This window comes from Zingiber officinale, chromosome 5B (genome assembly GCF_018446385.1).
Source record: "Zingiber officinale cultivar Zhangliang chromosome 5B, Zo_v1.1, whole genome shotgun sequence".
Taxonomy (NCBI): Eukaryota; Viridiplantae; Streptophyta; class Magnoliopsida; order Zingiberales; family Zingiberaceae; genus Zingiber; species Zingiber officinale.
This window is the reverse complement of record NC_055995.1, coordinates 74,098,963-74,171,051: the sequence shown is the minus strand read 5'-3', so window position 1 is coordinate 74,171,051 and position 72,089 is coordinate 74,098,963. Positions and strand designations below refer to the sequence as shown.

Genomic DNA, 72,089 nt, shown 5'->3' with positions numbered 1-72,089 from the left:
AATGTTGGAATTGAAGGATCGAGACCATAGTTGTGCTAAGCACCATTGTGTTGGAGAAATCACAATACAATGGTGCTAGTTTTGAAGGATCTGAACCATTATAGTGTTATTTTATGAATATCATTACCACCATATTGGAGAAATCACAACACAGTGGTACTAGTTTCGAAGGATTGACCATTGTGGTGGTGTTTTTATAAAGATCAACATTACTGTGTTAGAGAAATCACAACATGAAGGTGTTAGTTTCGAAGGATCAAGACTATTATGGTGCTATTTTATAAATATCAACACCATTGTGTTAGAGAAATCACAACACCGTGACGCTGGTTTCGAAGGATTACGACTATTATGGTGCTAGTTTTCAAAGATCAATACCAATGTATTAGATGAATCACAACATAGTGGTGTTGGTTTCGAAGGATCAGAACCATCGTGGTGATGTTTTATAAATATTGTTAGGGTTGCAAGGTTACAAACTGTTGGATCGTGAAAGTCGATAGAGAGGAGGGGGGGGGTGAATATCGATTTTAAAAATTCGAAAAGAAGATCGAGTACGCAACGAAAAAATCAAAATTGAAACAATGTTAACACAAGTAATTTTTTACTTGGTTCGGAGCCTTGGTCGACTCCTACTCCAAGGCCGGCACTTGTTGAGTGCTTTCATTGGGTAATCCACTAGCAATTCAAAATATTACAAGTAAAATTACAATTGCTTTAAAGGAAAAATACCAACAACAATAATGAATGAAAAAGAAGCGCGTTGTCGAAGGAGCTTCGCAGGAGCACAGCACGGTAGAGCAAGTGTTGGAAGATCTTGTTGTCAGTTGTTCTTTGCTCCAAGGTGCATCCTCCTTATATAGGAGGCTCCGGGCGCCCGGATCCCTTCCGGGTGCCTGGAGTGTGACGTAGCCCGTCCAACCAGAGTGCTCCATGTGGCAATGTCGTTTTAGGATAAACTTTGCATTTCGGGTCCCCGAATCCCTTCCGGGTGCCCAGACCTTTGTTTTTTCAGCAACCTGCAAAAAATATTAGTCTGAGGCAAAATGTAAAACTACCCTGCAAAACAAAGTGTTAGCACAATTAAGTTATAAGAGTAATAAAAGCAATAATTAGATTTTGTCTTCTCGAGACCGGAATCTAGTTACGATCTCAACTTACATTTTCGAAATGGATCTAAGTTAGATCGACGCCTAATGTTCCCTTCCCGGGAACACGTCCTCACAGTCACTCTCCTCCAGTGACTTACCTTAACTTACCTGCCAGACGTCCGGTCAGGCCTTCGACCCATCTGGACTTCGTGTCAGCTATCAGGTCAGCCCATCGACCTAGCTAGCCTTCGTGCCACACATCCGATCAGCCCGTTAACCTGTCTGGGCTTCGTGCCAGCTATCAGGTCGACCCATTGACCTAGTTGGACTTCTCCTGCACACTTCATCAAAGTGTTTAGATCAATATGAAACTAACTTAATATACTTTGTCATTTATCAAAACTTGAGTTAGACCGTTAGTTCTAACCGCACCAATAATCTTCCCCTTTTTGATGCAATGACAACATGGGTTAAATTAGTGAAAAAGATGCAAGTAAAACAAGCATTTTATAAGGTTTTTAAGTTAGCCTTGTTTTTATATTTGGCATTTCATTGTTTTAACTAACTTAAACCACCTAACCCTTCCCCTTTTACATTCATCAAAAATAACATAGAAAAATAAGTGATTTTGGGAAGTAAAAGAAATTCATCAAAGAATTAAAGTCAGATTGACTTGGGGGAGTCTAAAGTAGAAAACATAGAACATTTTACTTTAAACTTTAGCTTTTTCAAAAAAATAGCTAAGTTTAAGAAATCGTTAACTTAGAAAGATAACTTTAGAAAGATAACTTTGTAATTGATCCTGTCTGGGCGCTGAGTCGACAGACGCTGGGGACGTGGCACTCTTGTTGACGGTGTATGAATCCCTGACTGGTGTGAGCCTCTGGTGAGAACCTGTAAACACAAAATCGAGCCAAGAAGGGGTTCCCGGCGACGGCCCTCCGACGCTCAAGTCAGCTCCGGCGAGAAGAAATCGAGGCAAAATAACGAGCGTGAAGACTAGCTACAATAGATGAGAATGCATACCTCCGTCGAAGCCTGGTGTCTTTATATAGGACCCCAGGGAGGCGCGTGCACGCTTCTCAAGGCGTGCATTCTTCCCAAGGCGTACCTCAAAATGGATGTGTCAGAAAAGTACGTCTGACGTCATACCGCAACTGTCCGAGCATATCTCTGCCTTGACAGTGGAAACTTCCACCGTACGATTCTCTTTCCGGCCCGGTCGCCGACCATGTTGTTTATCGGCGACACATGTCTCGAGAAGGATATCACCAGCTGTCCCCTTCGTCTTCTTCTGCACCTTTTGTCTGCTAATAGTCTGAATGGGAGAGATGCTTAGACTCACTGCCGTCCGGGAAGGGACATGTACTGGACTGAAAGGAAGAGATGCTCGGTCCGTCGGTCACCCGGTAGTTCGGTGGACCTCCTGGCTGAGCCGATCAGGTCGTCCGCTCGGCTGAGGGCGACTAGCGCGGTCTTCTAAACAAAAGGAGTCCTGCTTGGCTTGTGAGCGCCGGAAGCTCGGCATAACGGTCGAGCTGTCAAAGCGCCGGCTCGGGCGCTATCCGCGCCGATCGCGTAGATAGGTTAACTTTGACTTCGATCGCTACAGGGTCGTTGACCATCCTCCGGGCGGGCCCCCCTTTTTTACCATCGGATCACGTGCATTCCCCTTACGTCTAGTTGAAGGAGGTTGTAAGTCCGACTGACTGGACTAGTATGCCAACATAGGGCCGACCGGTTAGGGATGGCGAGAGACCATAACATTACCTCATACCGCCGAACGGAAGCGTGTCCGCTATCACTTGGTAGAATTTTTACTGATTGGTCTGCCTATCTGAAGATGATCAGCAATGACCTACCTCAGTTCTCCTCGGAATGCTCGTAAATCCCGTCTATCAGGGCAAAGCAAGCGGCCACGCCTTCGTAATAACCTTCATTAAATGCCCTCCTATGATTGACAACCACGTGGCACCGCCACTGTCATCGTACGCACGAGGTGACAGACTCAATGTGACCCCTGGCGGTTTGAATTCAAGGGTGCGATTTGCGCCTTGGGGCCTGCGACCTAGATCGAACAGCTCCGCTAGGCCGAACCTCTCTTTTATAAAGTCGTAGCGTCGTTCCTGATTCATTTCGCAGTTTTCACGTTTTGGTGCTCCGACTACTTGGTGTTCATCGCTCCGTCGACGATTTGCACTCAGGGTTCCGTTAATTCACGCTTTCCTCCCCTCCTCCGAGTAAGGCCATCGCTTCTTCTTGTCTTTGCCTCTATTTTTCTCGCCTTTTTGAGATTTTGGTGTTTCCCTGTCGTCTTTTTCGTTTACCTCCCTATATTCTCGCTTTCTCCACTGTTCCGGCGATGGCGAGTTCGTCACAACCGTCTAACCCTGCTCCCGGCCTCTGGTATACCACCATGGAGAGCCAGTTTGATGCAGGTGATGCAGGTGATGCGGTCAGCCACGTCCGCACCTTCGAACTTCCTCCTGACCATAAATTAGTATTACCTACTTCATCCGAGACCAGTTTATAGCTGGTCTGCGTTTTCCCATACATTCGTTCGTCATTGAAGTATGCAATTATTTTCCACTCCCGCTCGGCCAACTCGTTCCAAACTCGTTTAGGTTACTGTACGGCGTGGTTGTCTTATTTAGGTTGCACGGCATCCCTTTAGTTCCCAAGATTTTCCATTACTTCTACTATCCCAAACAGTCCGAGTGGGGTACTTTCCTTTTCCAATCTCGGATCGGACTTGTCTTCTTCGACAAAATGCCCACCTCCAATAAGCACTGGAAAGAATACTTCTTCTTTCTGCGTTTGCCAGAATCGCCGCCCTTCCGAACCAAATGGCAGACCGCCGTACCCACTCCACCAGAGCTCGGTAAATACAAGAGCCAGCCGGCTTACCTTCACGCAGCCAACCTGCTGGCCAGCCAAAAGTTCAACATCCACAAGCTGCTCTGTGAGGGTGTACTATACATATTCGGGCTGAGTCCAATCCGCTCGAAACTTCCGAGCAGCATGGGTAAGAGATTTCTCGATCCTCTTTTCCTTTTGATCTAACTGCTTTGTTTTCCCTTTTTGCAGCTGACATCATGATGCGCGCTCGCGCAACCGAGCGGATGAGGTTGAGGGCCGCCGAGATTAAAGCGGCGGCTACTAAGGAGATGGCTGACCTTGGCATTGCGTCGGTTGGCTCACATGAAGGGGAGAGCGGCGAGGCACCTACTGCTATCAGAGGATCAGCCGTTCGGGTATCTGCCACAGAAGCGTGGGCGATGCTACTTCGTCCGCCCGACACCCCTCTACTCAAGACGAGGACGTGGAGCAATCGACCGAGGATGTGCCTTTGGTGATCCGCAAATGTTGCCGGACGGAGATACTTGCCCGTTCGGCAACACCTGCGGAGCAGGTGTCTGAGCAGGTTGGCGCTCCTTCCACAGGAGTTGACTTGGCTCCAATTTCTATCGAAGCAATTTCCTCAGATCACACTCTTTCCCAGCTCGGTTGGCCGATGGATCCAATTGAAGCGCAACCAGTCAGTTCTCTGCCACCGGCCCGTCGACGTATACGGCGCTCCAGCATCACTTCCGCTCCGACCGACCAGTCCTCTGGTCCTTTAGGTTCAGCTTAATCTGCTCTGAGCGGCCTCCAAATAGTTAAGGCCATCCTGCACCTACCAACAGAAGAGTTCCTTTTAGCGGCTGACCGACCGACAATTCCAGAGCACCAGATCACCATTCGTGGGTCGCTTGCCAAAATATGGGAAGATGCAAGGGCCCGTGTTGCCATGATAACCCCTGGTCAGCTCGGCGACATCCATCTGTAGCAAGCCATCGGTGTATGCCTCCCCCTCCTTCCTTCACATTATTATTTTTGCTTGGCTTTTAACATTATTTTCTCTGAGTGCAGAGTTGGGTGGAGAGCATCGCAGTTAGCAACCGCTTGGCGCTGCTAGAGGAAGAGTTGAAGAAACTTAAGATTTCAGGGGGAGGCTCGGTCCAGGGGACTTCACCTGCTAAGCTGAAGGCCAAGCTAGTCGATACAAAGAGGCTCCTGGACGATGAGCGACATAAATCCTCTGGACTGGAAACCACGGTGTCTCGGCTCGAAGCCAAGGTCAAGGCACATGACCAGGAGATCAAGCTGGCAACTGCGGAGAAGAACAAGGCCATTACTGATCTGGACGCAAAGAATGTTGAGGCCCGGGCGTTGGAGCAACGTGTCCAGGAATTAGCCGACATGCTATCCGCCGAATGGAAAAGTCGATTGGTGGAAAAGACTGAATTCCAAGGAGAACTGAAGAATCTCCTAGACGCCCTTGAAGCCTTTCGAGCCGCCCTCAAGGAGTACCAGGACGGCGAATCAGGATGCTTTACTGTGATGAGGCAAGCTTATGTCCGCTCGGATGATTTTGCCCAGAAGGTTTGTGGTCGGCTCATTGTCGCCTTTGAGGAGGCCATATTAATTCTACGACTGCTTATCTGAAGGGCAAGGGTCACCTTTCTGAAGCGACGGCTATCCCGCCTAAGGATTTGGCCGGGCTGCTCGACGCCATCCCTCAGCCAATCTTTGATTATCTGGAGTGAGGAGGGTTAATCTTTTTGTAAGTCATTTTTGTAAGTCATGGATGTATGTTGGTCGTTCGGCTGGAACTTTTTTTAATGAAATTAGTTTTTCCGTGTTTACTCCTATCATTGGTTGATTGCTTAGGTCCGAGCGGAATACTTGACCTTAACTTCTGATAAGTCCCAGGATAGCGACTCCTGGATATGAAACCACCGTTCAACCACTAACCGGCGATTTAGATATTCTTTCGATCGAATATTCATGCTTATCGAACCGACCCTTACGTTGTCATTCGACTCTAGGGTTTTATCGTCGCCACCCGACGGACTTCTGGCCAGGGGATTTATAGTCGCCGCTTCGACCCTAGAGTTTAAAGTCGTCGCTCGACGATCTTCCGAGCGGGATATTTATGGTCGCCACTTCCGACACTAGAGTTTAACGTCGCCGCTCGACGGTCTTCTAAGCGGGATATTTATGGTCGCCGCTTCGACCCTAGAGTTTAACGTTGCCGCTCGACGGTCTTCCGAGCGGGATATTTACGGTCACCGCTTCGACCCTAGAGTTTAACGTCGCCGCTCGATGATCTTCCCAGTGGGATATTTATGGTCGCCGCTTCCGACTCTAGAGTTTAACGTCGCCGCTCGACGGTCTTCCGAGTGGGATATTTATGGTCACCGCTTCGACCCTAGAGTTTAACGTCACCGCTCGATGATCTTCCGAGGGGAATATTATTTATGGTCGCCGCTTCTGACCCTAGAGTTTAATGTCGGTGCTCGACGGCCTTCCGAGCGGGATATTTATGGTCGCCGCTTCGACCCTAGAGTTTAACGTCGCCGCTCGACGGTATTCCGAGCGGGATATTTATGGTCACCGCTTCGACCCTAGAGTTTAACGTCGCCGCTCGACGATCTTCCAAGTCGGATATTTATGGTCGCCGCTTTCGACCCTAGAGTTTAACGTCGCCGCTCGACGATCTTCCGGGCGGGATATTTATGGTCGCCGCTTCGACCCTAGAGTTTAACGTCGCCGCTTCGACCCTAGAGTTTAACGTCGCCGCTCGACGGTCTTCCGAGCGGGATATTTACGGTCGCCGCTTCGACCCTAGAGTTTAACGTCGCCGCTCGATGGTCTTCATGGGGCCTAGCCGTTCGACGCATTCTTTTCTTTTTGCTATCATTCCTGCATTCAAAGGGAACCAAGGAACGGAAAGTACATATAACGAATTACATGGGCACACCTTTCATCCAACTCGATACGGTTGGAGATGCTTAGCGCTCCATGGTTGTTCTAGCTGTCGTCTATCTTCATCCTCAAGGTAATAGGCGCCCGATCGGAGCTTCTCGATAACCTTGAAGGGCCCAGCCCAGGGTGCCTCCAGCTTGCTCACATCTCCGGTCGGCTTCACCCTTTGCCATACAAAGTCGCCGACTTGGAATGCCCTAGGAATCACTCGCCTATTGTAATTCTGCTTCATTCTTTGCCGGTACGCCATTAGCCGGACGGATGCCTTGGCTTGCGCCTCATCTACCATGTCCAACTCCAGCTGCCTCCGCTAGGCGTTACTCGCATCGTACTGTTGCACCCGATCGGATTCTACTCTGACCTCCACGGGAATGACAGCCTCCCCTCCGTACACCAAGTGGAAAGGTGTGACCCCCGTTCCCTCCTTAGGGGTAGTGCGAATCGCCCGTAACACGCCTGGGAGCTCATCTACCCAGCTGCCACCGATATGGTCGAGCCGAACTCAAAGAATCCGAAGGATCTCCCGATTAGCGACCTCAGCCTGCCCGTTGCTCTACGGATAATCCACGGAGGTAAAGTGTTGTTGAATGCCATATCCCTCGCACCATTCTCTGAGCTGCTGTCTGATGAATTGCCACCCATTGTCGGACACGAGCCGTCGTGGAATGTCGAATCAGCATATTATGTGTTGCCAGATGAACTTCTTGACCATTTGCTCGGTTATTTTCGCGAGCGGCTCGGCTTCCACCTACTTTGAGAAATAGTCTACCACTACCAGTAAAAACTTTCGTTGTCCGATTGTCATTGGAAATGGTCCTACAATGTCCATGCCCCATTGATCGAAAGGGCAGGACACTATGGATGTCTTTAACTCCTCCGTGGGGTGATGTGAGAAATTATAGTATTTTTGGCAAGATAAGCACGTGGCGACTGTCCGAGCGGCGTCCTCTTGTAAAGTTGGCCAAAAGTAGTCGGCCAAAAGAATCTTTCTTGCTAACAAGCGACCGCCCGGATGCCCGCCGCATGAGCCTTGGTGTACCTCTTACAGAATATAGTCCACATCCTCCGAACCAACACATTTGAGCAGTGGCTTGGAGAATGCTTTTTTGTAGAGCTGGTCGCCAATGAGGATGAACTGACCAGCTCTCTTCCTGAGCAGATACGCTTCCTCCCGATCGAAAGGTGTTGCCCCTGACCTCAGAAATTCTGCTATAGCCGTCCGCCAGTCATTTGGGAATGTGAGCCCTTCCATCCGATCGATGTGGGCGACCAGAGATACCTGCTCGATTGACTATTGGATGACAATTGGTGACATCGAGCTGGCTAGCTTATCCAGCTCATTTGCAGCCTGATTCTCCGCTCGGGGGATCTTCTGGATGAGCACCTCTTGAAAACTGGCTTTTAGTTTTTCGAAGGCTTCCATATAGAGCTTGAGCCTGACGTTGCTTATCTCGAATGCTCTTGAGAGTTGCTGAGCCGCCAACTGTGAATCTGAATGAATCAAGACCTTGCTGGCTCCCACATGTCGAGCGACCTGCAGGACCGCTATCAACGCCTCATATTCTGGTTCATTATTGGTCGCTCGATAATCCAGCCGTACGGACAAATGCATCCGTTCACCGTGGGGGGAGATTAACAGCACACCGATCCCACTTCCTTGTCGAGTGGACGATCCGTCCACGTAGACCCTCCAGGTGGCTTCGAGCTCGGGATCTAGTACCTCAGTGACAAAATCTGCTAATGACTGCGCCTTGATGGTCGTCCGAGGATAATACCGTATGCCAAATTCGCTAAGTTCTGTGGTCCATTTGATTAGCTGACCGGATGCCTCTAGATTGAGAAGGACCCTCCCTAAGGGGATGTTCGTCATCACAATGATCGGGTGCGCCATAAAATAAGGGTGGAGCCTCCGAACTGCAAGTACCAGCGCAAAGGCTAACTTCTCGAGACCAGTGTAGCGAGACTCAGCATCCTTTAGTATGTGGCTCAAGAAGTACACAGGCTGTTCTTCACCATCCGGCCTCACAAGAGCCGACTCGACGGCATATTCAGTCGAGGACAAGTAAACTCTAAGGGCTTCCCCGGCGACCGGTTTGGCTAACACAGGTAAGGAATTGAGGTATACTTTGAGCTCCTCGAAGGCTTTGTCGCACTCTGCGTCCCATTGGAACTTAGTGGCTTAGCGCAGAATCTTGAAAAAGGGCAAGCTTCGGTCGGCGGTCTTCGAGATGAATCTGGGCAGCGCGGTTATTCGTCCCGTAAGGCGTTGAGCTTCCTTCAGATTTCTGGGAGGCGGCATGTCTTGCAGCGCTTTCACTTTACTGGGATTTGCCTCTATGGCCCGATCGGTCACGATATACCCCAGGAAGCGCCCACTTTTTGCTCCGAACAGACACTTCTGTGGATTTAGCTTGACCCCATATGTCTTCAGCGTCTCGAAGGTTTCCTCTATATCTGCACAAAGGTTGACCGCTCGGACTGATTTAATAAGTATATCATCAACGTATACCTCCAGGTTTCGCCCGATCTGCTTCCGGAACACTTTGTTCATGAGCCTCTGGTATGTAGCACCCGCGTTCTTCAATCCGAACGGTATCACGTTGTAGCAGTAAGTGTCGTCCGCAGTCATGAAGCTTACTTTCTCCTGATCGTCACGGGCGAGCGGCACTTGATGGTACCCCTGATATGTATCCAGCATACATATCAGCTCGCACCCAGCCGTCGAATCCACCATTTGATCAATCCGGGGCAAAGGGTAAAAATCCTTCGGGCATGCCTTGTTCAGATCCTAGAAGTCGATGCAGACTTTCCACTTGTTACCCGGCTTGGAGACTAGCACCACATTCCCGTATATGTCCGGCTTCCAGAAGCTTCTCGACTTCTGCTCGGATGATGACATTATGTTCCGCACTGAAGTCCCTCTTCCTCTGCTTGACGGGTCGAGCGTCCGGTCGGACATGAAGCTCGTGCTGTGCGATGCTCGGCGGATGCCTGATAGCTCATGTGTCGACCACGTGAAGACGTCATTGTTGCGTTGTAGGCATCTGATCAGCTCCTCCTTCGGGCCAGCTTCCAGGTCGGATGCAACGAAGGTGGTGGCTTCCGGTCGACCATCCTGGATCTGCACTTCTTCTTTTTCTTCATAAACTAAGGTGGGAGGCTTTTTAGTTATAGCATTTACCTCGATCTGAGGGGCCTTCTGAGAGGACCTTGACTCGGCTCGGACCATTTCCACATAGCAGCGCCGCGCTGCCAACTGATCGCCTCTGACCTCTCCCACTTGGTCCTCGACGGGGAACTTGATCTTCTGATAAAATGTTGAGACGACAGCCCGGAATTCACTGAGGGCTGGTCGCCCCAAAATGACATTGTACGCTGAGGGCACGTCCACTACGATGAAGTTGGTGGTCCGCGCCCTTCTGAGTGGCTCTTCGCCGAGCGAAATGGCCAATTTCACCTGGCCGACCGGCTGAATCTAGTTGCCAGTGAATCCGAACAAGGGCGTTGTCATAGGTAGCAGCTCAACCCTGTCGATCTAAAGCTGGTCGAACGCCCTCTTGAAGATGATGTTGACCGATCTCCCTGTGTCAATAAAGATGCGATGAATAGTATAGTTTGCTATTACCGCTCGGATAATGAGGGTGTCGTCGTGAGGCATTTCAACTCCGTCGAGGTCGCTAGGGCTGAAGCTGATCTCGGGCCTGTTCGCCTTCTCTCGACTGCATCCTACGACATGGATCTCCAACCGTCGGGCGTACGACTTGCGGGCTCGGTTGGAGTCTCCGCTGGTGTTGTGGGTTGTCGACTGATGAAGTGAGCAAAACATGGGAGTCCATACCTTTCCTCTCGGCTTAGGTCGTTCGGCCTCCACGTGTTGGACAGCGTGCGGCCTTGACTCCTGATGCGGCCTCATCCCCTCGACCCGGGGTCCTCTGGGTGGTTGATGAATGGCTTGAGGCCATCGCTCGGCCGGTGCTGCTAACTCTACCGGTGTTTCCTTTTTACGGGTCGCTTGCGCTTCCTCCACGTTGATGTATTCACTAGCCTTTTTTAGCATATGGTCATAATCGCATGGTGGCTTCCTGATGAGCGAGCGGAAGAAGTTGCCATCCATCAGCCCCTGGGTGAAGGCGTGCATCATGGTTTTGGATGAGATTGCAAGAATGTCCAGAGCGGCCTGGTTGAATCGCTGGATGTACGATCCGAGAGTCTCTCTGGCCCTCTGCTTCATGGAGAACAGACTAATGATGGTCTTTTGGTAGCGCCTGCTGCTTGCAAAGTGGTGGAGGAAAACCGTTCGGAAATCCTTGAAACTTCGAATCGATCCGTCCGGCAGCCTCTGAAACTAACATTGTGCGGAGCCGGACAGGGTGGTGAGGAAGACCCTGCATTTTACTTCATCGGTGTATTGATGAAGAGTGGCAGCGTTGTCGAACTTACCGAGGTGGTCGTCCAGGTCGGTTGTACCATTATACTCTCCGATCGCTAACGGGGCGTAATGCTTTGGGAGCGGGTCTTGTAGAATCGCCTCAGAGAACTGGCGATTGATCCGCTCGAGAGATGACTCAGATCGAGGCACCTTTCCTTTCCTATCATCCCGCACGGGCGCTTCATCGGATGATCCCTGGTTGGCTTGGGCCAACTCGGACGGAGTTTGGAACATGACCCGATGGAAGGGAATAGGGGCAGCGGGTGCTTCTCCTGGCGTGCCGGTGTGCCCTCTATTCTGCGTCCACGTGGAAAATTGCTCTGGTCAGTCTTCTGGTGCCGTTCGACCCCCTGATGCTGAGGTGGCTTGCTGTGCCAACCGCTCGGCGTGAGTCTTTTACTGCTACTCCACTATCTTCACTGCTCGCGCCTGAATGAGCGCGTCGAGCTCTTGTTAGGAGAGCGTCACAGTATGTTGATGTCCAGCTTCTTCCATCACCTCGGCTCCAGATTCAGGTGCGTTCCCACAGACGGCGCCAATTTGATCCTGTCCGGGCGCTGAGTCGACAGACGCTGGGGACGTGGTGCTCTTGTTGACGACGTATGAATCCCTGACTGGTGTGAGCCTCTGAATGCTCTGGATTCAGGTGCGTTCCCTCCGACGCTCAAGTCAGTTCCGGCGAGAAGAGATCGAGGTAAAATAACGAGCGTGAAGACTAGCTACAGTAGATGAGAATGCATACCTCCGTCAAAGCCTGGGGTCTTTATATAGGACCCCTGGGAGGCGCGTACACGCTTCTCGAGGTGTATGTGCTTCCCAAGACATACCTCAAAATGGATGTGTTAGAAAAGTGTGTCTGGCGCTATACTACAACCGTCCAAGCATATCTCTGCCTTGACAGTGGAAACTTCCATTGTACGATTCTCTGTCCAACCCAGCCGCGGACCATCCTGTTTGTCGGCGGCACATGTCTCGAGAAGGATATCACTAGCTGTCCCCTTCGTCTTCTTCTGCACCTTTTGTCTGCTAATAGTCTGAACGGGAGAGATGCTTGGACTCACTGTGGTCCGAGAAGGGATATGTACTGGACTGAAAGGAAGAGATGCTCGGCCAGTCGATCACCCGGTAGTTCTGTGGACATCCTGGCTGAGTTGATCAGGTCATCCACTCGGCTGAGGGCGACTGGTGCGGTCTTCTGAACAAAAGGAGTCCTGCTTGGCTTGTGAGCACCGGAAGCTTGACATAACGGCTGAGCTGTCAAAGCGTCGGCTTGGGCGCTATCCGCGCTGATCGCGCAGATAGGTTAACTTTGACTTCGATCGCCACAGGGCCGTTAACCATCCTCCGGGCGGGCCCCCCCTTTTTTACCACCGGATCAGTAATTTTTAGAGTAATTTTCAAGGATAAACTTTTGCAAAATTAACCTAATTTTTAATATAAACTTCGCAAGTTTAAAACATAATTTTCAAAAATAAGTTTTATAATGGCTAATTTTCAAATATACCCTTTTTATAAATTCAAGTTTTAACTCAGTGGATAAAATTGATTTTCAAGGTTAAGTTTGTAAAATTTAATTTTCAAAATTAAGTAAACTCTATTTTCAAAACTAACTTTAGAAAATCTAATTTTTAAAACTAAGGAAAATCTAATTTCTAAAAGTTTGTAAAATCCAATTTTCAAATCCTAATTTTAAAAACCAAGTTAAACTTCAATTTTTAAAGCTAATAAGATTCAATTTTAAAAGATTTACATTTTTTTTTGGAAAATATTTTTCAAAAACTAATTTCAAAATAAGTATTAAAAATAATTAATTCTCCCCCTGAACCTGACATAACAAAGACTATCTAACCAATTAGTTACTTACTGTCTATCAACAGATAGCAGCTTTCACTTGGTTAGTCAAGTTAAGTCAACTATAATCAGTTAGTATTTGGCTAAACTGAATAACTTAACCTGATTAATATGTGTTTTGTATTTAATGCTCAGACTTATATCGATGCACTGAAATAAGCATCTTAAGTCTAGGTAATCTGTCTATGCATCTCACCCCTTTCTATGTTCAACAATCACAAACAAGGTAGTCCTAGTGTATTGGTGAGATGCTCAAATTCTAATCCTATAAGAACATGCTTTCTAAGGAATTGACCTAGTCTAAGGCTAAAATTGATTATTGAAATTCTAAAAATGGGAAATTTTGAAAGTTTTTATCTTAGAATTTAAAAACACTATTTTTGAAAAACGTTTTTGTAATTGAAGAATCCTAATCTATTAAACACATTCCTAATTTTCGACGTAGATTGCTAAACTCACTTTTAGGGAGGGGTTTGGTAAATATGTCAGCTAAATTAGACTTGGACTCAATGTAATTGAGTTCAATATCTCCTTTAGTGACATGATCCCTGATAAAGTGATGCCTAATTTCAATGTATTTGGTTCTTGAATGATGCACATGATTTTTTGTTAAGTTAATTGAGCTAATATTATCAATTAATACTTTTACATTTGTAAGGTTTAAATTAAAATCTTTCAAGATGGGCATCATCCATAATAGTTGTGTGACACATTCTCCTATTGATATATACTCTGACTCAGTTGTGATAGAGCAACACAATGTTGCTTCCTACTAAACCAGCTGACAAGTAATGGGCCTAGTAGTTGACATCCGCCACTAGTGCTTTTGCGATCTAGTTTACATCCATGTAATCTGAGTCAGAATAACCTATTATCTCAAAATTGTTAGTTCTAGAATACCAAATTCCTACATTTGACGTTCCTTTAAGGTATGTAAAGATTCTTTTGACTTGAGTCAAATGAGATTCTTTAGCACAAGTTTGCTATCTAGCACACATACTAACTGCAAATAAAATATTGGGTCAACTTGTAGTTAAGTATAGTAGGCTACCTATGACACTCCTATTGTATTTTAAGTCAACTGGTTTTCCATTGGATTCGTCATCTAGAATTGTGTTAACTGACATAGGTGTTTTTATTTCTTTAGTGTTTTTCATCCCGAATTTTTTAAGTAATTTTTTGGTGTATTTTTGTTGATAAATATAATTTCCCTCATTTTTTTGTTTGATTTGTAATCCTAAAAAGTAGGTTAATTTTCCAACTAGACTCATTTCAAACTCTTGTTCCATTAGATTAGTAAATTCCTCTAAAAATTTTGAGTTAGTTGAACCAAAAATTATATCATCTACATAGATTTAGGCTATGAAGATATCCTCTTTTATTAATTTAATGACTAGGGTTGGGTCAATTTGACCTTGGTTGAACCCTTTGGATATTAGGTAAGAGGTTAACCTTTCATACCATGCCCTGGGTGCTTGCTTAAGCCCGTATAAAGCCTTTTTTAGTTTAAAAACATAGTCGGGGTGTTCTAGACTTTCAAATCCAGGTGGCTGTCCTACGTAGACTTCTTCTTTTATTAGTCCATTTAGAAAGGCAGATTTGACATCCATTTGATATAGTTTGAACCCTTTATGGGTTGCATAACTAAGTAACATTCTAATGGACTCTAATCTTGTTATTGGGGCATAACTTTCATCATAGTCAAGTCCCTCTACTTGACTAAACCCTTTAGCGACTAGTCTAGCTTTGTTTCTAGTAATTTCCCCAGTTTCGCTTAACTTATTTCTAAACACCCATTTTATTTCTATTATCTTTTTATTTTTAGGTGGTGGCACTAAATCTCAAACTTCATTTATTTCAAATTGAGCTAGTTCCTCTTGCATAGCTATGACTAAGTCTGGATCAAGTAATGATTTAGCTACAGTTTTGGGTTCAATTTTTGAAATCAGAGAGATTTGACTTATGTTTCTAAAGGATGACCTAGTCTGAACCCTTAAGTCTGGATCACCAATTATTTGGTCAATTGGATGATTTGGGTTGACTCTTATAGTTCTAGGTGGTTGATTCTCTTGAGGTTCTTCTTCTTCTTCATTGGTTCTTTCTTGATTATTGTTGCCTTGAATAAATTCAATTGGCTGAATTTGGATTTGTTCTAGGTTTTGTTTGGATTCCTCAAATTTTACGCTTGTGGTTTCTTCAATTCTTAGCTTAACCTTATTGTATATTATATAACCCCTACTATTTAGTGAATATCCTACAAAGATTTTATTTTCTATTTTAGAAGTGAATTTTTCTAAATGTTCTCTTATATTTAGTATAAAGGTCAGACACCCAAATACTTTAAAGTATTTTATATTGGGTTGTTTATTGTAATATATTTCGAAGAAGGTTTTGTTATGTGTTTTATTTAGCATTGTTCTATTTTGTACATAACAAGTTATACTAACAGCTTCTGCCCAAAAGTACTTAGGTAGATTATACTCATTTAGCATTGTCTTAGAGGCCTCAAGAAGTGTTCTATTTTTTCTTTCTACAATTTCATTTTGTTGAGGTATTTTAGGACATGAAAATTCATGATGATATCTGCTTTCAAGATAAAATTTATTAAAGTTATGATTTTTAAATTCACCTCCATTGTCACTTCTAATTATTTTAATTTTAAGGTCTTTTTTCATTTTCAACTTGCTTGTAAAAGTTTGTAAAGACTTCAAAAGCTTCATCCTTAGTTTTTAAAAATTTTACTCAGGTGAACCTAGAATAATCGTCTATTATTACTAGACAATACAGACTTCCATTTATGGATTTACCCCCATGGGAGTCAAATAAATCTAAATGTAGAAGTTCTAGTATTGAGTTGGTTTGAGATTGATTAGTTGATTTGTGAGTAGATTTTGTTTGTTTTCCTTATTGACAAGTATTACATAGTGTTGAGTCTAAGTTAGGTAATTTTGGTAATCCTCTAACTAATCATTTTAATTTGCTTATATTTCTAAAATTTGTGTGTGGCGTTCTTCTATGTCATAACCAAGTTTCTTCTTTTTTGTTAAATAACAAATAATTGAAGAAGTGGTTAGGTTAATTGCATAGATGTTATCTTTTCTAAACCCTTTTAGACTTATTGTAGGGTTGTCTAAGTGCTTGATTGATACAAACCGAACCTTATACCTAGTGTCACACAATTGACTAATATTAAGAAGATTATATTTGAAGGTTTCAACAAGTAATACATTTGTAATAATAAAATCAATTTTAAGTTCAATATTACCTATGCCAATTACCTTGAGTTTACCGTTGTTTCCAAAGGCAACTGTTCCTAAGCTTTTGTAGGTAAGTTGAGTGAATTTGGTGTGATCTCCAGTCATATGCTTGGAGCAACCATTGTCCAAGATCCACTTGGTTTCCTACAATAGGTAGAAGGCAGGGTTAATTTGAGTTCAATTCTAACTTTACTTAGCATGATTCTTTAGTTGCTTAGTTAAAAACATTTTAAAGTTAAGAAGATTTTAACATAAATTTTTAAGTTAAAAGGATTTTTAGATTAAAAAGTTTTTTTTTAATAAATTTTAAGTTAAAAATATTTTTAAAATAAATTTTAAGTTAAAAAGGATTTTTAAAATAAATTTTAAGTTAACAAGATTTTTAAAAATAAATTTTAAGTTAAAAAGGATTTTTAAAATAAATTTTAAGTTAAAAAGATTTTTTTAAAATAAATTTTAGGTTAAAAGGGATTTTTTAAAATAAATTTTAAGTTAAAAAGATTTTTTAAAATAAATTTTAAGTTAAAAAGATTTTTTTAAAAAATAAATTTTAAGTTAAAAAGGTTTTATTTTAAAAAAAAATTAAGTTAAAAAAAAATTTTAAAATAAAGTTTAGGTTAAAAAGGATTTTTAAATTTAAAAAGATTTTTTAAAATAAATTTTAAGTTAAAAAGGAAATATAAAATAATTTAATTTAATTTAATTTAATTTATTTTAATTTACTTTAATTTAAATTTTAATTTTAATTTTAATTTAATTTCAATTTTAATTTTAATTTTATTTTAATTCCTTAGTCATCTCACCCGATCTAAATTTTCAATCAGAGAATCCTATAATTTTGTGAGATGAATTAGATTCAGTTTTAGGATTTGGTTTAACTTTGTGTTAGATTCATGTTTAGCTTTGGTCTCAATAAATAGACATTCTTTGGATAAACTTCTGGGCTATGGTGAGTCACTTGGACATCATTAGAGTAACCATGCCTTCGAGGTTTTCCAAATAGTCCTATCCACTGAACTTAATACAAAACTTTGGTCTAACTTGTTAGGATTCGTAAAGGATAGCTTCGGTTAGTTCCACTAAGTCAAATGCACCAGGTCAAAGTCATATCTTCCTAAACATGCATAGACAAAGCTTCCCTGACGTACTATCATCCAAGACTTCACTAGTACCGTTGGTCAAGTTAAACTATTATCCCTTTGAACTAGTCCTAATTACCCTGCCGGGTAGGTTGGTTTTGGTTACCCTGTCAGGTAGGTTAATTTTGGAGGTGTCAGCTATTCTGGAGCCTTCCCTGAATTATTGGCCTATATTTTTAAGTTTTAGTTCTAGGTTTATGTCTATTGTTTTTATAATTATATTTAACTTGATGATAATCTGATTTTTGATGGGTTCTAAAATTTTTCGATTTTGATTTTGTTGATCTAGGATTGTGTTTTGATTTTTGATTTGGTTTATCAGATTTTATATAGTATATTCTATCTTTAAGTATATAATATTAGTTAATTCCTACTTGTGTGGTTCAATACGCTTTCGGAACTCAAGTTTTATTTTGTTGTTTATATTGGGTTATTAATGATTTAAATGTTTTATTTGAACTTGACTTGTAGCCAAATCCGGTTTTATTGTAGACTGCTTTTTGACTGTTTAAAATAAGATCTAAATTTTTAGATCTTGTTGTAAATTTTTCTAACATACTTTTTAATTTATTATTTTATGTTTTTAGTGTTAAATTTTCCTCCTTAAGTGTTAGGTCTTGAGTTGGATTAAAATTTATGATTGGTTCCTTGAGGCTTTGGTTTTCCTCAAGGAATAATTTATTTTCATTTTCTTTTACTATTAATTTTTTATTTAAACAAACAATAATTTTAAAAAATTTCTTATTCAAATTAAAATTTACCTCTTCGGAACCTTCAGAAACGAGTACAGACTCGTGGCTTGATTCGGGTTCGGACCCGTCTTCTGATTCGTCCTCATATTCTTCTTCGCGGGCCATCAACGCGAGATGACTCTGGTGCTTCTGATCTTCGACCTCCGATTCTTCTGAGGATGAGTCGTCCCAGGTCACTTTGAGAGCCTTCTTTTTGGATGTCTTCGACTTGTTGCTCTTCAATCTTGGACACTCGTTCTTGTAGTGGCCTTTCTTGTTGCACCCGAAGCAAGTCACGTTCCTTGGTTCAGATGGGGAGTTGATCTCCTACAGGTCCTTTTTACTGAAGCTCTTCTTCCTCCTGGTGAACATCTTCCTTACCAGGTTCACCAGGTACTCTTCGTCTTCAGAATCTTGGTCGGACTCATCTTCAGGGGTCAAGCTTGGTCTTTTTCCTTTCCTTGGAGGGACTTACAAACAAAGCAATACCTTTCTCGGTTCCGGCGTTAGTCTGCTCGTGTAATTCAAGTTCGTAGAATAATTCATCTAGTTTCAATTTAGATAAATTTTTTGAAATTTTGTAGGCATCCATGATAGATGCCCACAATGTATTACGCGGAAAAACATTTAAAGCGTACCTTATTAAGTCTCTATTTTCCATTTGGTGGCCTATCGCGTGGAGTCCATTGAGGATGTCTTTGATCCTCGCATGAAGTTGACTCGCTGTTTCTCTTTCCTGCATTTTAATATTAGATAATTTGTTTAACAAAAGGTCGCGCTTAGTTACCTTTGCGTTGCTTGTTCCTTCGTGTAGTTCGATCAACTTGTCCCATAACTCTTTCGCATTTTGGTGCGGTCCTACTCGGTTTAGCTCTTCCTTTGTCAGCCCGCATTGCAGCATGTTGAGAGCTTTATAGTCCGTCGAGGATTTCTTTCTCATGTCCGGAGTCCACTGTTCCGGGTCTAGTGGATTCCCGGAGTTGTCGACCGACACCTTGTATCATCTGGTGATGCTGAACCACTGGTCAAAGTCGGTCTTCAGGTAAACCTCAATTCGCTTCTTCCAGTAGGGGAAGTCGTCCCCGTTGAATAGGGGAGACGTATTGTGCTGAAGCCTTCGACTTGAGACATTTTTATCCTGCACACAAATAAACAAAGAGACAAGAAATCCCAATACTTGGTCTTGGATTAGCAGTGCAGAATAAAATTAAAGAAAAACTGAATTGGCGTTGCACCAATTCAGCTTAATTACTACGAAAAAAATTTCCAAAAAGACAATGATACCAGTTTGGATTTATAGCGTAAAATTGAAAACTAAAAAAAGATAAAAGCAAATTTCACCCCCTGTCTGATTGGTGGTTGCACCAAATCAGAGTGGTACCTGCTCTGATACCACTTGTTGGATCGTGAAAGTCGATAGAGGGGGGAGGTGAATATCGATTTTAAAAATTCGAAAAGAAGATCGAGTACGCAGCGAAAAAATCGAATTTGGAACAATGCTAACACAAGTAATATTTTACTTGGTTCGGAGCCTTGGTCAACTCCTATTCCAAGGCCCACACTTGTTGAGTGCTTTCGTTGGGCAATCCACTAGCAATTCGAAATATTAGAAGTGAAATTACAATTGCTTTAAAAGAAAAATACCGACAACAATAATGAATGAAAAAGAAGCGCGTTGTCGAAGGAGCTTCGCAGCGTCACAGCAGCACAACACGACAGAGCAAGTGTTAGAAGATCTTGTTTTTAGTTGTTCTTTGCTCCAAGGTGCATCCTCCTTATATAGGAGGCTCCGGGCGCCTGGAGTGTGACGTAGCCCGTCCAACCAGAGTGCTCCACGTGACGACGTCGTTTTGGGATAAACTTTGCATTTCGGGTGCTCGGACCTTTGTTTTATCAGCAACTTGTAAAAAACATTAGTCTGAGGTAAAATGCAAAACTACCCTGCAAAACAAAGTGTTAGCACAGTTAAGTTATAAGAGTAATAAAAGCAGTAATTAGATTCCGTCTTCTCGAGACCGGAATTTAGTCACGATCTCAACTCAGATTTCCGAAATGAATCTAAGTTGGATCGACACCTAATGTTCCCTTCCTGGGAATGCGCCCTCACAGTCACTCCCCTCCAGTGACTTACCTTAACTTACCTGCCAGATGTCCGATCAACCCTTTGACCCGTTTGGACTTCGTGCCAGCTATCATGTTAGCCCATCGACCTAGTTGGACTTCGTGCCAGACATCCGGTTAGCCCGTCGACCTATCTAGGCTTCGTGCCAGCTATCAGGTCGACCCGTTGACGTAGCTGGACTTCGTGCTAGACATTCGGTCAGCCCGTCGACCAGTTTGGGCTTCGTGCCAACTATCAGGTCGACCGGTTTGCCTAGCTGGACTTCTCCACCACACTTCGTCAAAGTGTTTAGATCAATATGAAACTAACTTAACCTACTTTGTCATTCATCAAAACTTGAGTTAGACCGTTAGTGTTAACCGCACCAACACAAACATAGTCCCACATTGAAAACAAATGAGAAAGATTATGAGTTTATAAGAAAAAGATATCTCTATTGGCATGAAGTCTTTTGGATAGAGCCGAAGAGCAAAATCATGAGGACTTAAACCCAAAGTGGACAATATCATACCATTATGGAGATATTTAAATTCTTTTCGATCCTACAATTAGTATCAGAGAGATGTTCCTTTTCACCAAACTAATCATCGGAAGAAGCACAAGCCATGATCCAAGATCGAACCATATGAGTGAAACCTTGAACGAAGTAGGGGAGGTCCTGAGTAGGTCGAGAGTGACCCAATGCTTGAGGGGGACCCTGTGATTCTTTGTTTGAGGGGGGAAATTGTTGGGATTGCAAGGTTGCAAATATAGTCCTACATTAAAAACACATGGAAAAGATCATGAGTTTATAAGAAAAATATATCTCCATTAGTATGAGGTCTTTTGGGTAGAACCCAAGAGCAAAACCATGAGAGCTTAGGTCCAAAGTGGACAATATCATATTATTATGGAGATATATAAATTCTTTTCGATCCTACAAATATCAACACTACCATATTGGAGAAATCACAATACAATGTACTGATTTCGAAGGATCATGTCTAGTGTGATGTAGTTTTATAAAGATTAACACTACTATGTTAGAGAAATCATAACATAGTGATGTTGGTTTCAAAGGATCAAGACCATTGTGGTATTGTTTTTTAAATATCAGTACCACTGTATTGGAGAAATCTCAATACAGTGGTGTGGTGTTGGTCTCAAAGGATTAGGATCATTGTGGTGTTGATTTTCGAAGATGAACACCAATGAATTGGACAAATCTCAACAGAGCGGATTAGTTTTGAAAGATGAGAATCTGTATGGTGTTATTGTTTAAAGATTAGAGTGGATTAGTTTTGAAAGATCAGAATCTGTATGGTGTTAGTGTTTAAAGATGAAAACCAATGTGTTGAGACATCGCAACATTGTAGCGTTGGTTTGGAAGGATAGAAATCTGCATCACTGTGTTGGAGAAATTAAAATACTGTGGTGCACTGATTTCTAAGGTTTATGATCATGATGGTGTTAGTTTTGAAAGTTCAAAACTTATGTGGTACTGTTATTCAAATATTAAAGAAAATGTATTAGAGAAATCATAATATGGTAGAGAAATCACAACAAAGTTTCTCTAAACGGATAGGGGTCATGAATTAAAAGTTTTCGAGTATTATGAGACTTAGCGGAGTAAAAGAAATCAATTGATAAAATTTAGATTGAAATTGACTTATCTATATCTATTAATATATTTTGGTCAAAATTTATTGATGTTTAGATGTTTCGCAAATTTTAGCACAAACAAGATTAAGAGAGGGCAAGAAAGCTATTGATTTGTCCTACAGGAAATTAGATGTGTTAAAGTCCAAAAATGACATTATGCCCAAAATAAAGCAAATTGATTTTTTAAAATCATCCCTCTGTTTTCTGTCTTTGTTCAATAGCGCATACTAAAAATAAGTACCCTCATATTTTTAAGTCATATATTTTTTTCTCATCCATTAACTCATAGTTCAACTTCTTCTCATGTGTATTATTTAGGTTAAATTATCAATTATAAAATTTTATACACTTTGGTATATTTAGAAATTATGGTTTTTTCGATAATTTTGATTCATATAATCGATTTTATCTAGTGAAATAAAACTTAATTGTTATTATTATTGATAATTTAATTTGAGATTTATATTTTTACTTAACGATTAAGAAGGTACCTATTCGTTTTAGATTATAGTATAGTGGTTAGCACACCTTGAAGCTCCCCATGCACCCAGGCTTCAAAACCTTGAGAGAGCAAAAAAATTTGCCTTTGCTTTTAAACCACTAAGACCAATACACCATTGTGTGGACTGTCACTTACGCTTTCTGTTATATTTTGATGAATAATAAAAAACTTTCGTGGATTGAATTAATCACTTCTAATATTAGTTGAATTGTAACACCTAGATAAGAGGATGCCTACTCTCCTTAAGACTCTATTTGGGAGATAGAATTTTGATCAAAACTAAAACAGTAATAAAAGATTAGGATGAAAAATTTAGAATTTAGTGACTAAAAGTATGATTGATATAGTGGGATGTAGGGGACGTAATGATACGCTTGAATGTAAAATTTGATCACTTTTTGCCACAGCAGTTTTAGTCTAAATCGCTATAAGGCTTAAAAGATGGCCTACTGATGTAATCGAATTAGTATTCAGGTAGGATTTGCCACCAGTAAAACATAATTTGATTTTCAACGGATGCAAATGCTGCTGCTTTGGATTATTTCGTGTTCCTTACTAGAAAAGTTGCCCGGTAATTTACTCTCTTCTACAGTCTGTAAGACGGTTCTGGAAGAGCCGTTAATTAAGATAACGAATTCACCTCTGCCCCTAGCTATAAGGCTTAAAGATAATCAAAATGGCAGCTTAGATAGAATTTAAGCTAAACAAAAAGATGAAAAAAAAGCAGTGCAATATTATTTATATTTTAGTGGGAAAATAAAAAATATATATTATTTTTGCAGTAAAAATTAAAAGCACCTTTTTTACAATAATGTTAGTAAGAAGCTCAAGTTAAAAGGAAGAATACACTCTCAAGAATTATAAAGAATTTCCATATTTATAAGAAAATGAGAATTTTCTAAACCAAATTAAAGAATGAAAAACAATTATCAGTATACATCTAGAACAATTAGATAGATTGAACTAAAGAACCAGTGCTTATAAATGGAATGGTGCGGTATTGTCTGTCTTTACAACAAAGCAAGCAAGATTCCTTAACAGCATAAGTTCATCGATCTAAAGATACACCAATGTCAAACAAAACATCAAATGCAATTGAGCAAATGACTAGATATCCATTCTTTGACGGCGAAGTTCTAATTCTGTTCCCTACGACACAATTTACACACTACATTTCTAGCAATCAAGAATTGCAAACTTAAATTTTGTACAAAAACTGCTCGCTGTATACAGAAGCACGTTTCAGCAATTATAGGGCATCGTTTTATCAAAATGTAAGCATCCGAACTAGTCTACTAGATTTGTAAACGCATCAGCCAGAAGCTGCATCATCCAGCTGAGTCCTGCTAACAAGGGTACCTTCTTCCCATACCTCGGTCCACCTATGATGGGGCAAACACCATACAAAAATTATCTACGGAAACAAAAAATTTATGAAACGAGGTGTTTCTTGACTTGAGAGAAAATTGATGTAACATGAACTGCAGTTGCATCTTTGCAAATATCTCGTAGAGGTGAATATCTATCCCCCTAAGATTCTCAAACCGGTTCGTATGCACTTAACACTTCATCTACCTCCATCATAACTGTGTTGGATGGTGCCACCTCAAGTGGGCACTTGACATTTCTACTAATGACATGTAATTTTCTTTTTTAAATAGCACTTAAGAGTTATTTGTTCGCAGGACACCAAATGGAACTGCAACTAAAGTTGCATATGAAAATTATAACAGGTCAAATAAGTATAAAACTAGAACTGTTTTAATTCAAAATTAGATGCAGATGCCGAACCTAATCAATAAGAGCTTACAAGTACCTTGATCCATCTGTGTCTATGTACAAGCTATGTCCATCTCGCCAACCATTTTTGAAGTTACCAAAATATATACTACCACTTTTGGAGTAAAATCTCCCTTCACCATTGGCCTTCCCTTTCCAAAAGTTTGCGAACCAGCGATCTCCGGAACTAAAATAGAACCAACCCTGCACAAATGCATAAAAGATTTCATCAAGGAGAAAAAAAAAATTTATATATATTAGTTTTAAGTGTACTGGTCACAGAAAATACTAAGTAGGAACTATATTAATAAAAAAGGAAATATCAGATTTAGGTTACTATACTTTTTACTAAACTAGACTAGCTATTTTAGTTTAGTATATGCCTATAGGGTTCAGTATAAAACAGTGCTAAGTTGATTTTGAAGATGAAGATGCATCATGTTTCTTGTCTTTGTATAGTTGACCGGTGCCAACTGATACCAAGTCATATTGACACATGGTATTCTGGTCTGCAAAAAAAATCCATTCCTTGCAGGCACCAAAGCCTCAACACAAATCGAAACTGTAAACCTTGATCTTCACAAAGCAAGATTACAACTCAGATGGATTCTTATTCTGCCAAAACATTCTAATTATTCAGCTTGTTTTTCACATGCACTAGGAGGCATTTAAATTTCTTTGAGAAAACTGTTTAATACATTCTTATAGAACAAATGAATTCACCAAAGAAAAGTAGGGCAATAGACAGTATTTCTCTAAAAGGAGGAAGATAATATTATCCACCAGAGGAAACTCCTATTCTGCATTGATATGAATGGATATCTATATTCATATTTTACATAGCAGTGTGACAAGTGTCTTTTCTATTATTGTATAGTGTACAGATTATTTTATAAAGGACTATGGAGCAGAAACCTTATTAGATAGCTAAAAAACCTGTTAGCAACTACATAGTATGAACAGTTGGATAATGAAGGATTTATGGCATTTGCAAAAAAACATCAATTCATTGACTTGTCAATAAAATACAAGCTGAACCATCTATTCTCCGACCTAACAAGTATTGATTATTGCTATGTAGACAACTTTTATACCCCTTACTACACCATTGATGATTTATTGCCATTACTATTGAAGCTAGGTGGCACAAGATAGTACAGGACTGTATTAGAGCTAAGTCAAAAGTTACCTTCCCATGCATAAGATCATCCCTCCATGATCCTTGGTACACATCACCATTACTGAAGTAAAATGAACCAAGACCACATCTCTTTCCATTGTGCCATATGCCATCATAAAAGCATCCATCCTTGAACATTAGCCGACCCTAGATAAAGTTGACAAGTTAAAAATCTAATTGGAGTTTAGCAAAACAAAACATGAATTCCATTTCATAGAAGGGGAGCCGTGGCACAACGGTAAAGTTGCCGCCATATGACCTAGAGGTTATGGGGTCGAGTCTCGGAAACAACCTCTTGCAAAGTAGGGTAATGCTGCATACAATAAACCCTTCCCCGAGACCCCGTATTGACAGGAGCTTCGTGCACCGAGTTACTCTTTTGATATAGAAATATACCTTTCCTTCAGGTAAACCTCCCTGGCATCGTCCTTTATAGCTTCCCCCTCTATATTGTATTTCCAGGACAGGCGTCCAACTCTTCTGTGATTCTCTTTCAGCTTCCTGCAAAATAATTGTGAAACATACTTCAGTCAACTCAAGTGACTCCCCATCACTTAGTTTATGGGTGACATGGGAGGGGGTGAGTCTTCTCAATCTCCAATAGAACCGTCTCTATATAGGGTAAGGTTCATCAACTATTTATAAATTGCTGCTGTATTAGGTCTTCAAGGTCAGTCTTAAAGTCTAGTAACTTCACCAGAATTACCCTTGTATCAGGTCTCTGCTAGGATGATGTATGACTAGATCTTAGGATATAGTTCTCCCATCTTTGTTTTTCTTTTATGAATTTTGAGTTTCAAAGTCTATTGATATAAAATTGGATTTACAAAGATTAATTTCATAACCACAATTTTTTTCCTACGTGATTATATGCTGATCGGAAGACCCTAGCCTTATTCAGGTCAAAAGGACATGGCCAACCGAACAACCTGTCGCAACCAAATAAGAATTATTTTTATTTTTTGTGCCTTCACCTGTCTTGGTTATCTTGTTAACGGTTAAATGATTCGTCTATTTGTGCCAAAGAGGTTATTATCTTGCACTAGATCATGAATTACTTTATTTTCTTCATTTATGCTCCAATCAAATGAACCTAAAAGAACCTTTCAATGTCAAATATTTGCAAAAAAGAAAAGAATCAAAAGCATGAAATGTTTTCAAGTTGCAAAATTTCTTATGGGGCGACATTGGTTAATAGAGATACAACACACTCGATGGCTATCAGATAGATATCACCTTTCACTGTGGGTCTAAAAGAACTACCTTTTATGTATCACAAACATGTTGATAAATAGATGCCAGTGTGCATGCTTAGTCACAACTTGGTTGCTGTTATTTGTTTTTATCAAATCATTCTAGGCTGTCAAAGAAAATTAGAACTTACCAGCATAGAAGCAGCACGGGCAGAAAGCAGCCCACCATTTTGAGATCCATTCAGATTTCTGCCTTTTATTAATGCCAATGCGGAATTATAGATTTCTAGCACAGCCTCCATACCTGCTTCTGTTAGTACATTTCCAGAAGCAATAGCTTGTCCACTTGTGGATTCTTTGGCATTGTTATTATTGTCAAATTTTTCCAAAACACTCAGATCAACATTCATTGAATAACCAGAGCACAAAATGGAGGTTTTTATACCAATTGGAAGACTCAAGATTTCTGTTTCATTTGCTTTACCATTTAAATGTAAAGAAGTACGCTCTTTAGCCCACAACTGTGCAATATGGAATCCAGGGTCATCACTCAAACTGCTAGGTGGTTCATTCTGAATATTTGCATCTGTTGAACAAAAACAATGCAGTTTGATTAGTGGGCTTGCCTAAAAAACGTAAACAAACAGATTCAAAATTAATTTAGGGTTTGACAGGAGAAGACACTTTTGAATTTGGCATACCATGTTCTGTTTCATAACTATGTTTGTGCAGAAAATTGATATTGCAATCTGATGATTTAACTTTATGTAGGACTCTTGATTCTCTGCAACAAAGCGACAAAGACCAAATCAATTACTATATTCTCCAATATAGCCAAAATACATAAATTTGATGTTTTACATACTCTCCAGATAATGTATTTTCTATTTCTTGAGTGCATTGATTATGATAATCAACAGCACTACTAGCCGATTCAAAATTTGAGATCTCCCAGTTCTCTGATGGGTTGGATGCATCAGATGTGGATTTTGAAGCACAAACTGTCATATCTTCTTTAGATTCAAAGAAATTCCCACCACCCATGAGGGAGGACAGGAATGGAAGACGAAGAGCTAAACTCATCAATACTCCCCTCTTAGGAGAAGATATTTTCTGATTACTGATGACAAAATAAAGAAAAGTAAACATTTCAGAGAGACATTGCTACAAACAGGCCCTACTGAAGAGAAACCAAAACAACATATATTAAAAAAGACATTGACAAGTCATAGCCTGATTAGAGAACCGATGCATTAGCTTGTTAGGCCTTGAAACCTTAGCCGAAATGCTAACCTAAATCAGGTCGTTCGCCTAGACATATAGATCTATCCAATTGATCCATACTTCTAAATATGGGACTATAATAGCTTGTTACAGATATTTACAAGGTCTTCTAACAAAATAGGTTCTTCATACCTATAACGACAAGATCTGGTTCCTTTGGCTAGTCATGTGTCTTAGTATGTTGATGATTATGAAAGACAAGATCCGAAATTGAAGCTAATACAACACATCTAGGATAAACTCTAGTATTAGAGGCATAAATTGAATAAATGAATAAAATCTGGCATACATAAAGCACTGCATACATAGATAAGTAGAAAAAGTTCACTTCCCATATCCATACCCCACAATTAGAACAGTCGTTATGACTAAATTCGACTCCAGTTGAGGTTCTTGAACTTGGGAAACAATGATTTCACTTTTGCACTGAGAAATTTCACGGAACATAACAATGGCAGAGTGCAGATCACTTTGGTCCAAATAAGAAGCACTTGAAAAGGTAACAATAACTAGGCCATTCAAGTCCTGTTCATCAACAATGACCATAAAGTCAATATTTAAGTTCCATCACATAATCAACCTGATATAGGATAAACTATTGGATTACATATGCATCAAGTTGTAGACTCGTGAATCAAATTGGAAACAGCTACAGTGTGATTGTTCATTTGTCTTCTCCTTACATTTAGTGTCAGAATTTAATACGAGTATTTGATTGCAGCAGATGGCATTCCAATTGTGGCACTCACAAGCCAAACCATAACATCTAAACATGATGAAGTCCTGCCTAATTTTTTTTGGGAAAAATGTTAAAAAACAATTGTGCAGTGCTATTATTTTCAGTAACCCTCAAATAAAAACAAGAAAGAGCATAGAATTTTTTTTAAAGAGACTAATGATTCACATGAAACAGTCAGAAAGAGCAGATATAAAACTGTCAAGAGACTAATGATTCAAATGCAATACACAAATGATCAAAAACCATTCGAGTAAGTCCAGTACCTTTATACCACCAGGAAGAAAAGGACAATGGAAGATGGCCTGTTTAATTGATGATTTAATATCATAACCAGCTCCAAAACCAGATTTAGCTTCACCATTTCTGCGTAAAATCTGTTCACAAAAGCTACACATAGATAAGGGGTGCGAAAACAAATGAAAATTTATTGTAAATGAAGATGCCCTACTTTTACTACTTCCATTGATTTAACTTCTCTCATTTGCAAATTTGTTAAACTCTGATATTTGGCAAAACTCTCCTGACAATCAGAAATGAACAAAATGATCAGTAAAATTTGCCAGAGTTCAATATGGTGATCAATTGGATGCAAACTTACAGTTATCATAACAGATATTGTCCACAGGGCAAAGAAGACAGCACTATTTGCAGTTTCCATAGCTTCAGCTAGAGTTTCTACTTCTCTCTTCAGTAAAGTATCTGCTTCAACCACTGCAAGTTGAGAGATAGAGAAAATACCGCAAGTAGTCAGATAAAGTATAGAAAACTATTCTAATTACACATGCCCAATGGCTATGATGCTAAGAAACACCAGATTCATTGCAGGATACTTCGAATCTAAACTCAGTGAACAATCATATGATTAAAAACAAAACCAAATTTCAGTATGATCTATGATTGGCTACCAAGATAGAAGAATGAAAAACAACTGAATTCTTCACCATTGTCAAAAGCCAAATGTTAGTTAATCTATTTTTAACAATCCTGTTTCAATAAAGGCTCAAGAATAATGATACTGCAACAAAAAAGTGTTCATCATACTGTGTCACTTAGCACTAGACCTCCACTTCAACCACTGTAAATCAAGAGTTAGAGAAAATACTGCAAGTAATCAGATAAAGTATAGAAAACTGTGCTAGTTCACATGCCCAATGGTTATCATTCCAGAAATTCAAAACCTTTTGAATTCCATTTAGTGTGCAATAATATGTGGCTTTCACTAAAGAAATATTTTCAAAGACCAACACAACCATTTCAAAAGAGAATCCTTCAAATTTTGTAGGTTCAATTGGAGATCTCTTGTAGACTCCTATTCTCCATTAGCAGTATCCAGAAGGGCTCATGAGACTGTTAACACGCTAAGAATAGAAATGATTGTGCACTTCTAGATATTCCTGCGTTAGTGGGTGTCCATAGCAGCAGTGGATGATGGCCAGATGTGACTCAAGGAAGAATCTAACAAAAGCTTCCTCACAAACTGCTCGAATCTGAATTAGCCACTGATCAATCCAACCTTTGAAACAAACTTCCTCGTTCTCAATCTACTACCCTCCAAGTGATCCTTGGACCATGTGTAGATAACTCCAGAAGGCCACAGTCGTCTAGAAGTTTGTTAAAAGCTAAATATCTTTGATGATTGAGTGCTCACCTCCTTGATGCTCCTCAAGACTTCTGATATCAATAAAATCAACAATAGCAACCCAAGGAGCAGAGGCGATAGCAACCCTTGGAGCAGAAATCTAACCTACAATCTTTCACAGGCTCTGATCTATTTCTCAATCTAGGATGCCTATTTACCCCAAACGTCACCAATCTATGCCATCATCTTCAATTCTGGATAAAAATGAATGGTGCTGTGATTCTTCTACGTATAGACTAACCTGATCTTTCCATCAAATCCAGCTACCTTTAGCATCCACTGCATTTCTGAAATTCTATAAACTTAACATCTATCTCACAAGCTCTTTGCCCACAAATATGAGGTCCGCCAGGATCGTGACTGCAGGTGTCTTACGGAAGAATATTAGCAGTGTTATTGTCTTATATAAAGCTGAATCGATTCATGTATCCGAACTCAAATAATTGGGACAAACAAGGTTTCAAGATGATGATAAAAAATCTTTCGACCTTCTGATTAGAAGAATCTCTTTTGTTTTTGTCATAAAAGTGCAGTGTCTTAACAATTATATTGATTGATCATATATTTACAAAATGAATAATCTTAATTATGCCTTAGATATTAGAATGATGTGTGTTTGAACTGCTAATCATAATATCAGATACTGAAAATTAATGCTACAATAAATTTTAAAGGTCGAGTATGTTTTGGAAAAGTATTATTTTCTGGAAAGTAATATGTTAAATTGTAGGATCTTCTGATCCTACACTCTGATTCTATGCACCTACATTGTTCCTAGGTAGGTAGAATCTCAATACCCACAAAGTTGGTCAGCACATTGGTTTCTATACAAAATTATTGAAATGCCCTTGAAAATATCAGTCAGTAATACTGACGGTAAAAAGTGGATAGGCTTTACTCTAATTGATCTATGATGCATTTACCAATATGCAAAATATAATAAAAACAATTCTGAATTCATATATACTAGATTCAAAGAGATTAGGTTAGCTTCACGTCAAAACACAAGTAAATTTCATCAAATTTGAGTGGATATAAATGACATAAAGCTAAATTGATAAATAGAAGATTATATTATAAGGTTTAAACATTAATGAGATAAAATTCTAGAACAAATAAAAAAATAAAAACCAACTTACCAATATAAAAGTGTGAGCAAGCTTTCAGTTTACGCTCCAGATATTCTACCTGCAGATTGATCCAGATACTTTCAACTTCCATTGGAATTCAATAACTTCCAGAAACCAGCTAAAGTAGCAACTGGCGAGTTCTTAGACTTATTTTGAGAGTCATCTAGTGTTTTTTACACTATCGTGTGCAATACCAAACATCTAGTGAGGATTTTGGTTCTCAGGTTGATTAGTGAAATACACTAATCAGAACCATTTGTAGGGGAAAAATTCCAAGTAGCTGAATGACTTCTTGTTTTCAATTAGGCACTGAAATAACAATGATAGTTTCCATAAAAAAGGTTGACAACAAACTGACATAGCTATTGTTAATAGCAAGAACAACCTTAAACTCATTGCAACATGTTACCACAGCACACAGCCCATTTCATGAGACAAACACTATTCCTTCTTAGATGAAATATGAGAAACTACTCAACTTCAAGGATCTGAATTGGCAGTAGCTAACATGTCCACTGGACTTGTCTGCCACTGCAAATGTAGCACCCTAGCTATACAGAAAAATAGACAATGGATTCATGCATGTGGCAGAAGAAGCAAAGGGAACAAACTAGATCAGTAACAAATCTGATAATTCTTCCCATTTCAGAAAGGAAGCAAACTTCCAATCTCAGTATTCCATTCCAGGACGACCAGTAACTAGATCCAGTAGCAAAGCAAGTGTCAGGATCAGGCTAATATATCTTGCACTGAACAAGAACTTCCAATGCAAACACATGACTGCTTTCTTGTGTACAATTTCCACTTAATAGTTCATTGTTCATTTATCAATTGCAGGATAACCCTCCAGAATGTTTGTAAGGAAATCTTCTTTGTTATATACAGCTTACCAGAATATAGTGTCAATGTTCAAAATTAAGCAAATATACAATACCTCCTTCAGCCGTCTTTGTCCCTCAAACATAAATGGCTTTAATAAAATTGCAACAGCTAGACCACCAGCTGACTTAACAGCATCTAAAAGTTCTAAAGCTGTAACATGATCGAGATCATGACCTGAACTTGCTACCTAAAAAGAGGGGCATAAAACACAGATAGTTATCCATGAATAAAATTTGATATTCAATAAATATACAATACTGACATCAAGTTCACTCTGATGTTAAAAGCATGATAGTAAATATTATTAACCTATCATTTCATGTGCAGCACACTACCATTTACTGCTTAGACTGATGTACATAAATGAACAATGTAAACTTTGAGCTTTAGCAGTTAATGTAGGAATTTTTGCCAGTTTGTGGTAGTACATTTGAGTACTTGACTAGAGACTGCATCATGTGTTGGTACAGTTTGACATGCTATTATGCATGCATAGACTGGGCATGAGATAACCATAGTAATTTCTAACATCGGGGGCAAACCACACACAAAATTGACACACATGCAACAAGACCTAAAGAGATAAAGGGCAGCCCGGTGCACGAAGCTCTTGCTAATGTGGGGTCTCATGGAAGGGTCGGATCACATTGAGTCTATTGTACTCAACCTTACCTTGTATTTTGCAAGAGACTATTTCATGACTAGAATCCATGACCTTAAGGTCACATGGAAGTAATTTTAAGGCTCCCCTTCCAACAAGACTTGAAGAGATGTTTAGGGTCAATTTGGATGACATGTTTTCAACAATTGGGATATTGTTGGAGCTCTTTTTGATGTATGGCAAAGGGGGAGAAGTTTAGGTTTAAGTGGGAAACCTATACACCTTTGCAAGAAATCCTAGCTCGAGGGGAGCTTAGGTGAAGGGGGAGCGATTGTTTAGGCAAAGGGGGAGAAGTTTACCTTTGCGGGAAATCCTAGCTCAAGGGAGAGCTTAGGTGAAAGGGGAGCCTAGGGATTTAGGTTCCATTATTTATGCATGAGTTGATTTGCATATTTATTTGCATATGTATTGCATTTATGTTTCCCTAACTTAAACAGGTTGTCAAACATCAAAAAGGGGGAGATTGTTGGAGCAATCTAGGTGCCCTAGGTTTTGATGTTTGGGCAAAGGTTTAAGTTAGGTTTATTGTTGTATTTGATATGCATTGTGAGTGTGCAGGATACAGGTACAACAAGGAAAGTCCAAGTTTGATCTTGGCAAAGGAGGAAAGTCCAAGAATGAGTCTTGGCGGTGTAAGTCCAAGAATGAGTCTTGGCGGTGTAAGTCCAAGCATGTAGTCTTGGCAACGTAAGTCCAAGTGTGACTTGGCAATGGATGAAGTCTCGGAGGTGAGGAGCCTCTTGACAAAGGAAGACCCGACAATATGAACAAGACCGAAGGAAGCTCCAGAAGGCAAGACGTAAAGGATGGGGAGACATCCGAGGGACGGGAGGTTGATGGAGGAGGCTAGAAGGCTAGGTCTAGGTTGGTCGGACGAGGACGAGTGCTGAGTGATTGTACTCAGGCAAAATTCTATGTGTTTTAGGATTTACTGTAGCAGCACTGTAGCGACAATGTAACAGTACTGTAGCAACACTTTAACAGTACTTTTGTGACACTGTAGCAGCACTGTAGCAGTCGACTGGTACACTGTAGCAGTCGACTGGTAGCTGAATGTTGGGTAACGGTCGGCTTCACTTAAAGGACCAGTCGGAAAATAGCTTAGTGTTTTCCTCTCGAGCTCTATTTAATAGAGCTCGAGGTGCTTGGGCATGGTTGACGAAATAGACTTGGTTAAAGCCTATTAGAGTCTCCCAAGCCTTCGTGTGATCGGTGTGCTTGTATTCAAGTGTTTGTGGTGAGGTTTCTCCACCGACAAGGAGCTTGAGCTAGCCGGAGGTTTTCCGGGGAGTCATCCACCGACGGATCGAGATCGTCCACCTTACGGACAACCGTGGAGTAGGAGCTTTATCTCCGAACCACGTTAAATCAACGTGTTAGGTTTGTTTTCTCTCGTTAGTATTTGTTTTTGTATTTCCGCTGTGCACTAACATTATAGGAAGCGATCGATTTGGGTGTGACGCTATTCACCCCCCTCTAGCGGGCGTCAAGGTCCCAACAAACTTGTCATTTGATTTATGCCATCTCTTTCCTCTTCCTCTTCCTCTTCCCCTTCCCTTTGCTCAACTAACCAACATTTTTCCCTCCTCTCACTCCCCTTTCCCTTCTCTCCTTTCCTTCTATTCATTCCCATTTCCTACCTCTAGGATAAACTTAAGGCTACACTTTATTTTCAATTATCTCTCCTAGCAATACAATCATTGTCATATGCTACCACTCACACTTTTCAAGCAAGTCATGTAATAATATCATCATCATATGCTAGAAAACACTAAAAGAAAATATTGAAGGTCAAAAGATAAGTGTACAGACAAGAATAATAGCTGGAGGGCATGGATGTGATAGCGGAAATTCCAATTTTTTTTGAAGCATATCTGTCATCAAATAAATTAATTTATTAGTCTCCCAAATGCAAGCCAACAGATAGTGTTATATGTAACGCTGAAGACTAATTGTACTAAAAAAGAAAACCATCAAAATCAATTTTAAAAAGCAACAACATTTTGCACATTCAGATCATAATTACAGTGCATATGAAGAGCATAATAGAAGTTAAATTGCACTGTGAAATGCAGAACTGTGGGCAACACATGTTCCACTAAACATATTGATAATAAGTGTGCAGTGTACAAATTAGTTTGTGTTTGGGTACAGATTAATATTTGACTAATTCACATAGCTACAGACATTCAATTGATAAAACATCATGCTTACAACATATTTATTTATCCTTCTTATCTATTGGGATCACCATGGACAGCCCAACTCCTCCAAACAGGAAAGAAGTTTAAAGTGATCCAAAATGACCTCTTTTGTCTCTCTTTTATATATTTGTAATTCTTTTTATACTCTCATCTACGGTATTTATATGGTATCTTTCCATGATTAAAAAACAATCTTCTCTAATTGTCTTTCTTTCTATCCTGTCACCGTCTTCCTTGTTTTGTGTCAATTTGGTATGAGAGCTTAGTTGTATCAGGTATTGGTCTGTCTCAAAACTGCTAAACCACAACCTGTTCACAGCTCTACTTCACCACCTATCAGATCTGCCACCTAGCCTCTTCCTATGCACCAAAAACCAATAAATCACCACCAGATATGCCAATCTTTTCCCATGTATTTCCCTAGTGGTCAACCAACTGCAGCCTTCAGCAACACCATGGATGATTGTCACCTCTCACAGAACTGAAGCTGCATTTGCCAACCTAACCAACTACTAATTCCCTCCACTGGCTTCACCTGCTATAAGACTAAGTAATCTCAATAGTATTCTCCACATCACAATGCTATAAGGTCAATGATAGTCACTTACCAGTCAAGGCACTAATATAATGTTAAATTTGATCGACTAACCATTTATCCCAAAATTTCCTGCTTTTATGAATGAACCCAGTCTATACATTTATACCCTACCAATTTTTATTCTCAGTTAATAGTAATGGGTAGATTAGTAGTCTTTATGTGTAATATTATTTTGCCATGATTAAATTTTCCTTTCTCTCTAATTCTTCTTCGCCTCTCTTTTCTCATCTGTTGTTCTCTCCCCTTCTTCTTTGTTATTCCTCAACGTTGGCATCACATGACAAAAATGCTCAAGTTCTCAAAAGAACCAATTGTTGGTTAAGTCAGTTTAACTTTGAAAGGCAACCAAGAACAATCAACCTAGTATAACAAAAAAAAATATATAGTATTGATTTCCAGTAAGTATCACTTCTAAAATATCTGTAACCAAGAAAACATTGTATATGTTAACTTTGAGTAGAACAAATTTATTTCCTTACTCATTCATTGCATACAATGATTCAATGATCAATGTACAACATTATGTAGATCTACTGCTTTGTTGAAAAATCTAAGTTCATTTGAAATCATATTAAGCTGAAAAGTTAACTATCTATTAGGATTATGAAGGCGCAACGAAGTGATTTAGAAAGTTTCCAAAACAGATGGCAGTTAAAAGAACCTGTTCCACGGCACCTCTGGAGCTTAAGAGAACCTCTCGTTTGTATAGTCCTACAATAAAGTGAAAGATTAATACATAATGGAAAATCATCGTACTGCAATATATTTCTGTTTAACCGCCAATTCTAGCCTACATTGCATCGGAATTACGAAAAAATTGGTACAAGAGAAAGGAACAAAGAGAGCGAGAAGCATTTCTGGCCACTCACCAGAACCTAAGGCGAGATTCGGAGAACGAGGGCGAATTCAAGCAGAATTCGATGAGCGCGTCCTTCCTACTGCCAATCCCTATGACCTCAACCGGCTCACTCCGGTCAATGCGCGCGCTGCCCAAGGCCGTTTCTGCTTCCACCCGGAGTCGCAAGGAGGGTTTCCTTCGCCGCGCGCCGGGGAAGTCGCGGCGAGCACTGACGCCGTACCGAGAGCTTGGCCTAGAAAGAGACGCAACGGAAATGGATAACGAGCTTCTCCGAGCGAGAGCCTCCATCTCCATGGACTCCAGCGAGATAGAGATCAGGTCTCTCCGTCGAACGAGGAGGCATTCGATATCCTCGTCTGCTCGGTTCGGCCAGTATCCTCAAAATTCTGCCATAATTTTACTTTGCACCCTGAATTATCATATTTTAACGATTTGAACAACTTAGTTTAAATTATTAAAACTTAATCAAAATCTTATTATAACAGTCAATTAATAGTTGCCACGATAGTTAATTAATAGTTATTATAATAATTTAATAGTGAATTTGACTACGTTAAAATAATTTTAATTAAATTTGAACGATTTGAACTACTTAATATTTAAATTTTAATACTCTACGTATAAATTTCTTTCTCGAAGAAATTGAATTAATTTATTTTTTGCCGGGTTCCAGGTTCAAGTTCCCTTAGCAACAAATAAATCCCTCTTTAAAGGGATTTGTCGGCTGAGGTACTATCTCGACAGTAAGCTCTTATTAACACAATGGTACCATACCTTAAAAAAAAAAATCCTTTAGAGAGTTTTTTGATATGGGGTCGTTTCGACGGTGGAGCCGGTCATTATAAAATATTTACTCGGACAATTTTTGTCCTCTCGGAATGATCTAGTGGTTAGCACATAAGGTGTTACCATCATGAAAACCGGGGTTCGAATCTTGATATAGCTGAGATAAATACCTCTCTTATATGTTAATTACTATTTCAAATGTTAGTAGTCATTCATGATTTACCTTCTCTATGTTCATCCTGAGACGAATTGACAGAAACGAGGATGAACATATTCATTTTTTTTTTTTCCTTGCCACTGTGATGACTACTACATGATTAGGAGCAACATGGCTGATACATAATATACCCCACTTCATCATTATTTTATTAAGTGAATTAATTATGTTAATAATTATAAGTAAAATAGCAAGAGTTTAGTTTAATAAAAGATTTAAATAATTTTAAAACACCAAAAATGGTGTTTTAGACTTTAAGAGTACAATAAATAAAAAGTTACCTAAACAAACATGAAACAGTGTCACTATATAAGAGATTGGGTCGAGAATGACAAAGGTAGAGTCGAGTCAAAGAAGAGATTTTATCGATACCTCTTACCTAGCCTCGGAGATCTTAGCAATCACCTCGACCCAACCCGGCACTTCTAATGGTGAATTGCAAAAAAGAGATACTATCCGGTTCGTCCAGTTCCGATTATTTTGACCAACTTATCTTGTTCGAAACAAGAACCCATATTTGTGTCAACTTCTAATGTTACCTTCTTATATGTTTAAGATTGCTATCCGAATTCCTAAAGTCCGAATCAGCAGAATTGAGCGACAATTAAAGCATTTATGAACTGCTATTCAAGATCATAAGAAGTTCTTTTCCATTGTGAATAAACTTGAATCGCCCACTTTTGATTGGAAAACAGAGACCCACATGACATATTTAGATTGGGCCTCTACCATGGTTGAATACTTTGTTCATGTTTACTTTCTCAGGCCAAGCTCTAGAACACAAACAAACAAGAGCATGATGCCTACTCGATAACTCTCGATCGAGTTACATATAACCGTCACAGAAGACAAATCAAGTGCCACAAAATTTTCCAAGTTCCACTATTTCAAGACTGAGTAGGGTAACATCATTGTGGCAGAGTATATGATCAAAGCTGATGAGTTTGCCCTTGGGCACTTTGATGCAAGGTTGAGGAGAACCATAATCGCATTGTCTTGATTGAATTTGGGTTACCGTTGATCTCCAGCAAAGGCAATAAAAAGGCACATAATTTGGTTGTGAGTACGAGATCACAGTCGATAATAATCATGAGAGAACCTATCACAAATGAGAAAGAACATGAGATAGAAGGACCTCAATGTTAACTGAAAGTTAGCGGCACAAACTAGATAGCAGTCAGCAAATTTACATCTTACTGTGTTTTATTGTAAACAAATCAACCATATGAAAGCTCATTAAAAGATTAAAAAGAAATCAATATTTTTTAATTTGTAACATCAATAAAACAGCAACTTTTCATTAATGTTCTGTAATGCTAAATAGATGCATGAATTACATAAGGAATTCAAAGAATGAACCCCGGAGAAGTCACATAAAAATTTCAATTTCTTTCATGCAATGCAATGAAGAGATAAGATCTCAACAAAGGATAATTGTCGTGCAGCATTAGGACTCTTTTCATAATCTCACATGTTATTTGCCCCAGCAACAATATGTTTTCAATGGGAAGGTGAAAAGGAAAAGACAGGATAAAGTTAAAGTCAGTGAGGATGATGATGATAGGAGCCATGAATCTGCCAAGGGATCAAGAATGGCATGCTGCTGAGAAGGGAAATAACATTGCAAATATGATCTGCTTGACATGACAGGAATATTCTGATCTTAATTAAGAAACAAAAGTAGAAGACTCAACATCCCAAATGGAAAACATATCTCTCAAGCTATAGAATAAGATATTGCTCACCGTTTCCAGAAAAATCCTGCAAGTGGCCTCAGTACAATCATCTTTTGAAGCAAAGTCAAAAAAGTTGTGATCGAGTGTTTTTAGTTGCTCTATAGTTGTGTAAAGTCAGTGAGTCAGATCAGGGTCACTAAAGCAGCTTTGCAAACAGTTTGATTATTGCCCCCTCCTTGACAAATTTCAGTTTTCAATAGTGTTTCCACTGAGACAAGAGTCCATATTATGTGGAGATAGAATTTCCAACATGGTTCTTGCCCTACCACTTGATTCATTAACTGAATTTAGAATCTTAGTGCATGATCAAACAAGAATCTTACAGTTTTCCGAATCTAGATAAGTGTCAGGTAATGTAAATATGTCTAGATTATATCTGTCCTGATAATTGAATACTAATTCAAAGGGAAATAAGAAGCAAACTTTCTCCTGAGGTTGAACAGATTAGAGATTATTTCCATGAAAATTTCAACATGAGGTGTAAAGAATATTTTAGTAGAGATAACAAAAGGCTATGGAGGAATAAGTTGTGAAAGAAACAGAAAATGACATCTGTAGAAGAATGAGATAATAAATCAATCGCGGGTCTATCTACATATCTACATGTCCCAATCACCCTTTAACTTTTATCTTATCTCGGTCCTCTTGGCCCTGTGAAAATTAGTTTTGACATGAAAGGAAAACCAAGTCAAACATTGCGCATACCACATGGAAGTGGAGAGAATAGATAGCAAGGGATTGAAGGAGGCAAAGGAAAGTTAAGAGGAAAAGAAACCAACTTCTTTCCTCATGTTTGTTTGAAGACATTCTATTAATTGATTAGGGGGATGAAAAAACAGAATTGTTAAAAAAATTTATCAAAATGCCTCTGATTCGTCAGGAAGATCAATCTTTAATCAATCAACAAATAGCAACTATTTTTTGGCAAATTTTGTTAGAACGAAATATCTTAAGGATTTGGTTGATGTGGCTCATTTAGGACCATGAGGAAAAATGACAGCTTGAGCATTTTCACCTAGGTTTGGAGGTATGGATTGTGATGGTGCTCCTAAGAAGCATGTGGAGATTTGAGTGCCTAGGTGAGAAAAGTCTATTTCTCGAAGACAGATTGTGGTGTCCGAAGGGCATGAGGTGAAAGTTTGCTTGTTTTTCTCTTTCAGTTTTAGAGAATTTAGGAAGACAGTTATTTACACAGTCCAGCCAACAAGTTGTACACTTTTCTCTGTGCTTCTTCTCTAGTATCATATAGCCATTGATTCGCTCCATGGATGAAGATTTAAGTTGAATCATAATTCTTGTGCGAGGTTCTATTCTCAATGGCAAGCAAGGTGTTTGTTGAGATTGCAGTGATTGGTATCTAGGGCTTTGTAATGGGTGGATCAATTGATGTAAAAGATAAATATGTTCCCAGCATAAAAACAAGTTTAGAAAATATTGACTCTTTTTTCAGAATCTCAGTGAGAGATTTGATTACTTTGGAAATTAAGGATAGAAAATTTATTAATACAGTAGAATATGCAAGTATTTGAAAATTAGAAAGACTATCATATAAGAGTTAGGCTACCTAGAAATCTAAGGTGTTACATGCTGAGTTATATCATTAACTAGATCCATCTCAAGAAAAAGTATGAAATTCTAAAGCATCTGAACTCTTTCCAAACTTGTGTATGAGCTAGCTAAGGTTGAAGAGAAAATATGATCTGCAAAGCTTGATTAGACTTTGATCTCTTCATTGAATGATCAGATCATTATTATAAATAATAAAATCATTGATCATATTGTTTACTTGGTTAATACAATAGACAATATTGTACAACAATAACAACAACTAAGTCTTATCCCACTAAGTGGTATCAACTATATAGATCCTGCTACTTCATTAGATTCTATCCCCTACTATATTATCATCTATATTTAAATAAATTTTATTTTATTGTTCCTAAATAAGTCTTTTTTTTGTTCTTCCTCTTTCAAATTTGATTTGCATATTAAAAATATTTTATTTTATCTAATTATTATTCAATTACTATAAATTTTATTGATGTGACACGGATGGCAAAACATGATCTTCACCTGAAGGAGTCAATTCTCACGTAGAGAAGAAAAGTGAAAAATCTAATTAAAGAATAAGACTGTAAACTCCTTTTATAAACTTAATTCAATAGTAAATAAGGAAATAAAATTTATAAATAAGAAAATATGATAATTTAGTAGGTATTTTATAATTAATTCCTATTAATTATTTAAATAAAAAATATTAATTACCAAATAACAAAAAATCAAATCTCTAATTACTGCAGGCGCTTTATTTTTTAATTTTTTTCAATTTATTTCCTTTTATTGTGGTGCCAATTTGAGATTATCTTCAATTTCTTTTTTTTTTCAATTGTTGACTATTATGATAATTTATTTCCTTCTCTATATTAATTATTAATATGATATCAAATTAAAATGAAGAAAGTAAAAAAAAAAATAGTTTATATTTTCTGAATTTTTTTAAAACTTTTCTTACTTGATCTACCTAATCTTTATTGATTCGATATTGTAACACCTAAGTTTTTGGAAAGTCACATATGTATAACAATACCAATTTTAACAACCAGCACAATGGGCTGACTTCTATATTTTAAACACATTGATAACAATCTACATAGAATGTTCAATGAGATTGATTTTAGAGGCGGTTTATGGATAGTGTTTATAAATAATGATGGATTGGCCTTAATCAAAGCATTTTCCAATATTTCAATCCTTCCTTTTTATCCAAATAAACAAAATTTAAAGTCACTTCCTTCTTCCCCTGTCAGCTTTCCACCCAAATAAGCAAAATGGAAGTATTGTTGGCAAGTTTTAACTTCTGGAATTGTTACATCCCATTCATACGTAACTACTTGTTCAATAATGGTTCTAACACAACTCTATAATCTTAGAAGCTGCTAAAATAATGACCCACATGTATTAACAAAAGGTGCACATTTTTTTTTCGTAATCTAGGTATCCAAGTCTTATGATCTGACTAATCATGAAAGTGATTGGCCTAACCTCACGAAAGTTTCCCACCGGCCACCGGGGTAAATTTGGAAACACGTGGCGGTCCACACAATGGCCTAGCGGTCCCAGTGGTTCAAATGCAGGAGGCGAATTTGGATTTTGAATCCTGGATGTATGGGGAGCCCCAAGGTGTGCTTCCCGGTGCACCAAAAGGTGTATACTTGAACAATTGCATGACAATTTTAACAAACTACTATTCGATAATAGATTTCTTAAAAAGTCTCGTATTGATCCCAATTAGTTTTAGGCATTATATACTTGGAAATACAAATGTCTTGTATGAATCCTAAACTCTTCCCCTGTACATCTTTTTGATTAAATCAAATCCAACCTTCCCCTTTATCAAAATATGTTAGATACATTGTCATATATTTTAGGGAAAGTGTAGAACTCAGTTGATTGATGAGAAAAGAAATACCTCCCCTCGACCCCTCCATTTCCACATCCCCATTTGCACCCTTTTTCCCTCTCTCCATGTTTCCAAATAAATAGTACTCAAGTTTTTGAGACCATTTCTCCAATGATTACTTGTTGAACCGTTGCAGCAGAATTCTGATACAAGATATATCATCCTATGCCCTCACCTTATCCCAATTAATCTGATATTGATATGACAAATGAAGCATATCCTGCTATTCCAGCCAGCTATGGTGGACAAGTCACCACACTCAGTTTAGCATATAAAATTTAAATTACAGTCTCCCTTAACATCTCATTTTCATTTTTACAATTTCCCCTTGTTTTGTCAAGTGAATTGCCATTTTCTTGCATTTCTCTCTATCCTCCCTCAGATTTTTCTCTTTATATAAAGGCCACCCACTCGTCCAGATTTCTAAGCTTCACCATTCAGTGAGTATAGTGTGAAACTATAGGAAAATTAACCGTGATGCAATACTCCAAAGCCTTGTCTGACCCTCCCCTCAAAGAAAGGTATGGAGCTTTCCTCTCCAACTCCTCCAACCTTCAATGTTCAGAAGTCATGGAGGAGTGTGAGCTCCCACTGATCGACATAAGCACGTTGAGGATGACGGATGATGAAGAAGAGAGGCGGCCTTGTGCTTCGGCCATTGCAAAGGCAGCAACTGAATGGGGCTTCTTCATTGTGATAAACCATGGGATCAGATCTGAACTACTCAAGGAGATGAGGAAGGAGCAGCAGAGATTGTTCGCCAAGCCATTTGAAGAAAAGAGCTCCAAAATCCTAAAAGGAACCTATAGTTGGGGAAACCCCATGGCAAAATCTCTCACTCAACTCCCATGGTCGGAGAACTTCCTTGTACCTCTCAAAATGATTATTGAAGACCAAGAATGGTGCAGCTTGGAGTTCAGTTCTCTTAGGTATGCATTCCTGAATCCACCTAAATGTCAAAAATGCTTACCATCAACCTATTGCACCATGAAACATTATCTTCATCTTTTCTTTTCTTAATCTGTTGTTTGTGTTTAGACATTTTCATCTTTTCTTTGGAATATGAGAAAACATAATCAGAGTTAGGGTAACACTCATTTGACAACTATGATGATTAAGTAGTAATGTTTATCATTTGCTTCCAAAGTTAGAATAATTGCCCCCCAAAACCAATAAATGACAAAATAACTCTAGTGTAAGATCAATATGATCAAACTATGATAAATCATAATACCGAAAGATAGTAGCATATAACTTATTTCAGGGAGACAATGGAAAAGCTGGGAAGTGCAATGACAGACCTTGCTCACGTGCTTGCAAGAGTTCTAGCTGAGAACTTGGGGTTTCCAGGGGATTTTATTGCCGAAAAATGCAGTATGAGCACAAACTATTTCCGCCTGAACCATTATCCTCCGTGCCCTCATTCACTGGGCACCTTTGGCCTATTGCCTCACACAGACAGTGACTTCCTCACCATCCTCAGTCAAGATCAGGTTGGAGGCCTCCAATTGAGGAAGGATTCTAGTTGGTATGCTGTGAAACCTAACCAAGATGCTCTTATAGTCAACATTGGTGATCTCTTTCAGGTATCTTCTGCACACAAAATATTGGCCATCCCATTCCTTTTCAAGGCAGCACTTTCAAGTTTCAAATTACTTCATTGATTAGCATTCTTTGAGATAACTTTTTTGCGGTGGTAGGGAACTACATAGTTAATAATTGCACCAGAGCTCGACAAGCCATGGCTAATGACATCAGTTCAATAGTAGTTCCATCCACACATGCATAGAATTAACCACAGAACAGCCACCTTTTATTTTAACTGATGCAGATGAGAATCTACCCTTCAACTATATGTTGATTAATCTGATTCGTTCCAGGCATGGAGCAATGATTTCTACAAGAGTGTAGAGCACAAGGTAATGAGCAATTCTGAGGCAGATAGATACTCAGTTGCCTATTTCCTTTGCCCATCAATGGATTCCATAATAGGGAGCTGCAGTGAGCCTTCCCACTACAAGCAGTTCACTTTTGGTGACTTCAAGAAACAAGTGGAGGAGGACAAAAGAAGAACGGGAAATAAAGTGGGTCTTCCAATGTTCCGCTTATAGTTTGCATCTCGAGTAACCTGCAGCATATGGGGAAAAATCTAAGAAGCTACCAGATATTGACAAGAATAAAGTGGGCCTTCCAGTGTTGACAGTTGTAGGCATCATGCCAAAAGAAATAGTTCTATGAAAACAAAATTGACATGTTAAAGAACCCCATACGCTAAAACTGCCCATTTTTACCATGCACGATGAAAAAAAAATTCTTCAAATCTGCCTTTTACCCGAAAAAGTGTATGTTGGTGCAAGTTGGATAAAATAACTAAATAACATCTGTAAGGTTAAGAGAATTGTAGGTTTCCTGTCATATACAATCAAGTATAAACATTTGATATTAGTAGTGATCTGTATCTAACACTCCATTATAGTAAAGGAGGGTACAGGGGCTTAGATATAAAAAGGTCTGGCTTTCGAACATAGAAAATAAGGAACACAACAAAGGTTAAATAAAAGAAGATGAAATTGTATCAAAATAGAACCAAAATGATTTCTTGAAGAAAGCGAGGGGCAACTTGATAGATAGAAAGATATCCAAGATACTTGGAAGTCAAAATCAGCAGCTTTCCTTTAGATTCAGCTCACCATAGGACAATAATGCAGCTGGTACGTCAACGACTTAGCAAAGTTCACCATGCAATATGCCACCCACCACTCATTGCCACGAATCCTAATGTCTAATGTGCATCTTTGTAACAGACTAGGTAGGAAGTATGAAAGGGAAAAAGAAATGTGCATCATTTTCCTTCCATGAACACCAAATAATGTTGAATTTTCTCAAATACATAGTAACATTAAGCAAAACAAGTGCAGAGACAAACTCATCCACTAGTGAGTGAGATAGCATCAGTTCAGCCATACAATTTTTTTTTAAAAAAAAAACTTGGGAATCAAACGATACCGATATGGATAATGGAAGCCACCAATGATGCTGTTATGGAATAATAAGCCCTAGAAAAACTGCAACTCGTATCACCGTGATTTGAGTAAAGTATCACAGGTTTGCCGGATTCGTCCATTCTTGAAACCCTTGAATCTGCAGGAATCCCAAGCGACGAAGACTCTCTCGATGGCATCGCTCGATTGTACGGCGGAACTCGGAGGCAAGCGGAGTGGGTGCTTGGCGGCGTTGTGGGTTGCGTTGAACGGCTACCGGGCACGATAGAACCAGGGCAAGTTCTGTGGATTTAGCTTCGATGCCATGGAGGATGGAGCCCCTAATTGTTTTTTTTTTAAATAATAATAATAAAATTATTATTAACCTTTTGGATTCAATAGTACCAAACAAAAATCAAAAAGTTAGCGATAAAATTTTATAATATTCTTTTGCGTGTGTAATATAATAATATATAAATTATTTGGATCTTTAAAAATTTAAATTATTTGAATTTTCTAGTGTCACCCTTATAAATCAAGAATTAATTATTTGGGTAAGATTGTCAGTCCATACAATAGTGACGCTAGAGAATCCCAGCAGTAACGGGCTTCCCTATACAAAAAATTATTTTAATTTAATATTATACTTGTCTTAGTAAAAAAAACTAAGAAAAGTATATTTTTTAACATTGTCGGCCTAAAATATTTATAGAAGCTTCTTTGATCATAGTATTGTCAATTCTAAGATATGTGACTAAAGAGAACTATATTTTTTTTATATAAAACAACCAGAGAAAATTAATGATGAGAAAAATTCATAATAATACGCTGTAGCTGAGTCTCGAACTCTAGATCACTGATTGTTTCGCTTGTGGAATTACTAATAAACCTTAGAATTATTTTTAGTGTAAATAGAAAAAAGGACATTAACGTAAATATATTTTAGGCTTCATCAAAGTTAGTTAGTAAGGGGGGAGATTTTTAATAAAATAGTAAGATATATATATAGAGAGAGAGAGAGAGAGAGAGAGATGTTATGCTGGGCGACGCTTTGTGCGCGACCGTGAGCGACGCGCAGACGTGGCACCGCCAGCTCGATTTCACTGCAAATAAAATAATCCACAAAAGTTACTCTCTTCCTTTCTCGCCTTTGTTCAAAATTTCGACGACGCTTATTACCAAAAATAAAATCTCCCTCGCCGCTCCCTCCCTCTCCCTCGCCGCTCTCTCTCCCTCGCTCCCGGTCCCCTCCGGCGTCCGTCCTCCGGGCGACCTAACGCTTCCCCAGAAAGTTCAATATTTTTCGTCTGGCTCGCCGCTCGCCCCCCCCCCCCTCCTTCCCTCGATCCCTCCGTCGAAACTCGTCCCTCGCGCTCCCTGCCGGAAAGTTGATCCGACGTCTTCAATCGCAGGTCTACTGTGAGATCCTACCACCTCACTCCAATTTAATTTCTTAATCCACACCGTTATTACCTTGTGAAATCGATATAAAAATAAATGTAATAATTGTATAAAGATGCACCGCGGCTTTGCTCCCATTTCTAACCGTTGCATCAACTACTACGACTGATGAAACCGTGCTTGTAGGATATGACTTGGATTGGTCGTGGTAGAAGGTCGGAAGGACTTATGCTACGACCTGGATGGTCGACGGCTCCAACAACCGCCTGCTCTCCGGTGAACTTTCATTTTGCTGCTACAAGGTGTAGGAGCTTCATGGGGAGGAAGCTGCTACAACGTGTAGCAGTTAACTGTGCATGAAGCTGCCACACATTGTAGCAGCTACCTTGATATTTTCTAGTAGAGATTAACGTACTCGGTACCCATAGTTTTCATGTTGTCTTTATCAACCCGATTAAAAAATTATTCTTAAAAAAAATTTTCACTGCTTCAGCGCCTTTCCTGCTACAGATTGATTGGAATTCTCTCTCCTTCACTCCCTCCGTCTCCCTCGTCTTCGTCGAAGGTCGTCCCGCTGACCACTTGGGCCCCTGCCGGGAAAGTGAAAGGTCGGCTGCACCAACCGCCTCCTCTCTGGTGGACTTTCATTTTGCTGCTACAAGGTGTAGCAGCTTCATGGGGAGGAAGCTGCTACAACGTGTAGCAGTTAACTGTGCATGAAGCTGCCACACCTTGTAGCAGCTACCTTGATATTTTCTAGCAGAGATTAACATACTCGGTACCCATAGTTTTCATATTGTCTTTATCAACGCGATTCAGAAATTATTCTTAAAAAAAAAATTCACTACTTCAGCGGCTTTCCTGCTACAGATTAATTGGAATTCTCTCTCCTTCGCTCCCTTCGTCTCCCTCGTCTTCGTCGAAGGTCGTCCGGCTGACCACTTGGGCCCCTACAGGGAAAGTGAAAGGTCGGATGCACCAACCGCTTGCTCTCCGGTGAACTTTCATTTTGCTGCTACAAGGTGTAGCAGCTTCATAGGGAGGAAGCTGCTACAACGCGTAACAGTTAACTGTGCATGAAGCTGCCACACCTTGTAGCAGATGACTTGGTAAGTCGGATTTCTAGCTCCTCTATTTTCTAGCATAGATTAACACTACACTTTAGCCATAGTTTTCATATTGTGCATATCAACTTGATTGAAAAATTATTTTTGATGCATGACTTTTCGCTCTTTCAGCGCCTTTCCTGCTACAGGATGATTGGAACATGTATAATTTTTTATGCTTCTGCAGGGCCATGTGTTTAGGTTTGCTGTTACACGGTGTAGCAGCTTCCTAGACTAATAACTTGCTACACCTGTTTGTAGTTGTATATCATATTGCTTAAAGGCGCTGAAAAAAGTGATATGTGATGCTGCATCAGAATCCCTTTGGTTTGCAAAGCGTTGTAGCAGCTACTATGACTAATAACTGTCACACATTGTAGCATTTACATATACATGTAGCTTCCACAACTTGTTGCATTTACCCAAATTTGTATTTCTTTGTTATTGTTTTATTTACCTTTAAAAAGTTTGTAAGTAACTTCCATGTTTCAGTAAATTATAATCTATTGGATGTATGTGTGTAGTGCTTACCGCTAGTAAAACTGTCAGACATTGTAGCAGCATGTTACCTCGTGTAGCAGCTCTTAATGAGTATAAATATATTTGGTATTAATACGTGTGACCAGTGTGGCCTTAGCAGATCACGTCACGTCACCGAATTAGATTCTACATCGTATATCAGCTAATCCTCACTAATTGTCATATAGTGTAGTAGCTAATATGCGCTCTATGTGGAAATGATGGATCAGTGATATGTGCAACAATAACTTAATCTGGTGTTTACAAATAGAGTAATATATGGTAGTTGCCGCTACAAAATATAGTAGCTACTTAGTACGAGGATAACACGTTATAACACCCATACATTTCACTAATATAATTACCTGAGAAAGTAATGTCAAAACATTTACATTTCAAGGGCATGTTCAAATATATTTTGCACAATGTTCAATACCTCTAGGATCGTCTGTATTACTCTCTTCAACTTACAGACTAGAGAGTGGTAGTACCTATCCTCAGAACGTAAAGGGCAAGGTGTTAGACCCTACAAGATTAGTGCAAAAATTATAAGATAAATATGCGTCCAGATTGAGTCATATAGGTACACAAAAACATGATTGTACCAGCTATAGATGCCAAATCTTCTTCATACGATTCGTCATCGTTGGTATTATCCTTCTCTGTAACATTTGATCTGGAAATCGTATAGTTATTTACTATATTGTTTTTGGATGATATAAATTGATATGCGCAGCTAAATATGTATGATCTAAGGCGATAACTAATGGACGCATACCTCTGCTGTAGTAAAGGACAATTGCGCTTGTCGTGTGAGACACCTCGATGACCGCATCTACGACATAGTCTCGCTTTTGAGGTTGTTGTCTCTTTTGACGATTTCAATCGTTTTCCACACCCCTTTGACCTGACCAAAGAAGGGTCAACAATAGAGGGCTCCCCATCGATGCTTTGGTTTCTTTGACTTTGGTTGTCATTTTTACTGCTAATGTTAAGATCTTGAAGTTTACTGTATATACAATCGAATTGATCATTCAACATGTTTGTCCCCTCATCAGTTAAAGATGCAACATCAATAACTACTGAAGCTTTATAGGATAGCCTAAAGTGTCTTGCCATCAACTTTGCATCTGGAGTATCGATGGAAGTTTGCGCACCAAAGTCATAGATTGCCCCCACCTTGGCATTTCTTGTCCATCGGTTGAGTATGTACTTATCAGGCAGTAGAGACACTTGGTTGATACGGAAAAATGCTAACATATGCCTACATGGAATACCCTCAAATTCAAATTTACTACAACTACACGATATGTAGTCTGCAAGTTTGTCATGTGTGAGGACCCTTGACTTTGCAGATGAACCACTTTGAAAATTCATGACATGGTAACCCACTAAATCATCAACCATAGATGCTTGTTGCACATAATAACCATTACTCACAGTCATTTCACTTTGAAAGTCCAACCATTTTTTTTTAGTGTACACCCTGACCATTTGATATTCTATAGGCCAGTTTGTCTTAATCTTAGGTTGCTCGACCATATCAATATAGTCGACAACTAACTCATTGTGTCGTTGGTGTCGCAATGCTCTATTAAAACGTGTGATAAAATCCATCAATGAGTTCTTATGTGATACATACTTCTTGAAAAATGAATGTGAGCTTTCAGATCGCTGACTGTTTGACATTCCAACAGAAAAAACATGGTTAAAAAATAATGGGACCCACATTTGTCTTATTTCATACATCAATGTTAACCAATCATTATTCTCCAATCCAGAACACCTGATAACTTCTTCCCATGTCTTCTCAAATTCGACTGGGGATGAGGAGTTAACAATTACATCCTTTATCGTTTGATAGTATTTGCGAAAAGTCAAGGGGGGTAATTTATCTTGAAATTTATTGAGTATGTGTCACAAACAATACCGATGCACTATTTGAGGTAAAACCTGGCCAATGGCCTTCGTCAACGCTGGATCTTGATCGATGATAATCACAGTTGGTGGACCTTTAGGCATTGCTTCAATGAACTTTGTAAGCAACCAAACAAACGACTCAGTTTTCTCATCACTTAAAAAGGCACAACCGAATACGATGCTCTGATGATGATGATTAACTCTTATGAAGGGTGCGAAAATCAACCCATATTTGTTGGTGTTATAGGTTGTATCAAATACAACAACATCACCAAAGACGTTGTATGCCCTCCTTGATACATGATCCGCCCAGAAACACCTAGTGAATCTTCCGGTTGAATCAATCTCATAAGCATAGAAAAAGGCGGAATTCTTCTCTTTCTCAGTCGTAAAAAACTCAATTAGTGTTTAAGTGTCAATTCCCTTTTGTTCATCCCTTAACTCTCTCTCAAAGTTTCTAATATCCCGTTCCGTGCAACCTAGAAACTCAGGGCCTCCGGAATCTATCTCCAATAATCGGACTTGTTGACAAGTTGGGATATTAGCTTCTGCAAACTGCTGCATCAAAACTTTCTTGGCTTCAGAAACATGGCGATGTGAGCGGAGCAAATGCACCTTTGAAGGTGTTGAGAGTGGATGATTATGACTTTCCAAGAATTTAGTGACAATCCAATTTGCCCCGGTCTGTTCTTTAACAAGTGATAGTTTTGCCCTACATCCAGTCCTTACTTCCCCACGTGCTCTTTCCTTTACACTGTCAACTTGAGCAACTTTTTTTCATTTTTCATCTGTATGTCCTTCTTTAAAGCATACAAATTGTTTCCATCCAACTTCATTTGTCTGCTTATTCTTCTTACTGTTGCCTAATCTTGCACTAAAGCCGGATTCACGTGCATATTGATTATAGAATGCGAAGGCTGTTAGGATCCTTTCGTACTCGGCTAGAGAGGGGGGTGTGAATAGCCGCCCCAAATTCTCGCGTTCTTCCTACAGTTAGGGTTAGTCGCAGCGGAAATACAAGGAAGAAACTAAGGAGAAGAAAAACAAACCGATGTAACGAGGTTCGGAGATGAACTCCTACTCCTCGGCGTGTCCGTAAGGTGGACGAAGCCTACCAATCCGTCGGTGGATGAGTCCCCGGAGAACCGGCTAAATATGAGCTCCTTATGGGTGGAGAAACCTCGCCACAACTACTTCTTACAACAGCAAGATAAGGAGTACAAATACAAGAGAAGCAAGAAGTAAATACACAGCAAATGTAAACAACCCTTGCCTTCTTGTCGACTGTTGAAAAAGCAACAGCTTCTCAGACGCCAACCACAGCAGCAGCTCAGTCGGAGGAAGAAGCTCACGCGAAGCTTGCGAAGAAGAGCTCAACAAAGCTCAAGCACCGTAAAGCAGCTCTGTAGCGAAGAGAAGAGAAAGAAGAATACGCACGAAGATGCCCTCGTCTCCTTTATACTGCGAAGAAGAAACGAAGAAACTAGCCGCTTGCGTTGCAACGCTAGAACCCTGATCGATGCCTGGACCGATCAGCCCTAACGATCGGTCCCGCATCGGTCGATGCACGAGACATTCATACGATCGGCCGTGGACCGATCAAAGACACTGGATCGGTCCACGCATCGATCCCTTCCTTCCTTCTCGCGATGCTGCGTCTCGATCGGTCCACGCCGATCAGACATCTGATCGGCCGTGGACCGATCAGTCGCTTTTCGCCTCGTTTTCACCGATCGGTCACCGATCGACAAGAATCGAACAGAGCTTGTTCGATCGGTCACCGGACCGATCGAGAAAACAGTATCACCGGATCGGTCTAGTGACCGATCCGTAGCTTGGTTTTGCCCAAACCAAGTCCCAAGACTTCAAACCAATATCCGGTCAACCTTGACCTATTGGTACTTCATCCCTAGCATCCGGTCACCCTTGACCTGCTAGAACTCCTCGCCAAGTGTCCGGTCAATCCTTTGACCTACTTGGACTTTCCTCAACACAAGTCCGATCATCCCCGATCCATCTGGATTTTCCTTGCTGGCTTCACTCACCGGGACTTTCGCTTCACTCACCAGGATTTCCACATTGCCTAACATCCCAGTTAGGACTTTCCCACTGCTCGGCTTCACTCACGGGACTTTCCACACCTGCCCGGCTTCACTCACGGGACTTTCCACACCGCCTAACATCCAGTTAGGACTTTCTCATTCACCTAGCTTCACTCACTAGGATTTTCACCGCCTCACTCAGGATTTTCCACACCGCCTAACATCCCGCTTAGGACTTCCCATTCACCTAGCTTCACTCACTAGGATTTTCACCGGCTTCACCACGGATTTTCCCGAATGCCCGGCTTCACTCACGGGACTTTCACCTTCACCTAGCTTCACTCACTAGGATTTTCACCGGATTCACTCACCAGATTTCCATCGCCTGGCTTCACTCACGTGACTTTCCCCTGCAAACTCCCTGTTTGGACTTTCCCGTGCCAAGTCTCCATACTTGGACTTTTCGCGTGCCAAGCTCCTGCTTGGACTTTTCCGTGCCAAGTCCCCATACTTGGACTTTTCCAGTGCCAAGCTCCTTGGACTTTTCCGTGCCAAGTCTCCATACTTGGACTTTTCCCGAATCAGGTCAACCAGGTCAACCTTGACCTACGGTTGCACCAATAATCTCCCAAACATCTATTCTTGTCCCACATCAAGAATAGAACTCTCTCACGAGTGTCAAACATCAACATGCAACACAACTAGGTCAACCTTGACCTAAGGTTGCACCGACAATCTTCCCAAGTCAAACATCAAAATACAACTCGAGTCACGTCAACTCGAGTCGGGTCAACCAGGTCAACCTTGACCTAAGGTTGCACCAACAATCTCCCCCTTTTTGATGTTTGACAAAACCATAATCAAGTTAGGTTAACCCGATAACCTAACTTAGGTTTTCCAACCATCTTCCAATGTCCAATGTTCTTTCCTTGAACATTCTCTAGACATTCTCCCCTTAGGTTAACCTGTTAACCTAACTTGGGTTCTCTAATAATTCTCCCCCTTTTTGACACACATCAAAAAGTATTCCAATGTTCTTCCTCGAACATTCCTTGACAATCTTCCCCTAGCTTAGGTTGAACCGATAACCTAACTTGGGTTCTCCAATAATTCTCCAATGAACACTCTCCCCTTTTTGACACACATCAAAAAGAAAAGGAGGGTATCAAGGTCAAGAGTTTCTTCCTAATGAAAGTCCCATACCTTTCATTGAAACTCTTAATTTCCCCTTGATACTAAACTCAACAATCCACTTAGTGATAATCCCATATCACTAATCCTCAAGGAGTAAAAACTCCCCCTAAAAGTCAACTCCCCTTGACTAATAGTTAAAACTCCCCCTAAAGGCCAACTCCCCCTTGACCATTGCACCAACAATGTCTTGGAGAGTTTCAAACCTTTAGAAATCTAAAAACCAACTTTCAGCCGAAATTTCAGACATGCAGTCTATCAGACCTCACTGGATCGGTCACCAGACCGATCCACAGCACTCTGGATCGGTCCGATCAGACAGCCCTGGATCGGTCCAGTGACCGATCCAGACACTGATCGAGATTTCGATTTTTCCTCTCGAAATTCAGAAACCCTAATAAATCCAGAAAATTCGAAAAATTGTGAAATTTTGAGGATACATTCCTCATAACATATACTATCATGGAAAAATAGTTTTCTATGAGAATAACTTCCATTTTCAAATCTTGATACAAAATTCAAAAACTTTGAAATAGTTCAAAGTTAAGTCAACTTTGTATCACAATGTTCAATGATGAATGCTATCACTAGGAAAGCTTCATCAAGGTTTTTCAAAACAATTTTGAAATGATTTCAAACCCTTTAATTTGGGACCACAATCTTAGGGCTATATGTACATGACTTGTACACAAGCTTTCCCTATGATCCCCCATATCTTGAATTAGGCTCATCTAGGTACAAGAGCTATACACCTTGATCCTAATTCATGATCCTAATATCTCACACACATCTAAGGTGTATCAAACCACATTCAAGTCAATTTGATGTGAGATATGGGTTAAGTTATCTTAGACTAAGGTCTCATGCATTCTCTAAACACCAATTTGATCTCAATATCAAATTATGTGTTTGTCCTTAAATCAATTTCATTGATTATAATGCAAGAGATGATGACATGGCATATAATGATATGAAAACATGTGCCAATGTCATGATGTCATGGCATAAAGTTTGAAACTAAACTAACACATGACATATAGATAACCTAAGCATTATCATGACATTTCAAATGATAATAAAATAAATATGATGTCATGGCATGGCATATGGCAACCAATCATGGCAAGTTAGCACAAATAAAATACCTAAATTCCCTATCTAAGTATCCTTAACCACTTGGCTAACTTCAAATTTAATCCTAGATTGCCCCAAAATGCCAAAATCCTAATTTTGACACTTCTTGAACTCTAGATTAATTCATGCCACTTAAAGATCAAATTTATCCTCAAAACTTGGCATGTTTCATTTTTCCTCGAGAGTTCTCTAGATTTTCCCAAATTGTGCCAATTGAGATTAAAAATGAGATTTCCAATCTTTAGGCACATTTAACTCTTCAAAGGAGTAAATGATAATTCATTTCATTTTCAAAAGTTCTCAAAACCTTGAAAATGCTCCTTGAGTGTCAATTTCCTCAAAGTTGGGTTAACTACCCTTCTTATTGGAGTTGACACTCTCTAACCCATTTATGGGGTAGAGAAGATGCTCCTAGGAACCCAATACCTATTTGAGCTCATTGGGTTCACTAAATATTCACTAGGGATGACTTCCCTAGCAACCCTCCTAATGACCCTCTTAGGCTTTAAAGCCTTGGTCATTTGGGTCTCATCAAGGTCAACTATAGGGGTGACTCCCCTTGTGACCTTGGTAATGGTCTTCCTAGCCCTAGGTTTTGTTCCATAATCAAATGGAACATTGTGGTAAGTGGGCTTGACCACTTGGGACTTAGGTTTGTGACCCAAACCTTTCTTGTCCTTGGACATTGGTTTTTGACTCTTAGAGCCTAGAGATGACTTCTCCAAATTCTTAAGAGTCTTTTCCAAAGTATCAAGTCTTGACTTCAAGACTTGATTCTCCTTCTCTAATACCTCAATTTTGATTTATCACTCTTCCTTGAGGTATTCCTAGGCATGTGTCTAATTGATTTAGGATTCCTACCTAGGTTATCCTTAGCCTTAGATGGGTTGATCCTAGGGTTAGCCTTCCTAGTGTTATCCTTATCTAGGCTCACATGTTTGGCACCTAAGCACATATATTGATTCCTAAGATTATCATGCTTATCATTATTTGCAATTGCAATAAAACTCCTAGCATGCATTTTATTAGAATTGCAAAAATGAACCTTAGAGGTTACCTTAGGGTTTGCCTTAGCTCCCCCTATCGATGTGCCCGGTCTCTTGCCCTTGTGATGTTGCCTCCCCCTCGGACAATGACTCCGATAATGTCCCCTTCGCTTGCATTGGAAGCATACCACGTGCTCCTTGCCTTTGCGTGTCGGGACTCCGGCTCCCTTGACTTTTGGTGCCGGTGGAGTCTTCCTAACCCTCCTTGGACACTTACTCTTGTAGTGCCCAAACTCCCTACACTCAAAGCATATTATATGTAACTTATTTGAAATTACGATGCTTGAGTTACCTAGGGTTGAGGATGGATGAAGGCTCTTTTCCTCATCCCTTCCGGAGGTAGATGCTTCTTCTTGCTCCGATCTTGAAGAAGAGCTCTCCTCCTCTTCTTCCTTGGATGTTGAGTAGCCCTCAACTCCCAATTCTCTATCTCCATGAAGTGAGCTACTTGATGACTCACTTGTCTCCTCTTCATGACTTGAAGTGGAGTTCTTCTCATGAAGTTTGGCCAAGTTGTTCCACAACTCCTTGGCACTATTGTATCCTTCTACCCTACACAAAACATCATTAGGTAAAGAAAATTCAATGATTTTCGTTACCTCATCATTGATGGTTGATTTGTGGATTTGCTCCTTCGTCCACTCCTTCTTCTTGATAGGTTTTCCTTCCTCGTCCATCGGAGGGGAAAAACCTTCTTGTACACAAAACCAATTTAACATATTAGTCCTAAGAAAGTACATCATCCTTACCTTCCAATATGTGAAGTTGTCGTGAGACTCGTAGAAGGGTTGAATCGTGACATCTTCTCCATAGAGATCCATTCTCTAGCTTTGCTCCCACGGGTGTTGATCCGATGAAGAGCGAACCTTCGCTCTGATACCACTTGTTAGGATCCTTTCGTACTCGGCTAGAGAGGGGGGTGTGAATAGCCGCCCCAAATTCTCGCGTTCTTCCTACAGTTAGGGTTAGTCGCAGCGGAAATACAAGGAAGAAACTAAGGAGAAGAAAAACAAACCGATGTAACGAGGTTCGGAGATGAACTCCTACTCCTCGGCGTGTCCGTAAGGTGGACGAAGCCTACCAATCCGTCGGTGGATGAGTCCCCGGAGAACCGGCTAAATATGAGCTCCTTATGGGTGGAGAAACCTCGCCACAACTACTTCTTGCAACAGCAAGATAAGGAGTACAAATACAAGAGAAACAAGAAGTAAATACACAGCAAATGTAAACAACCCTTGCCTTCTTGTCTCAGACGCCAACCACAGCAGCAGCTCAGTCGGAGTCCCAGCCGAAGGAAGAAGCTCACGCGAAGCTTGCGAAGAAGAGCTCAACAAAGCTCAAGCACCAGAACAGCAGCTCTGTAGCAGAAGAGAAGAGAAAGAAGAATACGCACAGAAGATGCCCTCGTCTCCTTTATACCTGCGAAGAAGAAACAGCGAAGAAACTAGCCGTTGCGTTGCAACGGCTAGAACCCTGATCGGTCTGTGGACCGATCAACCGATCGGTCCCCGCATCGATCACCGACGTAGACATTCATGCGTACTCGATCGGCCGTGGACCGATCAAACTGGATCGGTCCACGACCGATCCCTTCCTTTCCTTCGCGATGCCGTCTCGATCGGTCCACGCATCGATCAGATATGGCCTCGATCGGCGTGGACCGATCAGTTTTCTTTCGCCTCTTTTCTTGACGGCCACCCGATCGATAACCGAACAGAGCTTGATCCGATCGGTCACCGACCGATCGAGAAAACAAGACACCGATCGGTCTAGTGACCGATCCAGCTTGGTTTTTGCCCAAACCAAGTCCCAAGACTTCAAACCAATATCCGGTCAACCTTGACCTATTGGTACTTCATCCCTAGCATCCGGTCACTCCCTTGACTGCTAGAACTCCTCGCCAAGTGTCCGGTCAATCCCTTTGACCTACTTGGACTTTCCTCAACACCAGTCCGATCATCCCAGATCCATCTGGATTTTCCCTTGCCTGGCTTCACTCTTTCACGGCTTCACTCACCGGATTTCCACATTGCCTAACATCCCAGGACTTTCCCTCGCCTGGCTTCACTCACCGGGACTTTCCACCTGGCTTCACTCACCGGGACTTTCACACTGCCTAACATCCCAGTTAGGACTTTCTCATTCACCTAGCTTCACTCACTAGGATTTTCACCGGCTTCACTCACCAGATTTTCCACACCGCCTAACATCCCACTTAGGACTTCCCATTCACCTAGCTTCACTCACTAGGATTTTCACCGCTTCACTCACCAGGATTTTCCCAATGCCCGGCTTCACTCACCGGGACTTTCACCTTCACCTAGCTTCACTCACTAGGATTTTCACCTGGATTCACTCACCAGATTTTCCGTGCCTGGCTCCACTCACGGGACTTTTCCCGTGCCAACTCCCTGCTTGGACTTTCCCGTGCCAAGTCTCCATACTTGGACTTTTCGCGTGCCAAGCTCCCTGCTTGGACTTTTCCGTGCCAAGTCCCCATACTTGGACTTTTCCAGTGCCAAGCTCCCTGCTTGGACTTTTCCGTGCCAAGTCTCCATACTTGGACTTTTCCCGAATCAGGTCAACCAGGTCAACCTTGACCTACGGTTGCACCAATAATCTCCCAAACATCTATTCTTGTCCCACATCAAGAATAGAACTCTCTCACGAGTGTCAAACATCAACATGCAACACAACTAGGTCAACCTTGACCTAAGGTTGCACCGACAATCTTCCCAAGTCAAACATCAAAATACAACTCGAGTCACGTCAACTCGAGTCGGGTCAACCAGGTCAACCTTGACCTAAGGTTGCACCAACAAAGGCCTCCTCCAATGATGGAAATTCCATCCCAATCTGTGGTTTTCGATCTTCCCCCACTTGGGGATTGTATAGGTGAGGACCCTCAGAGGTGTCTGCCATTGCTAGATGATGACATATTTAGGACCGATTGTAGGTATGAATTACAATCAATGATGATGACTAATTATGTTAAAATATTAGATTGCGGAAATGGTTATATGATCGAAGATATAAGTACGATAATCTAAAAGGCGAAAATATTCCATCTGAACTCTTACCGTCGTAACCCTATTCCCAAAGTGAAGAGTCAAAATAACTTACAAAAGTCAAAGAATCGAAGGCGGAAACAAGATGTCGCAGTGAGGTTGGGGGGAGCTGCGACGGTCCCGACGGTCGAACTTAAGATGGGAGAAGCAGTTTCTATAGCTTAGCTGATACACTCAGTAGCAGTTTCTATAGATTAGCTGCTACACATTTTCGGAGAAGGCACCGACCGTGAGCTGCTGATTTCTTTAGCATTTAATTCGAATTAGTTTCTAGACATTGTAGCAGCTACCCCCTATATGGAGATGCAACTCGTGTATTGGTTAATGTCGATTCAGATTCTCTTTGTAGCATCTACTCTCCTACATAATATATACAAGGAAACAATTAGTATGTTTTTCGCCTTTTCCAGATACCTCACAGAAATCAGAGTAATGACATCAGATAGTTGGCAGTACTTGTAACTTATTACAACCGTAACTGCTACAACAATAAGTTATAAGTTTTTTGTCAGCTGTAACTGTTATATCATCACCTTAAGTAGATTTACATTTCTCCGGCCCCATCCGTTGCTACATTGGTGTAGTAGCTATAATGTTGTAGCTGCTACAACGTGGACCCAATAGCTGCTACACTTTCTGCCTTCTGGTAGCTTGTTAAGAGATGATGCGACACTCTGTCGCAGTTCCGGCCGAATAGCTGCTACACTTTGAAGTAGCCAACGCCCAACGATCGAACAAACTATTTTGTACAATTAACATCTTAGAAATATAGTTTGGAAATAAATTTTTACAAACCTTGACACCTCTAATAAATATACAGACGGACGTGGTCTGTGTTGGTTTAGTTATAGACCAGTAACTGCTACACCTTAACGTAAGTTAAAATTATTATCACCGACTTCTCCCGGAGGTGTTAATATTGGAAGGGTAATTAAGTTCCTACAATGGTGTTTCTGTCTGCCACAACGTAGCTGCTCCAGCGTGGACGTCAGTTCATGAGGTCGCGTGCTTGTTCAAGTATGCATTAGTCCACTTGAATATATCAGTTCATGCTTCTACGATACACTTACGACACAAAATGAGAATAATAAAATAAAAAAAAATCATGTGGTTAACAATATATTGTAGTAACTGCTACATAATGTAGTAGATACTTAGTACTTGGATAACAATGTATAGCACCCGTACATTGAATTATTACAAAGACAAGAGCTAATAATGTTAATACATTTACATGCCCATTGCATCAGTGGTCATATATTGACCAGTGTTTAAAACCTCCAACAACACCTACTGCTCTCATACCAGCAACATCATATTCATATAGGCCAAATATCATCCACATTCATCTCCATTCGAAAACACCCTTCATCAATCGTACAGAGTGTTGTGACTAGTAAAGTGATTGTATTATTTTCCACATGCCTCACATCCTTTGTGACTAGATGGGAAAACTTATTCAAGGTCATCATCCTCTCCCTAATGTACTCCAGCAGCCAAACCTCATCAACATACACGCATCAGGGCTTGACGATGGTGTTTGGAATGAGGAACTAATTTTACGAGTATGGAACCATAATCTATACCGTGGAAGGATACATGACTGCTTTGTCTTGGGCAAAATGGGAGCTTGATACACCTCATGTCACTTGGTCGAGGATGGTCCAAGTTCGAGGAGGAGAGAATCACAAAGAATGTGCTCCATGACGATTCCTCAGGGCGATGAAGAAGCACTTTGTTGCGCACACATGATTTAAGACAGAAGTGAGAAATTTGCATGACCATCCGCCTATCATCCACCTATGTTGACGAGAGCTAGACGATGATGATTGTATTAAGGAAATAGGATTTAACATATGGAACTGTACTCTAGAGTGTAGAAGTCTAGTTGACCGCTTTGCCTTTTGTGATTTGGGAGCTTCATACACCTCCAGCTTTATATAGGAAGGCATGGATGGATTGACGGAGGTGGTGCCGATAAAATGTGGGCAACCGATGAAACTGCTACTCATTACCCTTTCTCACATTCATGAACGTTGCGACCCTCAATTATAAAGAGAAATCAGGTGCAGGCATGAGCCCAAACAAATCTGACTGAGAAAGCTACTTAGAAGAAAACGAGGCAGGGGTCATTAATTATGCCAGCTATGTATAGTCATATGGGTGATGGGTCTGCTCTGAGTGGTCATTCTAGGGTCGATGCCTGCTCTGAGTGGTCATTCAATAGACCCTCAAAGATTTATGCTACGATTACAAATTTTTAGAGCATCTGCAACGGGCGTTAATGCCTAAGCATTAACGCCAACGTGACACCTTTTTTTTTACTTCTGCAGAGATACGTGGTGTTTTTTTATTTACTGTAGCATTAACGCGTTCAAACTTTTGAACGCGTTAATGCTGCAGATGGCAAAAAAAAAAAATTAAAAAATACACAATAACGCTTCACGCGGTAAGCTAATTAAGCAGCTAGGACCCTAAGTTAACATCCTACAACGTGGAGTAGAGGCGAGTTATGCGTGGATATTTTGCTGCTACAACGTGTAGCAGCTAATTGAAATGTATACTGGTACAATGTAGAGCATTTACTTGATATGTCATAATGTCATATCATTTTACCTTTTGTCTCCAATCTTATGCTACCATATTCGTTGTGGGCATGAATATTAAGGGTAGTTGGTTCTGTTGGCGCTATACTTTAATCCTCACAAAGGACACTTCATATAATAAGACATTTTAGACCATTCAATGAAGAAAATCTAGCTACTACATCACTGGTACTAAGCTGAAAATCCTCAGTCTTTAAATTACCTATATAAATTTATATAATCTTGGTTGTGTTAAATTATTATATTTCTTTGGATAAACATAATCATTTAAACATAAAACTAATAAAAATGTAAATAAAATTACTAATATATATATAAATTTTGATGAAAAAATTATATAATAAATTAAATAAAAAAAATAATAAGTAAATTAAAAATCTTCAAAATTACAAAAAAATTAAAAAAATATACATTAAATAAAATCGAACAAAAAGGAAAAATAAGGATACAACTGTCATTTGATAGTGAGAGAGACGACGGAAGAGGGGTGCGCTGTGAAAGCGGGAGGGGGCAAAATCAATCCACTTCACGCATCCAACTGGCGGTCTGAAAAAGTAAGATTCGGATTTCCTTTCACTAACCGTGGTTTATGACAGGTATTGCTTGTCACACCTCCCATAACTGACAGGTATGAGTGGTCATTTATGGATGTGACGGATGAATGGAAAGATGTCGTAGGTCACCTATACTCTATTTGATAAGTCTGCATACAAATGTAGTTATTAGTTACTTCAGCATTAACAACAGCTACATCTTCTTGGATCTCACAAAATAGGATTAGTTCCTACACGTTGTAGCAGCTAATTCAAATTAACTGCCACACGATGTGGCAGCCAATTCAAAGTAACTGCTACACAAGGTGGCATCCAATCCGTACAAACTGCTACAAAGTGTAGGAGAGGCTTTTTATCTCAGCTTGGCCCAGTATTGCACCCCACCCCAGACGTCATGCCGATAACAACTCATGTGCTGGCCACTAGACCGTCCTGCGGGGACAAGGAGCACCTCCTTACAAGCTGATGATATTGCAACATTGTACTGTTGAAGTGCTACAACATGTAGCAGCTTGTGACTAACTATAAACAAATACATAAAACGTAAAGATGGCCAAAAATGAGATCCAAAGTCAACATTTAGATTGAGGGACTAAAAATATTGTTCAGCGTAGACGAGGAAGGCTTGGAGTCTATAGTTAGGTTTCATAATAACATAAGACAAACAATATCTTAACAAAGAGTTTATTCAAACAATGTCGCGTAATTCATTCCCTTTATAGCAGTAACTAATGATACATTACAAAGACATAGGTATCGTCCTCCTTGGACACATACAGTTGTACTCTTTTTCTCCCGCCGAAAGGCAGCATCCGTATGGAGATGTGAGGTAGAGTTTCACAAAGAGTGATATTTTACTCATTATTTTGAATTGCGGCCTCCTCTAATGCCCCATTGACTTGGGACAGTTTACGTCGTAGCTGCACAATTTCTGTTTGGTTCTTTTTCTCTCGAAAAAGGGCAGCTTCTAACTCCTTCCTCGCCTGGTCCCGTTGTTCTGTGAGATTCTTAAGATAGCCACAAACTACATGATGTTCCATGGATAAACTGAGATACCTGTCATGAATATGTTGGAAAAATCGAGATTCAAAATAAATAAAGATATTTATAAAGAACAACACGATGAAATAATACAAACCTGAAAGCATACGGATCCAGTGATACAGATGATCTTTCTGGTGAAGAAGAGGCACAGCTTGAATCCTCTTCCAAAGGGGGGTGTTTAACCCCATCCATAGTAGGTTTCATCTTTCTGCTAAATATAGACATGATCATGAAAGAGATGTAAATGGAGACCAAATGCAAGGCAAGTTGGATGAGTCTGCCCAGTGAATCGCGTAATTATAGGAAAAAGCCCCTACCAAACCCTACCGCTTCCTATACAGAAGTCAAACGGACGCGTCTTTTCAAGTAACTGGGCCATTGAAACTCTCATTACACCCCATTACGAGCTGGAAAAAGATAGGACTATCTTACATATAGTAAATACAAGGATTAATGAACCCTCGGGTATGAATTCCTACCGTGCATGTATTGTCTAACGGCTCCTGCAACAGGTCGCATCTAAAAATATTTAAATCATACAATTAATTAGACATACGTTCCGTACCCACTATCTAGCTACGCCAACGTTCAGAATTTTATGCTACAAGGACAGATAACACAACAAAAGGATAGCAATTTAACATGTAGCAGTTAATGGCGATAAGCTGCTACACGGGGTTGCAGATTATTTGGATTAACTGCCACACCATTTAGCATTGACTCTACCATTTAGCAATTTAACATGTAGCAGTTAATGGCGATAAGCTGCTACAACATCTAGAAACTACTGCAATAACTAGGACCACAAATGTACTAGCTAGGGGTGATTAAATTTTTTTCACATTTTTTTTCCATTTAACCTAGTATTAATATTTTTATCAGCTGTAGATGTGGTGCTACAAGTTGGACTAGCCAGCTTCACAAGACATTTAAAACTTAAATTGTTACACCCCATTAATTTAACTACAATTATAGAGACACAACGAATCAAAGACGCTGCTTTTGTGAAAGTAATAATTTTATAGAGACACACCAAATAAATAATTGTAACATACCACATCAAGGTACATTCATCCATCACGTCCATGGAATGACCACTCATAGATGTTTTTATGAAAGCTATGACAACTCATAACTGTCATAAATCTTGACTAATGAAGACTCACAAAATGGGGCTTGTCAGAAGCACAGCTGTGGCCGTGTCATGGCAAGGCAACTATTCTCATATCGAATAGAAAGCGACTCTGATTTTCTATATAACACCGGCAGGAAGGCTGCTTACATGACCATCTGATTCCAAGATGAGTAGTTCAACTTGGATTTACGCCATTTTCACGACACCACCATCCTCTTTTCTTTCATTGCAACTAGGCAACATATTCAAGTGTTTCTTTCATGTAGTAACGAGGCTCCATATGATTCTTGTGACGACGAACTTCTCCCAACCTTGACCAAATAACGTGGATAAGCTATGGCGGTCTATCCTCGCCCAACACTCTTGTCTTCGCAATGAAGACCCCTAGAGTTCACTGAGGAAATCATAATGGAGTAACCCTACGAATCGTGCTTCCATGACCTTCTCCCACTTCTCCCACCGACAAGGAATTTTAGTTTTACGAACACCACTATCAAAGGATCACCGTTCGTTTCTGCGTTATGGCCTGTAAGGGAGTGATCTGACTTTTGTACAATCTTCCGTTTGTGCACCACAACCCCTCAGTCATTCCCTCAGGAATTCTATTTGATTTACATATACATTATGGCGTCGGCGAGTTTATAGTTACTATGGAATATCTGTAGCAGCTACTAATTAATGTATTAGTCCAATTATATTTCATTGGCATGTGGGGATATGTTTAATCGGTAAAATAAAATGGATTCATTATTCTATATCATTGTCAATAACTAGGAACATGGTATTGGTAAATCTGGTGCACGTCGTAGCAGCTACAATATTATAGCTGGTACATCAAAGTAGCAACGGGCGAGGTCTGTGATATGGTAATATTCACAAGGAGTTGATACTGTTCATGTAATAAATTTAATATTGTAAATAAAGTTAATAACGTAACACAAACAAGATTCTCTTGTAATTTGATGCTGCATATAGTAGCAGCTTACCGACAGTCAACTGCCACACTTTGTAGCAGCTATTATTTGTTTACTTCTATCTGGCTTAGCATCATCCCCTTTTCCCAAGTGTAATAAAATATAAGTTATAAACAATTTAAGCTGCGACATGGTGTAGCAGCTTTTGTACATTAATTGAAATTCAATACATGGTGTAGCAGCTTTAGTACATTAATTGCAGGCAGGAATTCAATACATGGTGTAGCAGCTTTAGTACATTAATTGCAGGCAGGAATTCAATACATGGTGTAGCAGCTTTTGTGCAACAAGTCCTCGAAAAGAGTCGACCTTTTGACTCGTCAATAACATGCACTGGGTTTGTCTATAATTACTCACGTAAGCTAATTTATAGGTTTAACGTAGTCACGTATCGTATTGGTGCTATATCTTGTTATCCTAGTACTGAGTAGAAACTACATTATGTAGCATCTACTGCAATATGATTATAGACACTGGATAACCATAGTTTTGCACTTGTAGCTGAACCTTCGTTTCCATATTACACATAAATTGCAGCCGAAGGGGTCGGTCATATAAAATAATACTTTTGTCAATAAACAGGTGTAAAGTGATAAAAATTTCAGTAGCTTATCAAGATTAGCTGCTACACTAAGTAGTAGTTAGTGCGGATCAGCTGCTACAGCTTATAGCAATATATCTTAATTGTATCTGCTGCACTTTGAAGCAGCTACCTAGGATTATCTACTACAACGTGTAGCAGTTATGCTAGTGTTATACTTTATGATGTATTTACTACCACACGCGGCCACTAGTTCATTGCATGCCCAAAACGTTGTCGTAGCAACTGCTGAGTAGAAGTATTTCATATTTTTTTTTCAACTTATTATACATGCCAACATTGTAGCAGTTTTTTCTCCTCCATTCCATAAACCGCATTAATGGCAACCTGATGGGGTGGTAAAAATTTAGTATAATTTATCACGCTACATTTGTAAAGTTATCTCCTACAAATTACAGCAACATCTCATTAGTAGATGCAACAATCTGTAGCAGTTATTGTGGGTAAGCATCTTCAAAATTTTTAAGCTGCTCACGATTAACATCAACAAGTTATAGTATCTACTTCCTATCAAAAAAATATACAATTGTCTTTTGCCACATTTAATATACATATCTTTAGCTGCTATACAATGTATTATCTTCGCAAGGCATTGACATCAATATTACAAATAAATTACCACCACGAAGCCTAAATTTTTGACTCTAATCAGTTTCACAATGCGTTTACAATCAGATTATCAATACCTTTACACCCCCACCTTGTCATTAATCCAGTGTTTGCTACTAAAAGTTTTATGACCAACATGAAAACTAAATTCTCTCATTCCATCTTGTCCAAAATTTGTTGGCCTTCGATACATTAAACTCTCAGCGTATCGCATCACAAAAATTGCACAATCTAGCCTGCAAGATAGAGTTAATATCATACTGTCAATAACATAATTAGTAGCAGAGGATTGGACATGTATCAAATTTATGATTAAGCATATCTACTTACGATTTAACTTGTGTTGGCCCCGGGATCGTAGAAACCTCAAATTTTCTCGACATTAAGGAATCTAGCCCTGGATACCACATTTCGTAGTAAGGTGGGTCTATATTTTTAAAAATATCAACCTGCACGAGTTTGAAGTTTGTAACCAATGCACACATACATCCATTACAATATGATTTACTCAACATGGAAGTTACTTACAAACTTTCGAAACTTAGATGTGTATAGTTGTGAGTATCCAAGTGAGTTGTAATGCAAATATTGAGCTTCTTGGAGGTCTATGATCAGTAGGTGCCAGTGATTATCTGCATTATTTAATGGACATAATATATACCTGAGTGGTTTGTCGGTGTCAGTGCTTGCTGCTAAGCCAAATGCCTCATATGATATCATTGCAAACAAATCCTGTGTATGCAGACAAACATTGTTGGAGGCATATATTGAAAATAAAAACTAGATAGGAGTAGTTGTTGTCATCCTTACATCAAAACCAACAGGACAAAATATAGATGGCCAATAAGGGATGCCGGAAGTTTTGGCTTCCTCTGCAATTACTGCAAAATATGCATTTATGCAATCACCATCTCTGTAGCCAGTCCAATCAAAGATACCCATGAAAGATGTCAAACCCAATGATATAGTTCCATTGGACCATATTGGTTTTGTCGTAACCCTACAAAAAAAATTAAAAAAAAAACCTTTACATTAATTTTGTTTACGTCACCCCTCCTAATAGCTGCTACACTTAAAGCAGTTGCCTAAATTATATGTGTTATATAAACTTTAATATCAGGTGCAGCAGTAGATTTGCTTAAACACAATGAAATGTTTGATTCACTATTAATTAAGCAAAACCACTTCCAAGATAAATAACCTTGTGTTCACAATCAAATGGTATATAACTCAAGAAACTTCCAACTCACGTTAGCTGCCTCAGTTTCAACAACGACTCTGCCACAACAGCATCTTTATTTTTCTTAAAATATGACTTCGATTGCTGAAACACAATATATAGGCAAGGTTTCAACGTGAGTATTCAAATGTGAATTAAGAGTAATAGAAGACACATTTAACCAACCTAACCCGTACCTTAAGTATTTTGGATTTAAGTTGGGTAAGGGTAGACAAATTTTCATTCGATGAAGATGTGGCAAATACATCAGTAGATGGTACATGTCCTTCTTGTACTTTAACAGGAGCCTCCCCAACTGCCTCTCCTTTGCCCTTGGCCTTCTCTACCTCATGCTCATCTTCAAAAATTACTCTTTTACTCCTTTTGGCCAAGTGCAATCCCTTAATCTCTTTGCCAATTGGGGGTTTCCTTCTCTTTGTAGCACAAGTCTTTGTCCTGGGTACTGACCACGTGGCAGGTAATGGGTCAATAACCTTGGCAAGCAACTGACTTTCAAGCTCTTTGATTTTCCTCTCTTGTTCTGTTATATTTTGCTCTTTTAACTTTATACTTCTGTCCTTCTCATCTATTATTTTATCCTTGGAAGATAATGATTTTTCTGCATCACTGGCAAAATTTATTTTCTCCTGATTTAGCTCACTTATTATGCGCTCCATCTGGGCAATGACCTGGTCCTTGCACTCAACCACAGACTCCAATCGATATTTTTCTGCCTCCCAGGCTTGACATTTTGTACAAGCCTCTTTTTCCTCAATATATTCTACAGAAAATGGCTCTGGACCTCGATACAACTTTTCCATACATTCTGCTGCCTGTACAGGAACTTGGTGGGGAATACCCTGAGCATCGACTGCCTCTTCATTAGATTGCTCAGGAAATTGATCAGCATTGCCCTCCCAAGCTAATTGTAAAAACCCCTCTGCAATTTGTTGATCTATATGCTCTACAATATCTTCTAGGGGATCGTTTGAGAGTAGGTGTGTCTCTAGGTCCGAAGGTTCCAAATCAACAATTATTTGTGCAGGAGGTAATTCAGTGATCCTCGACTTTATTGTCTCCACGCGGGATCCTGACCACTTCCATCTGCATATTCTTGGAAGGGCATGCTGTCTGTAAGGATCCATTATTCTGACATGTTCACACATCCAGACCTGCAATATAATAAAAACTGTCAAAATTTGATACATTCTGGTTTTATCTTATGAGACTATCATTATATTTAGAGACTTACAGCAAGGAGATGTGCGAACCCTCTGAGCATGGGAGCTTGCATTCCCGCAAGGCCCTCAAGTTTCACCCTCAGTGAAAGCATCGAATCAATGGCCCCTAGCTGCGGGCTGATATAGTCATATACAGCCTTACACCAATTATACCTACCTAAATTGACAAAATCATCTACGCAGTCTATTAGTGATTGTACTGGTAATCTAGATATGCTGCTAGTAGTAGTAAATAAAACACTAACAAAGAAATACAATATTAATAATTGACAAAACAGAGTATCGCTTTCAGCAGAGGGAGGTTGGTTGCTGAGGTTTATCATCTTCTTCTCCAGCTCCTTCTGTGTACACTCCACATTATGGAAGTGTTGTAGAAATAGTGGGGTGGTAACTGCATGCTGTTGCAAAATAACTTCAGCGCCGTGGTCTGGAAGTCCAAGTATCAAAGAGACGTCTTTCCTGGTGAAGCTAATCTCCTTGTTATGAAAGATGAAGCATCTGGCTTGCACGTCCCAATTGTCAAACATATTTTGAATAAGACTACGAATATTTGCAATTTCAGGCATGGCTAATGCCCAAGCAAATGGGCTTCCATTGATCATCTCCAGCTGTCAGTCGGTTATGTGGAGTGATGATATAAACCCCTTGAAGTGAGGGTAGTTACTTTTCCAGTGCACTTTCTTGCGATATGCATGGGAAGCTGCAGTTCTCTGGCTCGCCATTTAGTTATGTCAAACACAAACATAAGCTCATAATGCTACTCACTTCCCTTATGTGTAATCTCTATATTATAAACCATAATATAAACCCCGATACTGTTATTAGTAAGTAGTAACCAGACCCTAATACATTACCATGTCTATAATCTCTATATTATCAACCATAATATGAAACCTAAGACTGTTATAAGTAACCATAATCTAATACATTACAAGTTCTATAATCTCTCCTATATATATCAATGTGACTAGTTGTGCTTAACATGAGTACTCTACACATTGTAGCAGTTAGTGTCAAGTAGCTGCAACATATGTAAGAAGACAATGGAGACTGTAGTGGTTAAGCGAGTTGTTTCATTTTGTAGCAGTTCAACGACAAGAGCTGCACCACGAAAGATATATATTTTTGTTTTAACCTCATTGATCCCTCAAAGTAAACCATCTTTGGTGAGCGACCTAAAAACATTAAACCCCTAGCAGCTAGGAGACGGTTCTCAACCCTAAATATTCAAATTATCCAAGTAGCCGAAGCTTTGGAACATAAACCCTAACATATTACTTACAATGAAGGCGAAGCTTCGAATGACACAAAGAACGTCGCAGAGCAGAGAGGTTGATTGATGAAGACTCCGTGGGCCACCGAACAACTATCGAAGAAATTCCTTCGAAATATTTGTCACACGGCGAGTTTAGGGTAAAAAACTTTGATCTATGAGGGTAAAAATGTATTTGAACATTATAAATATATATTATCACAATAATTGAAAAACTAACCGAACTAGCTCAGGCAGAGGAGATAATTTTAAAAAAAAAATTTCATGTTGATAATCTGTGTACAATAAGAAAATCATGGCTACCAACAATAGGACTTACGAATTTAGCTGACACATGTTTTGCCAGCTACATGTAGATGTAGCTGCTACAAGGTGTTACAGTTATTAGCAGAGGTAGCTGCTACACCGCGTCGCAGCAAAGCAAATAAAATCAAAGGCGCTGAAGCATCTGAAATATTTTTAAATCAAATATTAAGCAATTTTAATTAAAGACATGACCAGTAAATATTTTTGGGGTTAATCTTATTACAAAAATACTGCTACTAATAATGGGCCTTACCGCATTAGCTGCAACAAAGTTGTGGCAGCTACATGTTGAGGTAACTGCTACAATGTGTAATGCTTATTAGTCGAAGTAACTGCTTCAACGCGTGGCACAAAAACAAGGCAAAGCCGGTGCAACATCGCATCTTACATTTTCACATTTTTTTTAGCAAGATGAAAACTCTGCTACTGGGTTAATCTCTGCTAGAAAATAGGCCTGCTAGAAGACCGACAAACCAACATTGTTGCTGAAAATAGAGGGTTAATGGATAAAGTGTAGCGTTAATCTCTGCTAGAAGATAGAGGGGCTAGAAATCCAAAATATCAAGGTAGCTGCTACAAGGTGTGGCAGCTTCATGCATAGTTAACTGCTACACGTTGTAGCAGCTTCCTCCCTATGAAGCTGCTACACCTTGTAGCAGCAAAATGAATGTCCACCAGAGAGCAAGCGGTTGGTGCAGCCGACCTTTCACTTTCTTGACAGGGGCCCAAGTGGTCAGCCGGACGACCTTCGACGAAGACGAGGGAGACGGAGGGAGCGAAGGAGAGAGAATTCCAATCAATCTGTAGCAGGAAAGGCGCTGAAGCAGTGAAATTTTTTTTTAAGAATAATTTTTGAATCGGGTTGATAAAGACAATATGAAAACTATGGGTACCGAGTACGTTAATCTCTGCTAGAAAATATCAAAGTAGCTGCTACAAGGTGTGGCAGCTTCATGCACAGTTAACTGCTACACGTTGTAGCAGCTTCCTCCCCATGAAGCTGCTACACCTTGTAGCAGCAAAATGAAAGTCCACCGGAGAGCAGGCGGTTGTTGGAGCCGTCGACCATCCAGGTCATAGCATAAGTCCTTCCGACCTTCTACCACGACCAATCCAAGTCATATCCTACAAGCACGGTTTCATCAGTCGTAGTAGTTGATGCAACGGTTAGAAATGGGAGCAAAGCCGCGGTGCATCT

The 72,089-nt window shown here is 39.8% G+C and overlaps 3 protein-coding genes across 5 annotated transcripts; 1 reads left to right on the top strand and 2 right to left on the bottom strand.

Annotated features, from left to right (window-relative positions):
* Positions 1–23,532: 23,532 nt before the first annotated feature.
* Positions 23,533–45,001, bottom strand: LOC121984536 (protein ACCUMULATION AND REPLICATION OF CHLOROPLASTS 3-like). 3 transcript variants are annotated; one of them, XM_042537507.1, is made up of 17 exons: positions 44,223–45,001; positions 36,733–37,131; positions 36,525–36,574; positions 34,874–34,935; positions 32,453–32,587; positions 31,528–31,576; positions 29,348–29,460; positions 29,198–29,269; positions 29,013–29,123; positions 28,354–28,535; positions 27,592–27,846; positions 27,428–27,510; positions 26,918–27,312; positions 25,930–26,034; positions 25,543–25,680; positions 24,391–24,557; positions 23,533–23,956 (listed from the first exon to the last, which is right to left on the bottom strand). In XM_042537507.1, the coding sequence occupies exons 2-17, from the start codon at positions 37,014–37,016 to the stop codon at positions 23,887–23,889; spliced, it is 2,271 nt and encodes a 756-aa protein (XP_042393441.1). In that variant the 5' UTR covers positions 37,017–37,131; positions 44,223–45,001; the 3' UTR covers positions 23,533–23,886. The 3 variants fall into 3 exon arrangements, with proteins under 3 accessions (XP_042393441.1, XP_042393442.1, XP_042393443.1); XM_042537508.1 differs by having other exon boundaries at positions 29,348–29,448; XM_042537509.1 differs by lacking the exons at positions 23,533–23,956; positions 24,391–24,557 and having other exon boundaries at positions 25,826–26,034.
* LOC121984537 (gibberellin 2-beta-dioxygenase 8-like) lies at positions 43,334–45,032 on the top strand. The gene is made up of 3 exons (XM_042537510.1): positions 43,334–43,850; positions 44,186–44,507; positions 44,802–45,032. Exons 1-3 carry the CDS (start codon positions 43,399–43,401, stop codon positions 45,030–45,032), a joined length of 1,005 nt encoding a protein of 334 aa, XP_042393444.1. The 5' UTR covers positions 43,334–43,398.
* A 3,622-nt stretch (positions 45,033–48,654) lies between these two features.
* LOC121986738 (protein FAR-RED ELONGATED HYPOCOTYL 3-like) lies at positions 48,655–50,374 on the bottom strand. The gene is made up of 3 exons (XM_042540681.1): positions 49,707–50,374; positions 49,534–49,604; positions 48,655–48,773 (listed from the first exon to the last, which is right to left on the bottom strand). Exons 1-3 carry the CDS (start codon positions 50,372–50,374, stop codon positions 48,655–48,657), a joined length of 858 nt encoding a protein of 285 aa, XP_042396615.1.
* Positions 50,375–72,089: the final 21,715 nt, after the last annotated feature.

What these genes read in the sequence shown, in the direction of transcription:
- LOC121984537 (XM_042537510.1), top strand. Translation starts at nt 43,399, where the DNA reads ATGCAATACTCCAAAGCCTTGTCTGACCCTCCCCTCAAAGAAAGGTAT. An exon ending in TTGGAGTTCAGTTCTCTTAG is followed by an intron (nt 43,851 to 44,185) that starts GTATGCATTCCT and finishes AACTTATTTCAG; the next exon opens with GGAGACAATGGAAAAGCTGG. An exon ending in ACATTGGTGATCTCTTTCAG is followed by an intron (nt 44,508 to 44,801) that starts GTATCTTCTGCA and finishes GATTCGTTCCAG; the next exon opens with GCATGGAGCAATGATTTCTA.
- LOC121984536 (XM_042537507.1), bottom strand. Translation starts at nt 37,016, where the DNA reads ATGGAGATGGAGGCTCTCGCTCGGAGAAGCTCGTTATCCATTTCCGTT. An exon ending in CCAGAGGTGCCGTGGAACAG is followed by an intron (nt 34,936 to 36,524) that starts GTTCTTTTAACT and finishes ATTTGATGACAG; the next exon opens with ATATGCTTCAAAAAAAATTG. An exon ending in ATGATCTTATGCATGGGAAG is followed by an intron (nt 24,558 to 25,542) that starts GTAACTTTTGAC and finishes GCATTTGTGCAG; the next exon opens with GGTTGGTTCTATTTTAGTTC.
- LOC121986738 (XM_042540681.1), bottom strand. Translation starts at nt 50,374, where the DNA reads ATGACTGTGAGTAATGGTTATTATGTGCAACAAGCATCTATGGTTGAT. An exon ending in TGTCCTTTACTACAGCAGAG is followed by an intron (nt 49,605 to 49,706) that starts GTATGCGTCCAT and finishes TACGATTTCCAG; the next exon opens with ATCAAATGTTACAGAGAAGG. An exon ending in AGATTTGGCATCTATAGCTG is followed by an intron (nt 48,774 to 49,533) that starts GTACAATCATGT and finishes AATGTGTGACAG; the next exon opens with TTATTAGTCATAGTAGCTGC.